This window comes from Echeneis naucrates, chromosome 17, assembly GCF_900963305.1.
Source record: "Echeneis naucrates chromosome 17, fEcheNa1.1, whole genome shotgun sequence".
Taxonomy (NCBI): domain Eukaryota; kingdom Metazoa; phylum Chordata; class Actinopteri; order Carangiformes; family Echeneidae; genus Echeneis; species Echeneis naucrates.
In genome coordinates this window covers 7,429,532-7,486,379 of record NC_042527.1, presented here as the reverse complement: position 1 = coordinate 7,486,379, position 56,848 = coordinate 7,429,532, and the positions used below count along the sequence as shown (strand labels likewise).

Genomic DNA, 56,848 nt, shown 5'->3' with positions numbered 1-56,848 from the left:
CTACAGTCAATCACCTTAAAATAAACCAACAGTTGCACAAAGGATCTAACATTCTGACACTCTTGTTTAATCTGCCAACACATTGCTAAGAATCAGTGATTTTCTATTATTGAATGGTTTAGTATCTAACTAAAAGCATCAAACCACTTAACACCCTGTCATGCAGCGTGCTGTTTCCACCTCATCTCTTGACAGTATGATGTGCAATGACGTATCCTCTGTGTTCCTCTTCAAATTTCAGAAAAAAAAGTATATGCACAAATTTTTTCATTAGTGTTGTCCAGCCAGCTGGACACTTTGTCAGGTGACTTGAAAGTAACACAATCCAAAAAGATAAATTGCGGAATTGTAAATGCCAATATTTTTTGGATTAGTGCTGTTTTAGGGCATCCTACATGCTAAGTGAGCCACATTGGTCCACTTTGTGCCTTTTTTTTTTTTTAATATACGCTAATCGCATGAAGTCCCAATACTTAATCAGATCAGATCCTGGGCCAGGTTACAGATGACGGTAAAGGCTCCAAGGTCAAAGCCACAGATGCTCAGTAAACCTCTGTCTTCTGTGTCTGCAAGGGTATGTCCAATAGAAGTCAGCCCACACATTACCAACTTGGAATTGGCTCCTGATATCTGTAGAGAACACACACAATTAGATACATTAAATATTTTTATTTTATTGTATTTACAATAAGCATGTGAAATTGTGATAAGTTTTTTCCTTATAATTTAGCCTTAATTGTTGTGTCGCTGATAAAAATGTAAAATCTTCCTTATCGTATATTGGTGTAAAGATTGTACAGCAATGTGCGTATGTTTTAGTAAATGTCATGTAATTACAAAACAGTAACCAGTCTCAAGCCTATTTATCTATCTAACATAAAATGAATAAGAACAATGTTTTACAAACTGCGTATTGATCACGTCATTCTATTCTGGAAATTACAACACTTGTATCATGTGATCACGAGAATGTAAACATGAAAATGATCCTTACTCGATTTGTCGGATTAAATGTGAATCAAACAAATGGCAGATTTCTTTTTCCTGGTGTTTGTGTAATCTTATTTTCCATGACAATTTTTATCTGAGACAATATTCCCTCCCAAGCAGACATGATTGAGTCAATATACTTGTCTGTGCTTCTTGAGAGACTCCACTGGGCTGGCAGAAAACGTCCACAAAGGGTTGTTGGTCAAAATGATGAACATATCTACAGCTTTCCCATTTTCTGTGGCCCATGTGATGGGAAGTGTGCAATCCGTGTTTCCACCTGGAATCTGCAGCAGTTGTCAGAGAGGTCCAAGTTTAAGGATAAGATATGTTCAGCGAAGTCAATGTGAACACTACATCTCATCTGCTACTGGACTTCTAAAAATGTATTAGACAAGTTGTAAATATTAACTAATTACCAATAGTCCTAAAATACTTGCATAATGTGTATTATTAATTCATTAGCCGTATGTCTTACCTTAACCAGTTCAACTGTTGCTTGCGCGAGAGTCATGTCAGTAGAAATTCTGCACGGAACCAAAGCTCCTTCAGAATAGGCCAGCACTTGTGTGTCTATCTCTGTGTTTGCAAATATCTTCACAGGACACAGAGGGGAAAAAAAAAAAAAAAAAAAAAAAAGAAGCACAACTTCACCATTAAAATTTTTTCATCGACCTCACATTTGCACACATGCAACTCAGCAAACTATAACCACTGAGTATGCTGGTAGTCATCTCCTGTATTAGAAATCCAAGAACCATCATAGTGATGGCACACATCTCAGCTAATAACTCCCATGTGGCCTGGGGACTATTAATCACGCTGCAGAAGGAATTTCCCAGGAATCCACAATGTGTCAACAGACTGACTCTTTGACTTGAGGAGAGGGTGGTGTGAGTTCTGATTACAGACATAGCTGTTCCAACTGCAACAACAATTGCCCACACAATGTGTTGTTATCTATCTCTGGGCAATGCCTTACCAAAGTAATGGCAGCAGCAGCGACTGCAGTGCTGACTGACGTCCCTGGGACAACACTGCTCAGTGATGTGCTAACATCTACTGCCACTACAAAGCGTTTACCCAGAGCTTCAACATTCTGGGAAGAAAGATGAAAAATAATGAGTTATCTCGTGCTTTTTATTGCTGTCTTCTTTGATGGTCTGTGGAAACTGTGAAAGCAAACTGACCATGAAACTCTTGTAAAAAGCAGAATCCATAGCTTTGAGGATGCTGCTGTCTGGTTCCCATTTAGTTTTCCCCTGATAGCCTTGGCCTCTTTTGTAGCTCTCTGAAGCCAGAAGTATGCTGAAAGGATGAATCTTTGCCTGTGGATTTCAAGAAAAGGATCAAATACTCAAACACTATCTCATATTTTAATAAAGGAATCAAAAAGATATGTGCGTCTTACCTTTCTTAGTGCAGTCTCACTCTGGATCCTGTCACATACGGCTTGTGTTTCTAAGCCTGCTGGTTCAAGAATTTTGTTTGACGTCATTTTACCCAAGATCCTCAGCACTGATTGAAGAGGCATTTCTTTCAACAGAGCTCTCCATACCTCCAATAAAAGAATAAGACCACATATTTCCCAACAGATTACAAATATACACTTCAAATCAGACTTTCACTCGATTGGCACATTTCTCAGATGCAAAATACCCTGATAATTAATGTTTTGCAGCTAAATTTATCATCCTAGAAGTGTGGTGAATAGTATTATTTGTCTATACTGTCATTTTGATGACAATAAAACTCTGAGTGCAAGATTATTGAAATCTATAGAACCCCTAAAGTCCCAAAAGTCCCCATTTTTTTTTATCTTGTGCACACGTTAATATTTTGTGGGAACAAGTTATCTCGTGCTAACAAATTACTTATCTTCTGCGCACAAGATAATTATCTTGTGATAACAGGATATAAGTAGGCTAACAGTGCGAACAAATTATTTAATTTCTGTGCACAAGTTATTAATCTTGTGTGCACAAGACAATTATCTTGTGGGAACATGTTTACAGTAGGCTAAAAGCTTGATAGGCCAATGCTTTGAGGACCACGAGGGTAAATTGCGTTTGTAGCTTTTATTAGTTCGTTGATTTCTTAGGCATGTTTTAAACATGGCGGCGTTCATTGCTTTATTTGAATAGTCACTTTTTTTGGTGGGTGAGATGGCTGAAGATTACAGAGCCCCTAAATTCCCCGAATTATTTTTTATTTTATTTTTTTTTAAATCTTGTGCGCACAAGTTATCTTGAGGGAACAAGTTATTATCTTGTGCGTACAAGATAATTATCTTAAGGGAACAAAATGTTAACTTGTGTCCACAAGATAAAAAAAAAAAAAAAAAAAAAAACACCTTTTGGGACTTTAGGGGCTCTGTAGAAATCTCATAATGTAACTCTTATTAAAAAAAAAAAAAAGACACTCACCTGTTTGGACTTCAAGTGGTCTGTCAGCAGCTGTTCCCTATCCAGTTTGTGTTCTTCTATTAAATTTATGACCTCTGTTTCATCACAACTGTGTTTAACCTTTTCCACCACTTCAAGATACGAAAGCAGTTTGACAACCTCTTCAGAGTTCTCTTTGTCTGCATAAGCAACCTGGACTTCTTTCCATCCTTTTGTTACATATTTGCTGATCAAAGCAATAGCTGAAATCACAACATCATGGTCAGTGAAGTTTGACTTCTGTTATTGATGTATTGTATGTATTTTGTACAGTGCAAGATCATGATCAATAACAAATGCACCACCACAGCAATGTAATTTAAAAGTAGCAGCCAAATGCTGGGAGAATTTTGTTTTTTCAAATGGCTTACTTGCTTGTGTAGTTTCCCCTTTCTGATGGAATTCTTTTCTAAATTGTTGTTATTGCCATATTTTCATATATGAAGCATTTCATTCCCAAATGCCATTAATGTAATATTCACTGAATTTTCATTTATAGTTCGCCCTGCGTTTGCTGCTGACATGGAGGCTATAAACGTGACTATATTATAGCAAGGGGAAAATACAGCAACGTTTGTTAGGAATTAGACAATGTCCAACAATGATTTAAAGACACTTAATTGGGAAATTATGAGGTGGATATATTTTCCTGTCTACTGTAAACCCCAATGAATAACATCAGCCTATATCAACTCACCTTCATTAGCTGGTTTGGTGTGAGAGAGCCTGAGCAGATCCTGGTGTGACCATCCTTCTCTCTGTTTACATTTGGTCACAGCCGCAGCCAGACTCATGGCATCTTGTTCATTATACCAGTCAGACACTGCTTTCCTCAAGGCACGTCCCCAAATCCCACATTTCATGCCCTCTTTCAACTCCTTCTTGTACTGGATAAGGGAAAACAAATGAGAAGGATGCCGACAAACTTCCTTGAGGGCTTTAAATGCTGCCTGCCTTGTCTTCAACTCAGAGTGCTGGGAGCACAAAGCCAAGGCAAAGAAGGAAGGGCCGAGTCTGACAGCTCTCCCATCCTGGGTGAACTTTTTTATTTCCTCCACCACCTCGGGACCACGGCCCTCTTGCAGCAGGATGAGGAGGGCCCCAGCACTCTCCATGGTGACCCGGCCTTCGTCCCTGGCTGTGTAAATGTCTCCCTCTGAGCCATAGCAGAGGAAACGGCAGAGTCTGGCCTTATCGTTGACCTCCCATGGACAACCACCAGCACCTGTTGAGTTCAGGGTGTGGTTACTTGATGACGCTTTTGTTGTATTTCCCAGTGGCTCCATTGTAATTGCAGGCAAGGCCTGAAACATAAAGTGGTAAAAGGAGATTTTCTTAACTTAGATTTGCTGGTTGACAGCAAGCTAAGAAAACGTTTTTCGACTTTGTCACTTGTGAAAACCCACTGAAGGAGCCCTAACGTCTAAGCAGCACGGAAAATAAGGTTTCCAAAAAGCCAGAAGTTTGAGCTCAGTGGCCAACCAGAGTGTCCATGAACGCAACAGCTAGCAGCAATACTTGCTCGCTGGCTCTGTGCGCTGACAACAGCTTAAAGCCGATTACAGGAGATGATGATACACATAACACACACAGAAGTTGTTGTGATGTTTACACTGAAGAAATGAGAAAACTGGACCACACGGGACTGTTTTCAACCTCAGCTGCTTGTTAACTTCCAGTGAACTCCCCCCCCCTCCAGCGGTCAGCACTTCAGATGCCAGAGCCGATGCGAAGTTAGTTAACGTTAGCCAGCTGCCATCGCCAATTCCAGTCATGTTGTGTTCACTGAAAAGATTATATACAAAAAGTATTCAAAATGATTCAGTGTGCCCCTAAGAGTTATTGGGGGCAGGGGGGCAGCTGTGGTACTGGGCAGCCACCCGCTGTCTCCAAACCTCAAAAACCTCAAACTCCGGCATCCGACCGTTATCCTAGCCGGGCAGCGCCGGGCGGCTGGACTCCGCTCTCCGAGGATGAGCAGCCCGGCTCCGGCTCCACCGCTGCCATTAAGCGGGGCGCTGCTGGTACTGCCAACAAACGGTGCTGCGAATAAAAACACGTTCGCCGGGCAATTACGTGACATATGGATATACTTACCACAGTACAGGCGACAGTACTCAAGTTTTTGATGTGGCTGGATGAGGAAAGGCCTCCTCTCCGACGGTCAGCAGGCTAACCAGGGGCGGGGCGCGGTGGATGCTGGGATATCGAGTACCACCGGACGCAGCTACGTCTGTTCTGTTTAGTTTTATGGCGGGTTGCACTCATTGCATATATTGGTGGACACATATAAATCCTTCTGTGGGAGGTGTAAGAAGCAGCGCTGCTACATCATTTATTCATTTTACATGCTTAAAAAACAACAACTAAATCATATGATATAATCATTCTCTGATATTTGTCCGTCTTTAACCCTCCTGTTGGTCTCAATCTGCCCTCAAGCTTACACTTTTCTCTCCTCCCTGAATTTTCTACAATTAAGCTTTACATGTTCTATGCTTTCAGTGGTTTTACAATCCTATGATTGATTTTGACCTAATCTAAACAATGTTTCATTTAACCAGAAGTGGAAAGAGTACTGAAAATTTGTATTTAAGAACAAGTACTGTTACATTTGTTAAATTGTACTCAATTCCAAGTAAAAGTACTGGTGTTAAAAAAATACTTACATAAAAGTAGAAAGTACTCTTCTATTAATTACTTTTTAACCAATAGATGTTGTATTGCGTCGTTAATAGATTTGATTCATGTGTATCAAATATCTATGTTCAAAGCACATTTCTCAGACAAACAATGTATAGAAATATTACATTTGTAAAAAAAATGTAGATATAAGGCAGCAATTTTGTTTGACAAAAAATACGATACATTGCGAACAACAGGCAGGTGTCTTAAACTCTTAGACATAATAGCATTTCTATCACACTTCACTTTCTGAATCTTTTGATCCGTTTCAGTAGGAACTGGATTTCCAAGTTAACAGAGTCTATCCACCTTTGTTTGGCATGACTATTATGAGTGTAAAGAGTGTAAACGCATGGCACACACTGACACATGAATAGCTCACTGACCCCACAAGTCACACCATTTCAGTCAGTCAATTTATCCAACTGTAATACCCCAGTTCCTGCTTACTGGGGTCCCCAGTAAGACCACAATAAGCAGGAATAATAAAATAGAATACACAAAATTACATAAATACCACACACAAAATAACCACATGGGTTTTGCACAAACCTGCAAGAGGTTAGAGTGAAGTGGATGTGTCTGTAAAGGGTTAGGCCTGACACTTATCATATGACTACATTTTCATTCATGTGTCTTGAAGAGAGAAAAAGGGACCCCTTTCTTCCACAGTTGTATGATTTTTTTTTAGTTTCTCCTTTGCCAGACGGTATACTGATGGAAACCAACAGGTTGCTTGGTTTTTTGGCTAATTTGCCCGTGCCCTCATTCCCTTAGATGAGCAGGTACTCAACAGAACCTCACATCTACTGAGCCTGTGCAATCTATATAGACTTTGATAGATTTCCATGATTATATCTTCTAATTTCATATTTTTAATACTGTAGAGGACTGCTTCAGAGTCACCAGAAATTACAACTCTGTCTGGTTTATTGTCCTCTACCTACTTTAGGCTGATGACCATCGCCATCATTTCTTCATAAATACTGATATCTGATCAGGACCATGTCCGTCTGTCTTTCTCAGTTAATGAAGCATCAATGTTAATTTTGACCACTCATTTCGCTCATGAGTCCTAAGCAGATCTATTAAATCAGTGAAATGAAACCCAAGCCATCTGGTGGTCACTTCAAGTAATGATTTGGTCTCTTGCAATTGCCCCCCTTTTCCTTGAAAACTGAAGAGGATGATTGGAGCTGCCAGTCAGAGGAATGCTGAAGAGCCATTGCCTGTTTGGAAAAGCCTGAAAGAAATTACGGTCATCTCTGTGATAGTTGACCATCACCTGGCAGGCGATCATCAGCTGGTTTGCTTCAGAGCAGCAACCAAACCGGACATCAGAGGCTAGAGAGCATCATCTACATAGCAGCTTGGAATTTTACATTGAACTATTAGTTAAACATATCACATATGACATTATGTAATTTTCATATTTTTTCACACTCCTTAATTCTGTCTCCATCCATATTTATCTCATATTCCTGTTTTGTTTTGCTTCTTTAACCAATTTTTCGACAACACAAAGTGAACACTGCTGACAAATTATGGGAAGTTCCCATGCCACTGTTCTCTCAGTTTAGTGCTGTGGGCTCTTCTTGTACATGCCATTTTCAGTTGTAATACTAGTTGCTGATGGAGCCTGACTGTGTCCACAAATTGGCTTTCTCCACCAAGGAAATTTTGACATGTCCCAGTAGGAAGAAAAGCGATGACAGAATTATTAATTCTGGCAAAATTACCATTTTAAGTGTTTTCTTATTACCTTGTCTACAATTTCTAAATGTATTAGAATGAAAATATCTAATGAATTTGAAAACTGTCACAGTATGGATTATTATTATCATTATTGTTGTTGTGGCCAGTTATTAATAATACATTTTTGTGTTTGGGTTTTGCACATCATCACTTGGTGGCAGTAGCACACCAAGTGGAAGAGAACAGGATACAACACCCAATCAGATACTGTAGTCTAACCCAAGTCCGTAACATTGCAGTGTTTATGATATATATATGTTGTGAAATTCATCTGAATTATTCATTCATTCATTCTACCACTTATCAGAGTCCAGGTTGCAGGGGGTGCTCGAGCCAATCCCATCTCACACTGGGCAAGGCTACACCAGTCCATCACGGGGCTGACATACAGAGACAGACAAAGACCAACAACCACTCACACTCACATTCAGACATACTGACAATTTAGAGTCACCAGTTAACACAAACATGATGTCTTTGGATGGTGGGAGGAAACCGGAGTACCTGGAGGAAACTCACACAGACACGGGCAGAACATGCAAACTCCGCACAGAAAGGCCCCAGGAGCCGAACCTGCGACCTTCTTGTTGTGGGGCTAACCACTATGCCACTGTGCTGCCCCATATAAATCATTCACTGAAAATAAAATACACAATAGTCCTGCAGTCATGTACATTTTTTAAGTATTACTGTAATACAGTTGATGTGTTACAAACAACACATTATTAAAACTTGCATCTTTGCTCTTAGAAGTGGCCAGTATTCACTGTACACCAGATGTCACTGTCTGCAGCATGTTGTGACCAATGCACTTGTGCAGCTTTCAGTCATGTGGGGCATTATGTCATTGAAATGACATTTTAAGGGCAAAGAAAGTGTCTGGGTTGTGTCTAGCTTTCCACTGCTTCCAGAGGCCTCGCTGCTCAGAAGCTGCACCACATAAGACATTGTACTGCTCCGACTCGATGAAGCGAGGGAAGGAGCCGTTCACCATCAAACTGTAGACTTTCTTCTGTGCCAAAGCAAAGCACAATGGACTTGGCTTCTGGAGATTTCTACTGATGATCTCTCTTGTATAGAAATCTAAATTTACCTGAAAAGATACGTATAGGGTTACATGATTGAATTTGCAATGAGGCATTTTTAATGTACTCTTCATATTGACCATTATGTGCAGCCATATGCATCAATACAACAGTTATGCTTGTTTCATAAAACGGAAAGGTGAAATCCTGTAATCTGATTGGTTGTTAAATTTAATATAATGAGCGTATACCACAGCTACTATTCTAAAGCCTTGTCACAGCACATCATTTCACGTCCGGGAAGCAGCAATGTATCCATGACAACAATCAACTGTTACAGTAGGTAGCAAAACTTAGTGGCGGTGTTTTGATGATATTAACAAATAGAATAAATTAGTTGAATTCACATGTTTAAGGTTAACTTTAACCTCCAGTGAGTGGACAATGGTAGAGTGGATTCAACAGTGACTTTCTCCTGAAAAAAAGCAGAGGAAAAGACGACATGCAGAGCTAACGTCAGGAGAGTTAGGGATATTTTTTTTCTGATTAAATAGAAACTACATGAAATAGATGGTGTATTCCTCATGCTCATTATACCACACTGATGAGCGAATACCACGGCCTGTCATGATGTATTGCTTAAATATAGAATATTAAAGTGTCAACAATGCTTATTCTATGCCATTCTATTAAATATGTTTAATAGAATGGCCACATATAGTGCTGCCTTCATGTATAAAGCATACTCTCACCTGTCTGGGGGACTCAGCCTCGATGAACTCCTCATTTATCCTGGCTGCTCTCCTCATTTTAGCTCCTCTGGACTGTTAAATGTTTGGTACTCTTGACATGCTAGCCAGAAATCCAGGTTTTCCTCACAGCACTCGGATTTCAGAAACTCCCGAAATACCATTTGTCCACCTGTAACAAAAGGCACTGTAGCTTTATTGCAAAGAACATACTAACCAACTGTGATATTAGTTTTGTATTGCTTGACAGCAGATGAAAATTACGTTTCTGGGAAAGGAGTGTCTCAAGAGATTCGCCCAGTTGGCTTGCTTCATTCGCTGTCTGTCTGTAAATAGAAGAAATAGAAGGCTTTTGGATTCTTACATATTTTAAAGTAAATATTAGATAATACAGTAGTAATAATCAGCATGTTAAAATCAAAACCTCTTGGTTTTTCTCCATGGTCCTGTACTTTGGATGAAGAATTCTTGTATTCTTGATTTCCATGTATGATGTCTACCACATAGGGAACTAATAGAAATAAATTGGTGCAACTGTGTCAGATGTCTAACAAAAACATTGCAAAAAGTCTCACTGCATCACAAATGAAACATGTACTTACATTCTCTTTGTGTCCTGGAGGTCCAGAGATGTCCTAGAGAGCTCATTCATTGTTGAATGTGAAATCCACTACCTCCTCTGTGAATTATAATCTGATGGTAACGTCTCAGTGTGCATTGTACTGTTGAATCCTCAGAAGATGTGTTCTTTGGTTACAGTCCGATTTCTAAATAGGCAGCTTCATCCCCACTGTCATCTCTCACTGATGAGGGTCAAAAGGAGAGAGGAATCTGACTCTGATGTCAAGTAACCACCCTGTCTCCATGCTCACAACACTTTTTTCTTTCTTTGTCCCCTTTTGTATTTCTCCTCTGGTTACATGCAGACCGATTGTTGCATAATGAGTAGGGGCCACATGAATAGTCTGAATACATCAAACCTTGTGCTGTTTAATTATAGAACAAATCTTTGCTGTGTGCAGCTGCCCATCAGATTCTCCACAGTTGTGTTTACATACATCTTGTGATGCTTTCCCTTCTAGTCATTGCGTAATGATTGCAGCTTTTAGCCAGGAGGTCATGTCATCAGATGGTTACCAGCACTCACTGGGTGTTTTGATCCTTGACCATAACACCCTCCTGCTGGCGGTTCAGCTGTGGTAGCTGGCCACTACTCTCTGTCTCCTGGCTGCCTGCTTGCTTCCTCCCTCCTGCTCCATAGCCAACAAGACCCTCTCTCTGCCCCGTCCCCAATTCTTTGCATCAACTTTTTCCTCTTGCTACCAGATTTACTCAAATGCCTCTTTACACCCCTCTTCTCATGGCACAGTAAGCTCCATCCTTCAGTGGAGAACAGGACTGCATCTAGTCATAAGGTTGTGTGGACAACATCTGGGAACTGGAGCCTTCTCTTCAGGTCAACCCTTAGCTCCCACTGTTGGGCTGGCGGCAGGAGACTTGCTCTGGTTTTATTGTGCCCTGCTGGCTTTGCTCCCCCCTTGACAAATGTAATTACAGGTGGCAGTTTTCCCATGGGTTAGCGTTTCAAGGTTCTTGCCTGCTTTAGGATGCTGGCCAGGACAACTAGCACGCTATCGTGGCAGCCCCTATATCTGCCTCGGGTTAAAGTAATGGGCCATAGGTCTGACCATGTCAGCGTCCTCTTGGGGAGGTCACACCTTGTCCAGGCTCCCTAGCTGCACTGCTCTCACTTTCCTCCACCCTTCCTCTAGGATCCCTATTTCTCTCTGAACGATGGTTCTCCGCTCCCTTGTGTTGGCTTTTTCCCACTTTTGGAAGCTGGTCATTCCCAGACCTTGTATGCCTGTGCAGGGTGCTCCAATGATGTCTTTGAGTTGAAGATTTCCTCCCGCTGGACCTTGTAGTCTCTTGAGTCCCTAAATGTCATGGCGACCCTGCACTTTGCCACTCTGAACTCCTCAATGAGGAATGATGGGGTACTTGTAGTTGCCCAGAATTGATGTACAGCCTGACTGATGTGAAACTTTATATGTATTACAGGCTATTGAAAGTCATCCAGTTGCTACGGTATTTAGCTTACCATTTCAGTTAGTGCTATTCTTAGTCACAGTTCAAGTGGTTGTGAGTTTTTCCTAGCAATTTTCCTTTTCTCTTAGTGTTCCCTTGAACCCTTCTCTCCACAGTTTTTAGATTCTCTCTGCTCCACAATCATTCATGAAGTTATGTAATTTAACAGCTTTTTTTAGGGTTAGGGTTTTTTTTAGCAGATTTTGCTTGGCAAAATAAGTGAAAAGCCTCTGCATATAATAAATATGAATGTGTTCTAAGGATAATTGAAATACACAAATTAACTGCAACATTAAAACTCGTAGTTGGGCTTAATGTGGCTTTTGTTCATGAACATTATATTTGACAAAATCTTGAACTAACCCTAACCCTGTTGTTAGTGGAAGAGAGGCGTTATCTTTTTCAGTGCACACTCTCTTACTTATTATAGTACTATAGTTACTTAACAGAAAAAGCACTTAAGCAGACAACCAAATTTGCTAAAACAAAATTAAACTCAGTGGAAGAAGAATTAATGAAGTTTAAAATGGAGATGATTTAATTCCCAGGAAGAACAGGCAGATAAGAGACAATGTGTTATGGTTAACAGTGGTTATGGTATAAGGGTTGCAACTGTGGCTTCAACTAAATGTTATTGTCAGCATGCTAAAATGCTCACAGTGCAATGCCAACATGCTTTTAGCTGGTTCACCACTGCAGTTCAGTCTGTTAGCATGATAACATTGTTTAATTGGCTCTTAATGCTCATGTTATTTTGCACCTTTAAAAACTGAATATTTTAAGCAAATTAACAAAGCGGCCTGATGATGGTCGCTTTGCAAAAAAATAAATAAATAAATAAAAAAAAATAAATAATAATAATTCTAAAAAAAAGAAAAATATTCAGAAAGGAAATAATTAATGGAATTTTTTGGTAATCCATTCAGTTAGTGCTCATTTGACTTAAAACCACTAATCTAAGTCTGCTGCTGGCAGAGGAGGAATAATCAGTGGTTTACCAAACTCAGTGAGATCCATGATTGTCGAAACAAAATTTCATGCTAGTAAGATATTTCAGTCGGGACCATAGTGGTGAATTAGTCAGCCATACCTCTAGCATGGCTAGAAATGTGGTAGGTCACCAGTTCAGGAAAATAAGAGAAGCAACTTTAGCCCTTAGGCAATGAAGGATAGAGCTCTGTGTAAAAGACTGAAGGTGGCTGTTTTTTCCCAACTAACTTTCCACTTTATTAGGTTTGAGCCTTTCACTCTGTTTGACAAGTCTGCAGTATACTCAATGCTCTGTTCTCGTGATAGCTTCTCATGGGTAAATTAATGCATGTTTTGCAGTAATGGGAATGTGAGCGCGAACTGTTAAATGTCACTGTAAATGAGATGCTACAAAGGCCAGACACACCAGTAAAAACCTGCTTTCACAAGACTGAACTGGAACAACATGATGCTTAATTAGCATGTAGTTTACAGAACTAGACTGGACTGTGCTCAACAGGAAGTAGCCGTGAGTGGGAGAATTGTAGCCTCGCACGCATTCAAAAATAGGCTCTCAGGATTTTATAATGGGAAATAGAAAGTTAGAAAGTATTTTTAAGTATAATTACAGTATGCCCAAGACAAAACAATTAACAGTACACTGTAGGCTCTCATTTAGTTGGTTAGTTAGCCATAACCAACTGTTACACTTCATACACAGTCTGATTTATCCCTTATTCAATCAGAAATTCATAGCCTTAATGTTAAGGCCTGAGCTATAACCTTTTATTAGGCATACTAAATTTGTGGAATGTCACTTGTATAGCTACTTGTAATTTTATCAATACAACTCCAACATTTTCATTTTGTGACACCACCAAATGAATTCCAAAGAGTGTTTACCTCTGATTTCTTGATTCACTGAGCTACAAGTCGGAACCAAAAATGTATCACTACTCTTATTTAATATGACTATGAATATTAATTAAGCACTTTGTGTCGATATGGAAGCTATCTTGAAAAAGAACGGTTTTTTTTTCTTATTATTGAAACTTTTAGCTTGTTTAATTAAGAGCTACAATAGAGACCATATATGTGACCTGAATATAAAATCCAGCTTTGGAATTTTTCAATAATAATAATAAAAAAAAAAAACACATTAAATTAATGATTTTATCATTCGAAAACTGAGAAAGAGGCCGCGTCGCTGAATATGGATGTTTATGTATGCACAAATTCAATTATCAAGGTTGTTTCTGAGGAAGTAGTGTGAACACAGACAGAAGAGTGACACAGGTCTGCTTTCATGTGAGTGTGACGCAGTCAACTGCATAAAACCATTGGACTCACATATAGGTCACAGGAGACCTGAATACAAACCTGTTCCTTTTTTAACTATGAGCAAAACTTTGGGCACCATCTGCTCTGACGGTCATCTCATAAACACCGTATTCATATTCTGCAAACCTCTCACAAATAGGTCAGTCAAATGTTGCTGCCTATGAATATGTTGTTCTAAAATAAGATGTTATATAACCTCTGTATAGCCTATATAAAAATTCACAGCCTTGATTTGCATGGTAGGATTTGAAGATTATGGTCATATGGGTATGCACCTGCCTTTACACACTACAACTCTGACAGCCCAAGATAGCAAAACAAAACGCATTGCTACTTTTCATCTGCAATTCCTGTCAGCATAGTGTGCTGCCTTGGTGTTTAACAGGTAGATGCACTGGATTTTTTTGGGGTTAGGATGGTTAACGTGCATGGTCAAATCAGGTTTTCTTGCACAGGGATAAGGGAATAATACACAAATTTATAGACATAAAATGTCTTTGTACACGGTCTACCCAGCTTTCCCCTTAAAAAGAAAATCTAAACATGCACTTAGTTTTAGGCATTGACAGCAGGGTTCTGGGGAGCTTACTGTCAAATGCTTCACCATTTTGATCCAGACTGAAATGTCTTAGCAGCTGCTGGATTAATAGCTATCAAATTTTTAACATTCATGATGAATCCCGTTGTTGGCGAACGCCTGACTCTAGTGGCACCAGAAATGTTCACATTTTGGGTTTTCAATGAATATGTTAAAAACATTTGTCTCCCCTTTTGTAGGTTAATGTGCTAAGAATGGGCATGATGGCGAGCAATGTAAACAGCATGGTAATATGCACAAATTCACAAAAAATGCATGTTGATTTGTCATTGTGAGCATATTAGCATGCTGATATTAGCATTAGGCTTGATGTCTCACTGTACTAAGTAGGCCACACTTCACCACCATATTACAGCCCCAGAGAGATGATCCGCCGCTGTGCAATAAAAAAAAGATGGCAAACACAAATGGTTTATGCCAAGCAGCATTTAAGCGTATGATCTAATCAGCATCTCACTGATGGAATAAAACAGATTTTTCATCTTGTGGAAAATTTCCTCAGAGGACCATTTTTCACCTGGCTCTGCAACAATGCTTCCTTTGTTGAACCGGTCAGACAGCATCACACAGTAATCCAGTGACCTCCTGCGTGCAGCCCATGTGGTCCCAAAATAGTCTCTTCTGTCTCATGACACACAGCATCTTTATCTACAGCTTTTAAAGCTGAACTGTATTCTCAGTGGTTGAGTAATATACGTGATAGTGGATATGCCCATAGTTGTGTGTCAGAGATTTGTAGATACATGTCATACATTGCATGACAACAGGAACATCCTGGCTAATGTGTGGACTCCGTTTTTTCTTCACAAGCTTCTCATTGTCAAAAGAACCTATCAGATGATCATCATGTTACTAATAACCGGAAGACAGCAAATAAGGAAATGATGACTAATCCCACAGTGGTCAGTCTGTGTCAGTTTGTCACCTCAGCTGTATCTGAGGAAAATCTTCTGGTGACTTCAACAAGAAATAGAAAGATGTTCTCAGTCTGCTAAAAACTCTTTTGGCAGACATAAAATTCCTTTGGCACCTTTACACGGGCAGTTTCTTGTCTATTACTGCTTGAAAAAGCACATAGGCAGAGGCATTAGTAGTCTGTCTTTCTCTCTGGTGTGCAAGTGAAATTAAAAGAGGATGTGGCGCAGAAGTTTGGCCTTAATGCTCCTTCCTAATTTCTGTAACCTTTAGCAGAGTGATACCTGATGGGTTCTCACAGAAACTTCTGCTTCTTTTATGACATAGAAGAAGTTTCAGTTTTAATCCTTTCTACCCTATTTTTCAACAATGTGTGAGGCTGAAATGTAATTGCTACACTAATAGACAAAGGTGCGAATTATAAAACAAGCATGAATGAAATCTGGACTGGCAGGAAGAGCTTGAAACACATTCATTAGTGTGAAAGCCCAATGACAGGTGGAAGGCTGGAAAAGCATAATGTGACAGCAAGACTTATTCATGTAGCCTTCACTGAACAATTTCAGAGCAGTGTTGTAAAATACTGTAATTACCACTATTATCCTACATGGTCTTAATCATAAACAAATGCATGGCAAGCCAAGATAAAATCCCAAAAGTGCCAGGCTGTGACAAACATAAAACTAAGTACAAAGCATTTTAAATATGGGAGTTTGTAGTATGAAGATTGGGAACAATCTTCAAGCTAAGCTGCTAAGTGATATCAGTTAATCGCTTATCTTCAGGGTCAGTTATCATGTATCTTCAGCTAGCAGCTGAATCTCCAAGTTTCCAGTCTGTGGCATCCTGAAACATTTCTAAACTCATAAAAATGATCCAATTTGAAGTATTTTAACTGTGAGAAACCTAAAAAAAAAAAAACTAAAACAAAATAAACTAAAAAAAATAAATTATCTGTACTCAATATGGCAATTAAGTTGCTTCCCTAAATTTCACAATCGCACATACTTTGGTCATTGTGGCAGTCTTCATTTAAAATAATGTTCAAAATAACTTTTTGACAGTTCAAATGTAATGTTTTTCAATTAAAATTACACAAATCCATTCAAAATCTGTCATAAAATTAAATTCACATTCACAATGTTTGGACATATCGTGAAACATAGTCATCATATAGCTTATAACAGATTATAATAGATGAAACATCTCAGTGTGATGATGTCAGTCTGAAAACAAGCCCACACTATTTTCTACTGATCATCACTATTTTCTGCTTATCTTTGCTACAGTGAGCTCACAATAAACTTCTGATAAGAGAATGTGCAAATGTAACTCCCAGCTCATGCACATATCTCAAAGGTGGAAGGTGTGTGTACCACATACACTTCCTGGCGTCTCTCACAGAAAGTCCCTAGCATTTTTATTATATGATAGCTTCATCTCCGGGAAGTCCTTGACTTTACAGGAGCTATCACAACAAGTTCAACCCCAAAGCATGGTTTGTCCTATTGAAAAAGAAGGCACAGATGTGTTGGACAAATACATCTTTTGGATGCTTTTGTGGAGGATCACCAGCTGGGGTCCCACGACCACAGCTTCTCTCGGGAGAGTCCATCTTTGGGCTCACAGGCCTCACAGTCCAGTTTCTAGACATACAATGTCCTCTGTTTCTATTTTCTTTTTACATCTTCACTGATTTGGATAGAGTCCATTAGAGCCTGATAAATGTCAGACCTGAGGAAACGAGGGTAAGAGTCCCTCTCCATTAGCCCGAAGACGATCTTCTGGGCATCGTCGAAGCACACTGTGGTGGGCGCCTTGATGTTTCGCCTAATCAGTTCCCTGGTCTTCTGGTCAATGTTAATCTGGAGCCATGAGGAAACAGGATTAGAACCGCTGAATACTAAAGTAGTGGATGATACGGTTCGTTGTGTGAAATGAGCTGAAAATGTGTCAGCATTATCATAACCTTTGTGTTTACCTCTCTTGAAGCCTCAGCTTGAATGTATCGTTTGAAGATCTTTTTGGCTCTGGATGACATCCTGAAAGATGACTTAATCTTCTTGTAGTCTTCACACACCAGCCAGAATTCAATATTTTCATCACTGAACTCGGACTTCAAGAACGCCTGGAAGATCGTCATGCCATCTTAACAGGTAGGAAAAATGAGCCGCAGTTAGCCATTGTTGGTGAGGCATACTGACTGTGAAACTGGACTGTGCGCTGATTAACTTACATTTGGATGATAGAAGTCGCTCAAGTGACTGTGACCACTGGGACATCTCTTCAAAACAAAGCCTGCAAAAGAAGGATATACTGTCACTTAAACATGCAATAAGTACGTGAACAGTTTGGATGTTTAGTTTCCATTTCAGGTTTTCTTCACTTACCCATCAGTCTTGGCAGCTTCAGCTGATTTGCACTGCAGCCGAGACTTCAGGGTTCCTCCTCTGGTTAAACACAGAAATGCTAATTTAGCTGACATGATTTGATAAAAGTCGATCAGCAATAAGAAGAAATATATCGTAGGAGAAATCATGCATCGCTTAAAATAAAATACTCACCTTTCTTTCCCCTTCTTCTTACTCTCCATTTCCATGTTGGGGTGCTGCAGCTCCTGTGGAGTTGATGCGACTAAACTTGGCATGGCAACAATGCTCTGCACATGTGTGACTATGTACTGGGCTGATCTTGGAGAGTTTGGGTGTCTCCAACTGTCACTGTAAGTGTTTGAGGAAGCCTTACTACACCTACTTTTATACGTAGGCGTAGCAGAACTCTCCAACGAGTTTGACGAATAGCGTCACATCATTCTGAACTAACCACAGAAAAAGAGGAAGTTTGGGCTGACGCAAGCACACACGCACTAAGCAACAACTCTATGTCTGTACTGTGTTCAAACCTGCATCATTACTTGTTTGGCTTAAAGTCTGGGGATGCAAATGGGCCAGTGGAAAATTCAACAACAGATAGGCAAATGCTCTCGTGCCAAAATTGAAACTCCATGTTTCATGTACTTGACGCTGAACGTGTATAGATTTCCAAAAGCAACTCATGGCATGAAATTAATTTACTTTTGAAGCAAATTGACATATTCATCCTTTTCCAAACATTGTTATAATCACTAAAATGCACATTTGCTCCAACCTCCAACCGTATCCATTCCAGTCACAGACGGGGTTTGTTCCTGCACATAGAATGGAAAAAAGAGGATGGGCAGCGGGTGTGAGAAACGCTAAGTTTGGCACATGCTAATGCATGCTAGTGATGTCAGAATATTCCAATGTCAACATACAGAGGTGTCCAAAGAACAGCCAAAGATGGGAAACAAAGACGACAAATGAAAAAGAAGTGGCAGGATCAGCCAAGCAGGTACTGCGACTATGAGAGAAATTCTATTCAATCTCCACAAAACCAATGTCAAAGATGATCATTTTCCATTATGGGACATTTATCTATTTCCTGCCTTGCTTAGGGTTAGATGATGAAATCGATATCACTAATCTTTGTATATAACATATAAATCTGGACATAATGTACGGTTACGTTAGTCATTTTAACCTTTAACCCCCTCCTTCTAATGGTTTGTATATTCAGTTCCAGCACAGGAAACAGAGGGGGGGAAACAGAGGTGGGCTGACATGACAAAGGTCACTCACCAGAAAGCACAGACATTGTGGTTCTACTGCAGGTACCCCAGACCACTATGCCACCTCTCTGTTTCCATTTTAACCACGTTTCAAGCTTGTGTACGCAAAGGATAATATCAGCTCTTTGCCATAAGATACAAATGGGTTTCTCACTAATGCCCTGCTTTTAGATGGGAGGAGGTATTGACTAAACAGAAACCTTCATCTATAGTCTGGAAATTCTCTGACCTCTCTGGAATTTTTAAAATCCCAGAGCAACAAAGCTTCAGTTTTCTGAATATAATTTTTTTTTTTTTTGCATTTACAGATGTGGCAGGTGTAGTTCCTCTGTTTTGTTTCCTCTGTCATAATGATGTAAGCGCCATTACACTGATCTGAACTTTCCGAGTTTTTAGCATGAAGTTGAAGATCAAGTTCTTATATCTCAGAAATGCCTCGAGGGAGTTTCTTCAAATGTTGATCTCACTCAAGGATGAATTTGATTTGATTTTTGGATGTCAAAACGTCAAAGGTCATCACAACCTCGCTGTGTGTTACCTCAGTTTTGGTATCTTAACCTTGCGGTACCTTGCTTGTGGGGACGACATCCAATTACCAAATGTCTAAAAATGTTGAGCATCATCCATAGTCCTTACCTTCATTAGTCATGCACGAGGCATGAACTTCCATATTGTCAATGTTCCGTCAGCATTAGTTGACAGAAGCCCTCAGTCTTTATCTCTTCAGGAAATTGCGTAGATTTTTATAAATGCTCTCATACATTTTGAGTGGACTAATTGAATGTGTTTCTCTCAGCTCATAGAAAATTAAAAGTGAAAGTGCTCAGTGCTCTTGTTTTAACAAAGCTGTTTGAAAAACAACTCCTGATTATTTCAAGTCTTGCATTAATTCAACTTGTGATTCTGAAGATCAATTTGGACATTTGTGGGCATTGTTTTGAAGGGTCTTAACAAATGCGATGTATTCGTCGACCCCAGACTCTGAAACAAGACTAGCCCTGTGGAGTTGTAATTCGGCATAAAGCTAAATGATGACATTCCTTCTACAATGTGCAGAATAGTGATGCTAACTTAAAGATGCCGCATTTACACGTTTACACAACTCCTAGGCAATCTGTCCAGTAGCTATCAAGACATCTAAATAAAAGCCAGAACCTTCAACCTTGAGATAGCACTTGAGGAGAGCTTCAAGGTCCATGCTTTTCAACACATTTACATTTCATTTTGTAACTTTTAACTTTACTTTATCCATTTGAACTTCACCTTGCCCCTACTTGACCTCAGAGTTTTCCTCCTCCTGCGCCTTAGTCTAACTCTGTGTTGTTGCTCTATGCTCTTGTTTTGCTTTCATTTCTATACAACTGTGCACTTACAGGAAACAACTACAAAAACAAAATAATCTTGAAGTTTGAAGGAGATGATTTTCATGAAAACTAAAGCTAGTTATGCTGCCACTGAAAAGAATGTGTGTGTTGTTTTTTTTTAAACGGGCTTCATAAACAAACATTTCTCAGGAGCATTTGCTGAATGAATACATTTAATGAAACTCAAAAATGAATATGTGATATAAATTAGATAAACTCTTTATTCAAACTCTTGACATTCTTATTTGCACTTTTCACTGATGCAGTGGTGTGAAAATGTACTAAGTATACCCAATTTGTTTAGGTTAATCAGTTGCCTTTGAACCTGTGTCAAGTATTCAGTTGTTGTGTGTGGCTTGACAGGAAATGTTTTGTGTTACAGTGCAGCTGTTTTCAGCTTTCAGTGCTGGCAGTTATCAGACGTTTTCTTTATCAGTTGCAACACCCATCAGTGACTTTCCACCATCAACAGCTTTCACTCTGAAAATTAGAACAGTGTCCACTTTCTGTCATTTTTATGTCTTTTTCCCTTCCTGCAAACGATATCTTCTGCAGTTGTAGAGTGGGCTACATGTTGCCATACTGTAAAATCTATCAGTGTTGATGACATGTAGATTGTCAAACACAGTTTTTCTAAACAGTAACCAAGGAACTTAACACTCCTCCCACAAGAGTGCAACTAGACCTGTCGACAGTAGAGGAAGTTGCGGTGAGCTGTCTGCACAACATTGAACAGCTTGTGACAAATCTATGAAACACCAATGAAAATAAGGCTCAGGCACATTTGATGCCATGGCCATAAACAGCACAAACTGTTCATCTAACGTCCACCAGGCACATGCAGAAACCGCACCAGACCCACTTCCACTTTCCAAACCCAAAATCACATCTGGCAAAAAGTACATTAAAAAGCACAATATTTTCAGCCTTTAATTCTTCACTTTCTTTTCTGAATCTGAACATTGTGTGTAACAGCAGCACATGAACGACAATTTATTGTGTTTGTTATTGTAGACTTGCACACATTTCACAAAAGCAATTTATTTTTAAAATTGAACGTATCCTTACTTAGAAAAGCCAAAACTCAACTCATTAAAGAGAAAATACTATCTATCCCATGCAAAACCCTTCATGAAATATCTTACACTAATCTTACTTTCAAAGGAATGAAAATAATTGACTGACATCATGCAGAAAGGGCTTCTCTTCATCTCATCTGACGAAAAGTTTTGTCTTGAATCCCCTAAAATACTTTTCAGAATGAGTCAAGTTGGCTGGCAAAATGAAACTAACCGAATTGCCACCAAAAGCACAACCCTGTCTTCCAAATTAAGGACAGATTTTAATCACCAAGTTCCCCTCTTTGTCATGCTCACGATAAGAACTTGCAGGAATGCACCAATTAGGGAGAGAGGAAGTTGCTTTAGACATGACTATGAGTAGAAACTGAGTTTTCTTTTACCTTTTTGGTTACAGTTGTGTTCTTCCTTGCTGAATGATGTTGCTTGAAAGTCTCTGTTGCCATCTGGTGTTTATGTGACAAACGACCATATTACATTACAGACAGTTCATCTGTCACAACAATCAAGGGGATTTACATCACATTCAAATGGGCCACACCCAAAGGCCATTTAACTCAACATATTTTGCTTTTTAAGATCTAAATCTTTCAAGATCTTTCAAAATCTAAAGTGAAAATGGACATGGAAAAATCTTATAGATCACAAAACTGACACTGAAGTATAGGAATGCATTCACATATTTATTTAGATTTGAAAGCTGAAATTCTTATAGCATATTTGGATTTTACTTTGCATAATCAATTAGATAAAGTGTTGATAATAGTTTACAATTAAGGAATTCAGTTTAATTTTTAATGACATACGGTGGTGAAAGTAAAATAGATAATCACAGAAGAATTACCAAGACAATCTCTTCAAAGATTACTTTTACTTTTTTTTTTGCCTTAACATAATTAAAGAGATAAAGTATGGTACAAGCTTCAAATTATCTGGAGTGGTAACCATCTACTGAATCACACAGGCTGAGAAAAGCTATTTCTGATACACCTAGGATATTGCTGGGATGGCATAAACCTGTTATCCACCCTGAAATCAAAGAGTGCGACAGCAGATCAGAGCTTGAGAGAAGATTTCGCCAGTCTCCATCTTTGAGGCTGTCTGTTTTAAAACAGTCACCTTGAATCAGTTCTCCTCAGGAGTCCCTGATAGATGTCAGATTTTAGGAACCGCGGATAGCAGTCCCTGGCCATCAGACTGTAGATGAGCTTCTGTGCTGTATCAAACGAAGTCAGGGTCGGCTGGGAGATGTTCTTTGTGATATTTTCTCGGGTGCCACAATCTATGTTGATCTGGAAAGAGACAATATTATGCACCAGTGTATCTCTAATTCAGTATGTTGAACTCATTTAATATTCATTCATTATAATGTGCTTGGGGGTCTTGAAAGAAGAATTCTGCAGTTATACAACCATAAAAAGCACAAATAAGCAGCTTGATTGCAGCTAGTATTTCACAATAGACATACTAATTTCAGATTACCATCAACAGCCACATTTACAATTTTTTAAATTGTTTTTGCTTGCATTCGTTTACCTGTCTGGGTGCTTCTGTTTGGACAAACTCTGAGTAGATCCTGTTGGCGGATGAGATCATCTCTGGGACTGTCTTAATTTTTTTGTACTCCTCGCAGGCAAGCCAAAACAGTATGTTCTCCTCACTGTACTCAGACTTCAGGAACTCCCGGAAAGCGATCTGTCCAGCTGGGAAGCACAGATACCAGTAAGTAATTATAAGGTGTAGACACACATACACTACCAGTCAAAAGTCTGGACACACTTTCTCATTCAAATGCATGGGAAAGTGTGTCCAAACTTTTGACTGGTGGTGCAGATATGCATCAGAAGAGAGGAGTCTTACCTTTACAACCAAGGACTTTGTCCACAGACTCGCTCCAGGTCTCAACATCCTCCAGTGGATCCTTGGGAAAGCAACACAATCTACCCTTGAAAAGATCATCAAGATCTATCACTAGCCCAGTTATCTTTGAACTCCACAGCACATCCCTGCAAAACCACACTGGCAGGCCAAGTCATTAATCATTGAAGGTATGTTTTGTGGTTTGTCTCTTAAGATGATCTATAAACATTCATTTTAATGTATTGACCATCCTCCAATCAGTACAAGCCCCTTCAGAAATAAAGGCACACAATGCAAAGTAAGACTTACAGTGAGTGAAAACCTCCTTGGTATTTTCCACATGGCTGCTGTTAGTTGTTGCCTGCTGAAAATGGTAAAGGCCCAATAATCAAATGTGCATTAACTCACTTTATCGCCATCTCCTTGTCCTCTACGAAAGGGAGACGGAGATAAGATCCTGCCAGATTGAAGATGGGGTTGTGATTGGAAATGAGGGAGTCAAGTGACTGGACAAATCTAAATGACTCCTCCATCCACCCAGCAAGAGTGGAATATATGGAAATGTTTATGCAAAGTGTTGTTGTTGTTGGGAAAGACAGGGCATCCTTCCATGTGCTTTGCACTTCAAGGAACAGAGAACTGGGCTGTGATTAAAGATGACCTTACTATTATCCAAACAGTATTCATGGTTAACATGGATGCGATTTTATGAGACAGGAAGATAAACCTGGATTAAGAATATCTAGATTTTTTTGCTTTATTTCCTCACCACATCGTAACAACGAATATTCACTTTTTCTAGTGAAGAATAGAGTAAAAAGGCTGAATCTTGTGATACAGTCCTACGTGTCAAATTCAGGCTAAAGCTTAGCAAAGGCAACCAACAATGGTCAAGAGCCTCCAGGAAAGATCCTGACCATAAACAAATGACTATAAACAAATTCACTATTAATGAACAGACTCAACTTCCTGTTATTTTCATATCTGCATTGTTTCTAATTCATCACAATGACAAAATCATCATCAACCACTGACTTATAGATATTCCTCATCCACCTTTAGCTGATGCAGGTGCTCACTGAGTCCTGAAAAATGTCCTCAAATTAGTGAGCCTCTGGTTCAAACATGGGTAAACAGAAAAGTAAAAGCATGGGGGAAAAAACATTTTTATCCACGTGAGCTTGGATAAAGCCCCATTTGGCCTGGATTTAGTTCCCTAGGTGAAGTGTGATGATTTTTAATCCCATCCAGAGTGTGAATTGTGGTAATTTTTCACTCCTACCAAAGTAATACGAACAGGTACAATTTCCTGCTTTTTTTCATGTGTACTCGCTGGTTCCACCGTAATCCTCTCCAGAGTGCTGTCCTTGAATTTCTAAGTGGATCTCTCTGTCCCCCCACCCCCACCCCCCACCCATTTTTTTCAAATCTCATGAGAAGCCATTTGCTTCCATTCACATCTGATCCACAGAAGAGGGGGACCAAAAAAGATAAACCACTAGAAAATTAGAATTTATTTTGAGTTTGTCAGCCTTGGCAGTAATTTTTGCTTTTAGACAACAAAAATAACCATTGCTCATTTAAGATCCGTTGTGAGGTAAATACTGAAATACATTTTCACCATACACATTAACAATCCACTGATATTTCCTCAGATGGATGTACTGCTTTCATATTTTATTTACTGTGACATTGTTTAAAACACAGTGTGAGCTGAATATAATTATATATTGTTGCAACCAAAAATAAACAGATAGAGAGAAAGGCACACCAGAATTGCCACCGCACAGTTGCAGAGAATAGCACCATGCAGAAGACCGTCCTTTGTACCACTGTCAGATCTGTATACGCAGGTCGTGACACATAGTGAATTGCAAGACACATATCATCATAAACACATCCTGCGCATTTAACCTTTCCTGACCTTCCTGACCACTGCTAGGGATGTGATGGGGCTCAAACAAACCATGAATGTAAATCACAACTGGTGATGGAAAACACACAGGCTGCCCCTATTTGCATGTGTGTAGACACACAGGTTGAGGAATTTGTTTTTCAAAAAAGGCTTTGGCAGAAACGACCCGAGGACAACACTGAGAGACATCGTGGGTACAGTCACTGCAGAATAACCAAGATTTTTGTAATTTGGCCTTTCGTGCTCCTAAATCATAAGCGTGATCTCTTGGTGTTGCCATTGCAGGACAAAAGCGACTTCACATGCCTCTGAAAAGCTTCATTTGTTAAAGGAGCAATGATTCATTTTCATACATAAAAGTGATGCAGTGATGGCTTGTTGCTCCATACCCATTGTACTTTTTTCATCAAACACAGGGAGGCACTCCAGTCCTCTTCAGGCTTTCCATTTCTACTTTCTACCTTTCTCTGTAACTAGTGACAGCTTTGAAGATGTGTTTCTCCTCACAGCCTGGCCAGCTTGCTTTATTCATTAGAACATGAATGAAGACCCAACCCTTCTGTGGAGTTCCAAATTGCAAGGTGGAGGCTCTTGTAAAGTGAAGATGTGACCAAAAACCCATTTAAATTTGATTTCCAGTCTCTTTAAACGGTTTCAGTATACATGCATCTCCTCTCTTTCTCGTGACTTGCATGGGATCCTCAGGTGACCCTGCTTTCTCTTCCTGTCATCTACTATAACCCTTTCAGCAGGCACATTTCTGTCTAAATGGCCCTTCAATGATAGGCCCAATAAATAAAAAGATTAATTCCTTCTACAATTCTGTTACCTATATTATGAACAATAAGAATCTATTTTAACCAATAACACACAAACCACAGATTTTTTTTTTTTTTTGGCCTTATGATTCAGAGTCATAATGCAAAATGCTGAGTGGCATAAGAGAGAAGCTTAAAGTAACACATGTAGATGATGCATGGTTACATGGAGCATGGCATCGATGGCTGGGCAATACCAGGGAAACGTGTACACTGCCAGTCAAATGTTTGGAGACACTTTTTCATTCAAACGAACAGGAAAGCGGGTCCAAACTTTTGACTGGTAGCGTACATGCCTTTGAGCAACGTGACACTCCATAACACAAGTTGGATTGGAATGCTTTTCTGCTTTTGGGCTTGGACAGCTTAAAATAATAGAAAATCAAGTTAAATTTATCAAGGTATCTAAAGGTTAGGGCAGACAACGATTCAAAATATAAGTAAATGTTGTACAGAACCTCAAACTAATATTTTGAAGTGCCTCAGTCAAAGCTCCTAACTCAAAAGAGATGCTGCGGAATGACCTGAAAATAAATTCTCTCACCAGACTTTTTCAGATGTCTTCTGCGCAGAATGGTCAAATCCTGTTGAATGTTGTGCAGGTCTGATTAACAGCTCGTGAGCATTATTGCTGCCAAAGGAGATATTCTATTGGCTATTCAAATGGATTTTTTTTTCACCCCTCAGGCGCCTCAAAATACACTCCAACTGCTTCAGCTGAAGTACAGTGTTTAGACTGGAAGGTACAAACTCTCACCTTGAGACTGTCAAACTGAACATGGCTTTCTGTTTGCAGCTGCACTGAAATTTTTGTAGGTCTGTCAATATCATTGCAGGCCAACAGCATCAAGTGCAAACAGGTTTGTAATGGGACACAACTCAATATATGAACCTGGGAGTCAGCAGATTTGTCTCCCGCAGAGTCAGTTAAAAGCTTCTGAGATGGGCAAAAGTGGTTCAGAAAGTGGGAACCTGTGGCGTAAAAGTTTGAAGACTGGAACTCTTAGGTGCAAAACTATAGAGAGACTTTGGTTTGTGTTGATCTTTTGAAAGATTCTTGAGACAGAAAAACAATAACATAACAAACAATAAATATTTGTGCTTTAAAACGTAAGACTGGAATTTATCTGGTTTTACAGGCCTTATATAATAACATTGCTTTTTATTCTTTTGTTTATTTCCAAGTTTTATGCAACACATCTTGTGGATGATTTCAGAGGCTTTAAATTCAGACTTAGTTGCAAATTTTAATGTCAATTAGAAAGAAAAAAGGAAATCTGCTTATGAATTCCAAGCAGGCAACTAATCTTAAGCAATGATAAATTCGCCAGGCAAGCTGAGCTTCTACCTTTGTTAATGCATCATTATATTCCTCCCGTCCTTCAATGGTTATTTGTGTAAGAAGACAGCGGGATGTGCAGCATACGCAGCTACAGTCGTCGAGATGGATGTATAATTAATGTGAACTGTGGGGTATTCCACACAGGGTTTTGCAAAATGACAGTAGTTGGTGCTGAGATAGACTTTATGCCTCTGAAGGCTAGTGGAAAGTCTGACAACTGTGTTAATGAGCTAAAACAGCCCTGTTTGTATGTACATAGATATGTTTTTTTCATGCATATCTTTTTTTTTTTCTTCAAGAATTTAGGGTTGAGCTCAGTGGAATCACTGGCAGTTTCAAATGAATATGTATTTGTCTTTGTGAGAACTAGTGTCTGTGTATACATCCACGGTTACATGAATAATTCTGTGCTTGAATGGTGGGAGTTGATAAGGTCTATAAATTTTTCAGTGATTCGGAATAGAGAGCTACACACAATCACTGTTTTTCCCACATGTGTAGTATAACACACGTCGGCGCTCCTTTTGTCACATTTGGAAATGGTCGTTCAAACTAATTAACAACACAGAGGGCCTCATTAAAACAACTTTTATGAGAAAGTGTTTATTTGAGTTACTCCTCTTATTACAGTATGTACATTTAGAACAGCAAGGCAACACGTGATTATAATAATACATAAATTAGATTAGAAGGTAGCAAACTGAAAAACCGCAATCAATATTAATATATTATCATATTAGTATTCATAAAATATATATGCAATTTCTATGTGTGATAATGGGATGCATTCAAATTAATAACAGGCGGGAGAGATGTATATCCATCATTAGACATGTCCGTGCTTTACCAAGGATTGCAGGTTTTCACAAGTTAAACTGGAGGAAGTTGGACAGGGATAAAATCCTGACTTCAAACTGTATCAAATGCCATATCAGCCATTATATATTTTATAAGGTGCCGTTGCTGGATTGGAAGACAAAGCAATTCAAGTGTAACATATCTGAAGCCTCGAACTTTGCGTCTGTATGGCAGAGTGTGCGGCTGCCTGGATACTGTCAGCAGAACTGAGGCACTTCAGTTGCATTTGTCTTCAACCATCCCACTGTCATTCAGGTTCTGCAAGATTTCAGAAAGCTTTCCATGTACAAATGAGTGCACTGCCTCTGAGAAAGAGAATAGATTTGCTGCCAGTTCTGTAGAGACACGTGTGTTCTGTATTGCAGCCTCAAAAAATACTCGGTTTTGAATGGTTGGGGTGTCTGCTATTTTCACATAACCACATGGCTGTGATGTAGCAGATTCATAACCTTTCTAAGTGTACTCTCTCAGCTAAAAGGTGTCAACTGTTATCCAGCTGTGTAGTATGGTTCTGAAAGAAAACATACATCTTGGGAACTGCACTTCAACATCACTCTTACGTCTATGCAGTAGCTAAAAGCCACTTATCTTAGCTTTGCATCAATACTGGACAAAGGCAGTAACAGCCAGCTACACTTCCTTAAATGGTGTTTTATTGTAAGGTTGCCACGCAACCGGTGAAGCCACTGGGAGGTTCCTGTGGTTGCTTAAAAAAATTGTCTGGTAGCAACTTAACCTCCCATTGGCACCACAAAATGTCATACTGTCAAACACAAACACTATAAATATAAATTAATTAGTGGGCTTTAGAGATGGCATTAAAACGATTTATTAAGATTGAACTGAGCCAGGCTAGCTGTCTTTATGTTAAGCTCAGCTAACTAGCTGCTGGCTGTAGCTTCCATTTGAGAACGTCAAAATCATTGCATGAAAAAACATATAAGAGTTTCCCAAAAGCCAAACTCTGGCTGAAATTTCTTAGCAGTGGCCTGCAGCCATGGTACTATGAAACACCCTATGACCTCTCTGGTTATTTAAAAGATCCAGCTCCGCAGAAGCAAACCCGCAGACAATAAACCAATGCACCACACATTATGTCTCTAAAAGCGGGCGGCAAATCATGGATTGTCTCCGACATAATAGCCAATTTCAAAGACTGAGCAACTGCAATTTTATGACTACCAGGCCGAAGGTTCAGTCGTGGGCTCGCCTCTCTCGTTAAATACACAGGAGCGTGACCTTCTGCGAAACATGGTGGCCCCGGGGCCTTTCCGCCTGGTGAGACGAAGATAAATGTCAGAGTGCAGGAACCTGGGGTAGGAGTCCTTTTTCATCAGGCTGTAGACTTTCATCTGTGCAGCTTCAAAACAGCTCTTTGTGGGCTGTTCCATGTTCCTCTGGATGGCCATCTTGGTGTTGTAGTCAATGTTGACCTGTGAAATGGAAATTGGGGCATAATAAGTGATTATACATATTATGCAGCCATTCACATAGAAAATCAACCACATTTCTTTGAAAGTGTTCTTGATAGAATTCCATTTATAAGAAACATTTACTCCTATTTATAAATCCATTGGTTTTTTGTGCTTGGGCATATATTGTTTGACAAAAGAAAAATATGAAGTTTGTAGTTAATGTGGTTCTAACCCAAGAACACATCAGATTGTGAGGTGAAGGAAGGGAAACCCCCAGGATCTACAGAGGGTGAGCATGTATGTAACACAGTGACACAAATGGGCGCTAAATAGCTTTTGCTTGAATTCTATCACTGTGTTGGTGTGTGCCCTGTGATCTTTTATATGAACTTGTACATTCATCTTAGGCTGAGTGTGTGGGTGATGCTCAATCCAGTTCTACAGGGGCGTATCAAAACCTCAGGCCAGACAGCAAACTCAAATAACCTGAGTGCATACCCACAGGAATAACCTGACCTGCTTTGCAATGTTGCATGCTCTAAATACATGACCTCAGCGAGCTCCTGTGCCTGACGGTTGTTCACAAAGGTCAACCTACTGCGGTTTTCATGACAATGAAAAGCTTCACAGTTCGCCCACTATTATTTTTCATTTCAATGACATAAATATTTTAAACCTCCAATAGTCCTAAATGATGAATAATCCAAAGAAAAATGCTTTCAGCCTTATTTGGAGCTCTGCAGCATTACATCTATGTAGTTTAAGATAAATAAACACACCGTGGTCTTACCTCTTTAGGGGCATCCGACACAATAAATACTGTATAAATATATTTGGCTTTGGAGAGCAGCTTTGTCCCAGAATCAATAGTCTTGTATTCTTCACAGGCCAACCAGAACTCAATATTTTCCTCACTGAATTCGGTCCTGAGGAACTGAGAGAAGGTCTCTACTCCATCTGGTGTACAGGGATAGAGACACAGACACTAAGCAAAGTGGAAGTAAAACAAAATACACGACTTTCAGAAACAAATTAGAACCTTTTCTCTGCATTTTAGGCAAATCAGACTCGGATTTAATAATAGAAAAAATTTGTTAAGGCGGTATGGACTCCAAAACAATTTCATCCCATGGTCACTAAAATGTATCCACTGTTTACTCATTTTAGTTAAAAAAAAAAAGTAATAGCTTTAATAAGCGGGGGCTGTATAATTATCTTCATTAAAGCCATGTCCTCATTCCCTCATGAGCACATACAGTACAGTAGTCTACATCGTTTCAATGTGGCACTAAAGAGCAACTTCTGCGACCATGAGGAAGTCGAACAGTTTCTGTGTTACATATCTGTGCTAACAGACATTAAAAGATGTAGTGAAACTCTTGCTGCACTCACCATTAACTATTTATTGCATCTAGCACTCCTTAACAGTTTACAATTCAACTGGAGCAAACTGTTTGACAGCAGGCAAAAGTGTTTTGGGCAGCGATCCGGGACAACATTTTTGAGAAGTTTGGGGCATTAATCTGACCTGAGTCCTTTAGCAGTTCTTCAAAGGAGTCACTCCACTGCAAAGCTGCTTCTGGTGAGATACTGCAAAGAAAAAAAAACAAGAACATCTGAGATGAAGTCAGCGCTTCCCTAACGATGCAGCAAAAAAAAAAAAAAAAAAATAGTTAAGGCTTCTTATGAGATGTCTGTCATGTTCTTATAGGCACAGAGTCATGGAGGGGGCTGAAAACCAAGGTTAAAAATGAATAATACTTATCCTCAAACAACATTGCTAGGATATGAAATGAATGGATTTTGTCTCACTTGTTGGATGTCGTATTTGTCTTTTTATGGGGACTGACATTTTCATGAGAGCCCGACTTGGTGAGAAAAAGGCTTAGTCGGCTCTTCCTCTCCTTGTCTTTCTGTCTGCAAACAACAGAAAGAAATACATCAAGTTCCACCATCAGTTGATCTGTTGCACGAGGCACCAAATAAGCAACATGGCTGGGAATTGCTCCTCGAAGATACACTTATAAAGTCGCTCACATGTCACACCATAAATTACACAATATTTTTGTAGTACAAATTGCAAGATAAGCTTTGTAGGCTCATGTATTTAAATAAAAAGCCATTGGAGGGTCATCGTGGAGGAGAACAACTTTCAAAAGTCTAAGCACCTTACAGAGACAGCGGCTTTCAGTCCCAAACGGTGATAGTACTGTACAGGCACATCGGATTATAGCACTTTTATGCTGCTCTTAAGCCGAATAAGGTTTGTCTTCATAAAAGAACCACCTTTTTAATCTGTTTTCTGTTTAAGTTTTATTCCACAGATTTCTGACCTTAGCCTTTTAAAACAATCATTCCCAAACGAAACAGGTGTTTAAAAATATGTTAACTTCACCGACCTGCTAGAATCCTCCTTCATCTTTGGTGCCTGTAAGTCCTCTGGACAAAGCATTTTGAAATATGCTTCCTCCTTTGGGGCCATGTAGTTGAATTGAGGAAATAGAAAAAGCAGTGTCTCCATTCTGTTCTGTCTCTACCAGGCGTGCAAAGCGGCAGGCCACAAATAACTCTCTGAAACTGTTAACCCCTCATTCGTTGAAACACCTCGTCTTTTATATACCTCTAAGCTTGCCTTTCATTTGCATTACCCTTTTCTTTGCTTCCTGTAATGGTGTAACCGCTTACTACTAACAACTTCATCATTGTGACAGAAAACCCCAGGGCTCTACATCCTGTCAACTGTTTACTTAGAAGCCTGAAAAAGACAGCTGGTTATACTCTTTTCCAAAGGAGGTGTTCTGTTTGTTTGTTTGTTTTTTTGATCATGGTGATTTTATTTCTTCATAACTATGGTGTATTTTGAACGTTTTTGCACTCTCAGTGAAACTGTGCGATGACGTGGCCGATCAATGCATCATATCAACCTTGTTGATAAATATCTTTTTTGAAGTTTGAGACCCTGGGCAGTACGGGAGAGGCAAGGCTTATTGTGTGATTCCTCTTGCAACACTAGCAAGGCCAGACGCTGCAGAGATTGAAAGAATGAAATGTAATGAATAATAAAATACGTCTGTGCAGTGCCCCAGCGTAGCTCTTTCCAGAACATCAGAGCTTTAATGGAGAAAGACAAACTGGCTGTGACACAGTGGAAAGCAACCGGGAATAGGTGTGTTCTTGGGCAGATGGAGACAAATGTGATGTCTCTGTTAGTGAGAGGCTGAAACGGTCTTTAAAGGCACCAGTAGAATATCTGGACATTGTGGCTTCCATTGTGACAGAAGAACAAAATTGTGCATGGTGATTATCCTACGTTGCTGTGTAGTTGATCCTCATTCTGTTGAATCATGACAACTTTTCTCTGTGCTCACCTCACATCTGAGGTGCACATGTGTGAATGCGATTTTGCGGCATGACAGATTTAGTTTTTTAACAAATAAGGCTCCCAACTGGTCCAACCAGATGCATACTCAGAATACTGCTTATATACATGCATTTGTTGCAAAGGAGTTGTGAAATGGGAAAAGTCCTATGCAATAGACAGTAATGTATAACTTACAGTGGGAGCACTTCTAGCTTCATAGCTTTGATCTGTGAAACAATGAAACTCTCCTGGTTAAAACAATACAAAAGATAACTTCATGCATCAGAAAATTCCTGTATTTTTGAAGAAAAACATTCATTAATTCATTTATATTCTAACGATTATCCATTTCTGGGTCACAGGGTGCTGGAGCACAATCCCAGCTCACCCTGGACAGGTCACCAGTCCATCACAGGGCCAACACACAGACACAAACAGAGACCAACAACCGCTCACACTCACACGCAGACCTGCGGACAATTTAGAGTCACCAATTGTCTTTGGACGGTGGGAGGAAACCCACACAGGCACGGGGAGAACACGCGAGCTCCACACAGAAAGCCGCAGGCCGGGAACTGAGCACACAAACTTCTCATTACTATCACTGTGCTAATCTCTATATCCCCCCCACATGTGCATAGGTTACTAGTTAGCTGCTAGCTGTATCAACCAGTTGATCCAACCATCAAAGAATTTGTAATGGTCCTTCTGAAACGCAAGCCCATATGGTACAATGAACGGGCCAACAAAACAAAGCACAGGAGCATGGCATGGGAGAGCAGTTTTCAATTCTCATGTCAAAGTGGTAGTTTATATTTTTTCTACTATGCAGTTAGACAGTGAGACATAATGTTAGTAGTGTCATGCTATGGTAATTGTACGGTCTGAGTATTAAAACAGTCTGATTTGTAGCCATGGCAACCAAATGGCAAACCAACATAACATCACTCATTTGTGAACAACCTCTGAAATGTGTCATTTTGGCCGTTGGCCATGTTGCTTTTTTGAAATCACTAGAAACCATATTTGAACGAGATGATGGAGCTGAGCCGGCGTGAGTGTAGATCTGACCCACTCTGGACTCTATCCTGATTGTGTGATACAGTCTGTCAGTCCCACTGTCGCCACGCACTGCATACCATTCCTTATGGCCTATTTTCTTATAAATGGGTCCATCATTAAAAAGGCAAAACACTGTATAGTATTGAAGAAGACTTGAAACTGAAGCTTAAAGAAGTAGAGCTTTTTTCGCATGGACTTCAATACAAACCTTCTTTTGCAACCAGTGGAGTCGCCACCTGATGGTCATTAAATGGTTTGACCTCACTTTTTGGCCTCGGCAACACTTTTATAAAAAGTCTATGATGACAGCCGCAGTGCAGAACTATTCCTGGAGACACTCCCTCATGTCCAAAGGTAACAAAAATAATTGTTGTGGACTTTCTTTTAATTTGTCATGTGCCTGTGTAACTTCAGCCCTATATCAAAGATTTTCTTTATCCTCACATTAAACAACAGTACCTATTGATTAAAAGAGACAAATTCTGTACTGCAAATGCATGTGAGCAGCTGCAGCCCAGTGGTCCGATAAACTGAGGCTGCAGTATCTTTTCCCTTCAGGTAAACAGTAGACTGCTGAATCACTAAAACCAAATTAAATTGCAGCCATTTAGCTTTGCTGTATGTATTTGCCTCTTGTCAACATACTAGATGAGAAACCCAACAAAATCAATACACACAAACAAACACACACACGGGCACACATTGAGAAGAAGGTTGCTCACACCAGCTGGCCACAAAAGATTAGTATTGTTTAATTTGATCATTTTGAAATAATATTTCCATTTACAGTTTTATTAATGATTTAACTCTATCACCAGCACCCTGTAAATGGTTCTTTTTACAACACCAGCACACCATTAGCAAAGAAAAAAAAGGAAAAACAGATGCAATTATAGCAATAGAGGCTTGGGTAAAACTAATTTCGCTCAGGGATAACCAGGTTGTTTGAAGTGTCAGTGAACTATGCAGCCAATATTGTCTTCTCACAATAGTCACACCAATATCCAATCACATGTCTGGTTTTAAATGTGACCTTAGACGTCACTCAGCAAAAATGTACATATATCATGTTTAATGCCACCAATAAACCAAACTGTATGGTTTATTGGTGTTATTCATGGGTAGATAATGTGTCAGTATTATCTTCATGAGAGTGGTTTGTTGTTTGGTAAAAGGGGGAAGTGATAGAGTTGAAACTACAAAGTGCTGACATGGGTGTAGGGGGGAAGACGGGGAATTGTTACTTCCTGTGAAAACAGCTGTTAATACAGGTTGAGTCTGCGCCTCATATATGTCGGCATGTTTTGCCAGTAAGACAAGAAGAAGAATAATAATAAAAAAAAAAAGGGTGATTAAAAATATGACGGAGACAGAGACTTACAGACTCCAAGGAACTGGCAAGACACCACACAAACAGTCAAACACACAAGGACACACACACACACACACACACACAGAAAGAGAGCGAGAGAAGCGGTGGGGGGGTGTTTTGTCTAACAAAGGCAGGTTCAATACCAGAACATACAAAATTAAGGTTTGGAATTTCTTGAAAATGTAAATAATTTGTCTTGTCCTTTTTGAGTTCCTAGATTCAAATGCAAAATGAAAAATATGCCTCAGTGAGGTAGCTTTTATCTAAAAATGGGACCATCCAAGTCTCCAAGTGAGAGAGCCAGTCAGTGGAAGGGCTGGCCATCAATAAGGCCTTGATCTTTCCTGGGAATAGTATGTCAAAGAAGAAGAAGAGAATGAAGAACTTCTATTTATTTTTATCACTTGCCATATTAGACATCCTTTTTAGTGGCACCTGCTTTATTTTAGCTTCTATCCTATTTCGGATCGAAAACATTTTTGGAATATAGCACATTCATGAGAAAAATCATGAATGAGAAAAATGTGTGTCAGCTCGGAAATTAAAATTCACCATTTATGACATTGTTAGGGCAACCAGGAAATATCACAGTGCAATGATGATCTCAATTTGGGTTCTGGACAGTTGGGCACCTCTGATTAAAATGCTGTCCGATACAATAATGCAAAATTTACCTGTGACCTTTGTCAATATATATATCAATATATAAAAAACATATAAAAAAGTATAATCACTTTGTGACGGTGTCAGAAAACAACAGAACGATGAGATTGGCCTGGTGTGATTTTCAGCGTGATTTCTGAGGCTTGCAGTTGGGCAAACGATGTTGCTGGACTAATGACGCCTGCTGAGGGAATGGTGTAAAAGAGCACGTGTAACCTGATGGACATAGCTGGGCCCATGTAGTTTCAAACATGAATCCAATTATATGAACACAAAGGTGGTCCTTGCAATGCCTGCAGTCTTTTCACACAGACACTTGAAGCTCTCCTTGGCTCCATTAGCAGCCCACATGTTGGGATGTTTTACAGTAAGTGAATAAAAAGATGGGTTGCAGACACATGTTGCATAGTTCCTGTCCAATACATAAATTAATTCAACAATTCTTTCGCTTCCAGTACCTACAGGTGGAAAGTGAAAATTATTCATTATTTTTGGGTAGAAGTCAAAGAAAACAATGAGTATTCACGCAATACTATTGAGTTACATCCTGCAATAGATGTTATTTTACATAATGTTGAATTTAATATTCATCATTTCACCGGCATTGTACAAAAAGATTGTATAGATCTCTCCCAAAAGTGATGAATGCTTTTTTTCCCCCCACATAAATATGCCTGACCAAGAGGAAATTAATAAAAATGTGATACCATTAGCTGGTTTCTTATCTGTCCCAAATTGCAATAAATATAGAACCTTGTTGTTTGATTAAATCTGTTCAAGCACACTGTACATTTAACATGGGTTTCACCGCTTTGATGGCCTCACAGCTTCTACGCTGATCAAGAATGGGATCTCCCTCATTCTGCTTTACAAGAAAGTTGAGAGCGTCCAGGAAATGAGCCCCACATTTAGCTGCTGTAGCTGAAAAACAAGCAGCAGACAGCAACATGGCTGTATGCATGTGGTGACATCACTTCCCTGTCGGTTAGTCACACTGGCGCTCCCTCCACAGATGAATGGTGTATTGCTTTCTGATCGCAGCAGTGTGTGAATGGGGAATGTACAGGGGAGGAAAAAAAACAACATGCTGGTTTAATGTGAAATGGATGTGATATGGGAAATGACTCATCAACGTGCAGCAAAGCGCAATATCAGATCTAGAAGACACGCTGAAATATTTCTCATAACTATTTCTGTAAGTTTTTTTTTTTTTTTTTTCTTAATATGTTTGACTCTATTCGGCTGCCGGGCAGATCTGAGGGGTTCATCATATGTGTGACTGGAGTGTTTAAGGAGACACTGTTGTTTTGTAGAATTAAAGGAGAAGATAATTTAGAGGTCAAAATTTGCAAGGTTACACACAATGAGACACATTTTAGATGTGTCAAAACAAAACAGCTTAGTCGTCGATTTTCTATATATATTATATCCATGAGCTTAATCAATTAAACAAGAAAACACAACTCAGGACTGAGTGTGAGGAACCAAATCAGGGCCAGAAGTGGTTGTCTGTTTCTACTGTTTGGTGCTGCCAGCTGACTATCACTCATGACAATCAGTCTAGCATTTCTCTGTTTACATACGATCCTTACATAAGATGCTTTGTCAAACAAAGGCAGACTCAATGTCGCCACCCAATGATACGTTAAGGAATCACTGTCAGACCACGAGCTGAACATCGTCTAAAGACATGTAACACTCAGTCAGACCTTCTTGTAAGGAATCCAGTATTCATGGCTTTTCATTTCAAGTTTGGAACCTATAAATATATATTTTCCTCAGCTGGAGGGTTGGATGGAGACTATAAACCGGATGAAGATTTTTTTTTTTTTTTTTGTGTAAACAGTTATCATAAGACACATACAAGATGTACCGTCTACACTTGGTTCACGAGCCAGGAGCTTAATCAGAGTGGGCTTTTCTGCCTGCTGTTGCAAAATGCTAAATTCTTCCTGATTACCATATCCACTACTGGAAAGATCGTTTTTCTCTCTCTCTTTTTTTTTTTTTTTCCTCTTGTGCCAGTATGGTGTCTCAAATGAAAATGGACCACCTCGCCTACTCTACAGAGCAAATTGGCTCTAGTACTGAATCTTACTACGATTTCACATGCGAATCAAATGCAAGTAAGATTCTGCCACACTGCCTTCCTCATGAATATTACATCTTTGTCCACTTCCAGTTTCTCATTTTTCAAGACAACCATGCTATAATCTGATTTTAATTTTCTACTTGAATTCAAGGTTGGTTTCATATTTTTAAATGTGTTTGTCCATATGCGTTTGGCCCATATACAAGAATTTTGGCAGGGATAAAGCTAGGTTAGGGAGAGTTAAGGTACCTGCAAAGTGAGGTTTTTTTTTGTTGTTGTTGTTTTTTGCAATGCACTGTTCCTTTGTGCAGACACCCTGAGTGATGTGGTTGTAAAGAGGCCTGGACAGAGTTCTTTATCATAGGTCTATGAGACTTTCAGAGTCTCTCCAGTAATCAGGTCCACATGCCAATAGTGATGGATTCTACTCTGCAGGTACTCTGCACCAGACAACACATACATACAAATCAGAATTTGCATGGCCAAGTCTTTCTTGATCAATAAACATTTACCCCTAAAGACAAGCTACATCTGCAGACCTGTCTTTATAATCAGATCAAACTTTTCTAGTGGTATTTGGGAAAATGCATCGATGGGATGACCTCTCAGTGGGTTGGCCCCTAGCGTTTTTTTTTTTTTTTTTACGTGAGCGTGCCTCCATTACAGGAAAATGGTGATAGCACTGTCAGACACCAAGCAGATGCAGGAAGAAAACCACCCACTGCAGCTGCCAGACTTACAAGGAGGTGAATGAATACTGAAAAATGCTGAGATATTTTTTTTTTTTCAGTTCGGTCAGCATTTGCATCACTGGACAGGGGAGCAACAAATGGGCTTGCTCTTGAGGTTGGATGTAGAGTAAGTTTCAGAAATGGCCACTGCTGGACTGCTAAAACTGACAGATAGTTGATATTTCACATTTGACCTCAGTGTCAATCCACTGCATGAAATGTATTACACGTTTGACTGCTGGACTATGAGAAAAGAGACTCACGCTGAGATACAGATTGGAGTTTGGAGTTTGACCAGCACTTTGTGCAATCCTCTTCTGTCCTATTTTCTAGTGGTTTCATTTGTGTTAAAACGTTAAATTAACCCACCTATCCCGCGTCAGCCTGCCTAGAATAACTATTCTAACACTAAAGTGAATGGATTAAATCGAGAAGTGGATGTTTTCTGGAATTATTCTCTGGATAAATACTAATGTGAATCAATTTAGCCTCCCCCAAAAGAAAAACTTCAGCGACCTTTTATGACTGCTAATCCCTCACATAGTGATTGAGTGCTCCTGCTTCACACTGACGCTGTTTGATTGGTCCTTATATCTCAACTGTGCAGCCTGGGGGAAAAGAAGACGAGTGTATAATGCCTAAAAGCTGGCAGATTTTATGATTCACTTATGCCCCTCTGCAGAGGGGTCAGAGGTCACAGTCAGCCACAGGCCAGTAGTTCTGGAGCTAGTGGGGATTCAGTGTCAAGCTCAAGGGCATTTCAGTAAGAGGGTGTCTTGCTGAGTCCAGTGGCATTAAGGTCAGTGTCCTTGCTCAGTTGGCCACCCTGCCACCCAGAAGTCACCCCTGCAACTCAAATCCTAAATATAAAGCAAGGCATTTAAAAAAAATGGAAGCAACATCTTACATTATTTATTGTTCTTTCATTGATTTGGAAAGCAGTGACTGACTTGTGTTTTTAAGCTGATAATAGCTCAACAGTGACTCTGCTTCTAAATAAAATGAAGCATTATATTCTAAATATTCCTGCAGCATTTTGTCATTTGTTAATCAGTAAAGTTGTGTACAGAGTTCTCCTGCTGCTTATTCACCATGCAGGAGAATGTAAATCACATTCAGTCCACTGCATTCTATTGTGTCTGTAATTACAGGAAGATACATCCTAATATTTTCATTTAGACCATTTAGGAAATATAGCCACAGTGCCACCTGCTCTCCCTCCAGTAATAAAGTTTACTCTACTCTACTTTATCTTCCCCTCACTTTCTCCCTATGATTTACGGTGAAGGTTTGATTGTTTCATGACCCATCATTGAAGTTTCTCCAAATCCACGACCCCCATCCCTCCCTGCTTCTCATTCCATTCCAGCAGCCCACAATCCCTGAAAGTTCAGTGCTGGTCTTGCTTTGGATGAGGCAGGTCTATCTGTGAAATCTGTGAAATCCCTCTGCCTGGGACTATACAAGGATGGAAGCATGATAAATAAGCAAAGAAACTGGGTTACCAATAAAACCATCCATCGGTCATATTGGAGACTCCGATGGGGAGGCGACTTTTGACTTTAGCTTTTCTTCTGTTAAAAGGAAAGTTCTGTCCTCTCCTGTAAGTCTATTTATTTATTATCATATTTATTCATCACATGTCTCCTCATGAGAAGTACGGCGGCATAGTGATTAGCATTGTTTCCCCACAATAGGAAGGTTGCAGGTTCAGTTCCTGGGCCTGAGGCCTTTCTGTGTGGCGTTTGCGTGTTCTCCCCCTGTCTGCGTGGGTTTCTTCCAGGTACTCCGGTTTCCTCCCACCGTCCAACGACATCATGTTTGGGTTATATGGTGACTCTGGATTGTGCGTACGTCTGAGTGAGAGTGTGAGTGCTTGTTGGTCTCTGTCTGTCTCTGTGTTGGCCCTGTGATGGACTGGTGACCTGTCCAGTGTGAGCTGGGATTGGCTCCAGCAGCCTGTGACCCTGATACAGATAAGCGGTGAATGAATGAATGTGCCCCTCATCTACACTTGTGTTTAGACAATATTCAGCAGACACACATTAAGATTGTTGAATCCTTGAAGTGGTCATGGAATGAACATTTTATACCAAGACTCTGTTTTATGTTTTAAATGTTGTAAATTTTATTTAATAACTGAGTAAAAAACCATATTATTTTTAGTATTATTATAGTGGTGAGCATTTGTTTTGAAATAAACTCATTATTGACCGTATTAATCAGACGGATCATAAAGACAAATTTAGTCAGAATGACACAGCAGCCAACACTGAAAATATGTCTCCACTGCCAATACAGAAATGAATTATATAGGTTCTGTCGATAAGAGTGAAATATAGCTTATTCATTGTACTATTTTGTTATCAGCTCATATTTTTGAGGAAATATTCCACTAACAATGAATGGGTCCCAGTATCCTCTTGACAGGATCTGTCAGTGCAGCCCAGCAGTTGTTCACAGAGTGATGTTAACTGATGTGTGATAGCTGTCCAGCTCTCTGGCTGCTATAGTAACAAAGTGTTAGATCCCTGGACAACTGTTGTTATCTAACTGTTATTTTTGTTAGTTTTCGCAGATTAAAATATATTTACACCCAAGAGAAGGAACATTAATGTTAACTTGTTGACACATATTGTATGTATCTTGTTTTTGTTCACAGAGAAATACAAAATTAAGGGTAAATACGAAAGCTTTTAGTTCAGTTCAGACTGGAGAGGTGGTGAGCAAACACTGATGATGAGAAAACGTTGTAGTTTGTAGTTACAATATATATATTTGTGTATGTATGTATATTTGGGGATTGCTTTGCTTTACTTTTACTAAAAAGAGAAAAAAAAAAACCCCACAAAACTCACCTGAGGAAGAAATGAATGAATTGTTAAAAATAGTGGAGCTGCTCTTCTCCTGTAACAATCTTCTGTCTCAAACTTCTCCAAGTGACAGCACGTTACAATATTTTATCCTTGTGTGAAATCTGCACAGAAATAAATTTTGTGTCATTTATTTGTTTACTTTCCGCTGGCACCCGGAATGTGTTTAATTTCCATATGTGTCTGTGCATGTGCACAATATCATAACTGTTCTGAGAATGTTAGAAGTTGAGCCAAGGACAGCTTGACAAGCCCAATTGGGACATCACTAATCACTCGTCAAAGATCCCCGAGATGTTCCCTCAGTGAGCAAAGCCCTAAAAAAGGCTGCTGTCCCCTCAGCTTGCCAAGCGCCAACACACAAAAATGACTGAAATGGTAAACCCAGCAGCTGGAAGTCAAGTTCACCTCCACTGACATCACCCTGCTGTGGGACGAAAAGGGCAGTGAATTACATGAGGATTACACACAGTCAGATGCTTTATGGGACAGCAAGCTGCACTCAGATCAGATGGAAGGGACGCTTTCACATCCATGTCAATATTGTCCAAATCCACGCCTTCAGATTTGGCTGGGCGAACACTGCTTGCCTTGCATGCTCTGATGACACACCGGTACTGTGCTATTTCAGTTTGCTGCACCTTTCCTGGAAACAGTGATTGTCCAATCATAGTTAGGCAAGACAGGTCTACACAAATGACTTCCGAGGCCGAGAAGAATAGCTGAGATGTGTTAATTTGTCACCTCTTTTAGTCATCATCCCAGCACATCCGAGGTGAATGGTTGTTGCAGCTGGAAAAAATAACCTTTATAATATTATAATATATTATAATATAATATAAGGTCCCCAAAGAGTGCCATAAAAGTTTTTTGCTTTGTATCTTCTATGTGGATCATCAGCTGGTGATGATGCTGATGTGCTAAATGAAGCTCTCAGAATTTGCCTCTTTCACATAACTGGCACAATTTCATGTTCTCAATGTAAGATTGTAGCAAAATCAGGAAGTCGGACAGAAAGAGAGCACATTTTCTGACTTTGTGACAGCTGATAAAATCTGCTGGCTACAGTTTTCATTTCATCAAAATCAACAGTCGTCCGCTAAACGTGAGAAGCTTCTTTCGTCGTCTGAAACAAAAACCCTCCAATCTAAATGGTAATTGGTAATTTGTTCCTCCCCTCTGACACGAGCCATACAAGGGTCTTACTGGATGAACACGGTTACAGCGGCAAAGGTTCGGATAGATGCAGGCACATAAGGTTAAACTGGTTATTATCTTGAATGAGGAAACAAAAGGTTGTCTCTCGGTGTTAAAATGTGCAGTTTCATTGATTCATTCGTCCGCCCTGACCTCCTTGCCACTGTGGACGGAAACAATTGTTCCCACCTAACGACTGTTTCCACTACGGCTTTGTCTCTCGAATCTGGTTTGAGGTATAAGCAAACGGGCTTTTGCTTTTTCACACGACAGATGCTGTTTAGCTCTGGGTCATAATAAACTGCTGACACAAATCACCTATGACATCTTTTTTTTTTTTGTGGGCGAACAGTGCAGGCAGGCGTGGCAACAGTAACTAGAGGGGGCTCTTTTTCTTTCATGGTGAATTTCCATTTTAATGGAGGTTAAATAGAAATGAACACTGAAAGCTCTTCCTCTCTTTATCGTTTATATAAAGTTTGCAAACCTTAATGTCCACTCTACGGAGAGACATTAGGTGTTACCAAGAGCCTCTATCCCCTTGCAACAGATATCTAATATATAATAACATCTTAGCTAATTATATTAGAGTGCGGCTCATAATGTTTACACTGCAATTTTCACCATTACCAGCCCACTGCACAGTACTAAATCTTATTAGTAAGTCTGAAAAGCTTGTGCTCTAGTTAGCACAATTCATTCGGGTCTCATTAAAGTGTTTTTAATGAATGAAAAAGGGACTTAACATGTTCCTGTAGTGACCTGTGATGGCTTAGAACATCATTAGAATCACCAGGCATCAAAGTGAAGCTGATCCTGGCTGATTAACATGAATGTGGGCAAAGCAGTTTTGAAAACCATAAATATCAAGCAAAATGTATCTTAAATCTTTAAATCTTGTTTAAAGTGCAAATCTGATTGTAATTATATTAACACAAATACATTCACACCTCTAATGAAACAGCTATTTTTTCGAGAGAACGCAAGGAAGAAAAGACTGCATGTCGATGGACATTTATGGATTCAGCCCATCACCATTCATCGCGTCATACTGACACGTGAGTGCGTATCACTGTGCACCTGCTGAAAAGAGTGTTGTTACTCTAAATGAAAAATGATCATTAAACCATGTGGACAGTTTCAGACATACACAACCCTGTAATTTCAACATCAAGCCATGCTACATCTGTTTGGTTTGGATTTTCAAATGCTGCCTGCCAGTTCAAAAAAAAGATGAAAAGACTTAAAAAAATAATGTCTAAATGTCTTTTTGTCACTACAGAAATAACAATTTTCTTACAGTGGATACCCACCGGCAGTATATACCATGCATACCCTATATAAAGGTAATGTGCACTGGTGTAATGATGCCAACCATATGAAATTTTCAGAGTGTTTTCTTTTTTAATGGCTGCACTGCAGTAAAGCTTAGTGCAATGGGAATTTCAGAAATAATACGAGGAGTGTTAGCATCTACCGCTGCCTGGAGGTTAGAGAAGTCTTAAAAATAGGAGTGTGATTATTAGAATTGTGTACAAAAGACTTTTTGGTTTTCTTTTTTTTTTTCTTTCTTTCTTTCTTTCTTTTTTCTGGTTTTCGACAACTGGTGTTAAAAGTTGAGTGCTCTTTAGCGAGAAGCCTCCAGCTGCTGAAGGAGTCGTAAGGAACAGATCATGTCGGTAATGAACCAGACACTTCGCACAAAAATAACAAGATAAAAACCAGATACACAAGGGACATGAGTTGGTTTAATTAGATGCAACGTAATGAATGATTATCAAATCAAAGCGTTCATGATGGCTCAGTTTTATTGGTTCACATTGGGTCTGAACACACAGGCTGACAGGAGCTTCTCTATTTTGAGTGAGCTTGTGTGCGCCTGTGTCGCAGGTGCTCAGATATTTCCTTCCACAGTCTACACACTGTGTAGACTGTGGAAGGAAATAAACACTGGACACTGGACACTCCAGATGTGAGGGAGACTTAATCTGGTCAATAAAAGAAAAACAATAATAAAAAAAATAATAATAATAATTGATGGTGCTGTGCAGTAAAATCTGCAACAAGAAGGCAGTGCTCACGCTGAACGGTTATCGGTTTCCTAATTTTGCGAGAGATGACAATGACTATCTGAAATCAACTTTTTCTCCAGCGGAGTTCCCGCATGGATACAGTCAACCATGACTGATTATTTCATATGTTATGTGTCCTGCATTCATTCATCTTCTAATGCTTATCTGTCTCCGGGTCGCAGCGGGTGCTGGAGCCAAAATCCAGTCAACCAAAAATTTCAGAATTCAAGTTACTACAACAACTCCTAGCTCTGGGAATCCTTTAATGGATCTTATGAGGACAAGCCCCCACTTATGTTACAACCTGGCGCACAGGGAAAAGGGAAGCAACACAAAACCCCAGTTGTTAAAAATGTCTATTGTAAATGAAATTCTAAAGAAAAATGGTTCACTAGGATTCAAAAACAAACTGAAGGGTAGGGCAGGAGGATGCTGTTCAAAGCAGAAACAGAATATAACAGAAGGAGGACCGTTAATCTGTGACCTACATAGAACACAACGTTTTAAGAGGCGCGGGTGTCAGAAGAAACATCTAAACTTTTTCCTCACTTAATCATGCCACACTTGCAGAGGAGCTCTGATGACAACAGTGCGCCCGGTGCAAAGAAAGCAAGACTGTCCCAGCAGAAAAGCAACAGCTCTGCTAAGTACTTCAAAGTGCAAACGTGGATTGGGCGCACAGGATGGCCCTCCACTACAGTAGAGGATGAGAACTTTCTCAATTCTCATGATGGGAACTATAGACACGAAGCTGTATGTGCCAAGAAAGGTAAGTAAGATAAGTAATCTGATTGAGAAATATGACACAGATTAAATAAAAAAATGAAGCAGAGACTGGCAGCTGCCTGGAGGCTGGTATCCATTGGACTTGATTTATGGAGCATCATTCCCGGCTACGAGTTCCTGCTACTTTTGTGTAGAGCGAATTAAACCAGAACACATACTGTTGGTACTTCCCCCACACACTGCAGTCAATTAAAACGTGTCTGGATAAATGCAGGCAAGATGGGGCATTTTGAATGAGAAGATTACCTAATAACAGACAGCGGCAGTAATATGATGGCTGCATTTAGAAATGTGTTTTCAATTCAATGCCATTTTTCTTGACACCAAATTAACATCCCTGGTGGCATTAAATGTGACATCCTTCGAAATGTTCTTGAGAGTTGGAGCCATTGAAATAGTTTCAGGTGAGTACTATTGATAGTTAGGTTGGTTTATTATACTAACCACTGGCACTGGTGAGTTTACAATATTCATTTTCATGCAAAATGCCATGTGTAGTTTGTTTTGATTAGGTAGGCCTCCACTTTTCATTGTTTTTTGTTTTTTTAATTGTAATTTAGATGCCCTTTAATGAAAAGCTGTTGTAAATAAAGGTACATTGGTGTTTGAAAGAGCAATAGTGAAATCTATTCGTATTGCACACACAACCGTAAAGCCATTCTATAACAATTCAATAGAAGTGTCATTTAATCAAAGTCAAAAGTCTGACCTCTTTATATCATTACATAAGAATTCAGTCGACTAAATTGTAATGATATTTAGTTGACTAAAACTAGACCACAACTAAAATAGTTTAGATGAAAGCATGGATGCCTGGGATCCATGGCTCACGGGTCAGACTACCTGTGCAGACAGCTGATGTGGAAGTATCTTAAGGTCTTCAGTCGTTTGTTATCTACTGTGCAGCCTTACTTAGACTGACCAGGAGGTTGCTGATGCAAATCTCCCTTTTTCCACACTTCACTAAATTTGGAACCTGAAAAACATCCATGCAAATTACGTCCATAACCATGCATCTCGCATCTTGTCCTTGTTGAGATGTATCACACAGCATCTTCCCTTTGGTAGAAGGAGTAGTGTTTTGCCCTAATTAACCCACTTAGATTGTATCCAAGGCCAAGATTAAGTGATACCTTTCATTCCGTGCCAGCATTCAGCTTCATTTGTCTTCAGGACGCCGTCTTCTCCGCTTTAAGTCAAGGGTAAAGGAACAACAGACTGGGTGGTTTACCGATTGTATATCTCAGAGCCTGGCCAAGTGAGCCAACTCAAGACAAGCACGTCACTGCTCACTTAAGAATTGATGACTTATGTATTGCCTGGCTAGTCTCTTATTTTTTTCTTTGTTTTTTTCCCTGTGTGACATGATTTACTTTCAGGCAAAAAACTGCACTCGTGAAAAACAGAAAATGAGATGGTTGAGGCATTCTTCCTCCCTTCAAAAAAAAAAAACTGGCATGTTTGCTATTCATGTGAGTCCATGAGGGGCCTGCTGTGGTAACCCCCTAGTAATATTCAGCTTGATTAATTCGGGGTTTGATGGAGGACACACTTCCATTCCCACATTCCTGTTACAAGAACTAATTAACAGACAGCAAAAAACATTTAGCCATGAATATTCTTTCTCTTCATTTCAAAAGACTTCAGAGAGCACTCATCGTGAAAATGTCAGTTTGTGCCCAATAGATTTTTTAGCAAAGGGAATTAGTCAGTTCTTCAAACTGTGTGTCAGTCACATGCCTGAGTTATGAATAAGTAATTCAGGTGTTTGCTTCGCAAAAGAGCGAAAGATCATTTGCAGAGATCTTCAAAATGCAGCTACATCACTCACTGACAGATGAAGGGAGAGTAACCAACAGACAAGCTTTAAACTTTAAACTACTTTTTTTTTTTTAATTCAACCCGGACTTTCTGTCAACTGATAAACAAGACATGTTTTGCATGCACTCAGTAGTGTTTGCTGGGTGGTTCAACTGAGCCAGCAAACTGATGTAGAAATTTTCCCCCCAGTCCGAAGGTTGTACTTAGAGCTTGTCAACGTTTCATCGCACATTGATACAAACTAAAAGAAATTTCTGAGTTAGCCTCTCAACAAAACTGTTATAAATCTTTCCTGCTGCTTTCCTGGGCTGCCTATCTCCTATCACCTTTTGTGCTCAGCAAATAGGAGCTGCACATGTACTGTTTCCAAATGTGAACACGTTATAGATACAGTTTTTAAATAATCTACTGCTGAGTATAAAAACTCAATTTCATGTTAAATATCAATACGGGATTATTACAATATACCTTACTGAAAAAAGAAAGCTCCATATGGTCCTGAAGTTTGTTAAAGGTCACATCTTTAATTACAATTTTCTTTATTCAGGAATTTATTAGACCTAAGATGTTTTCCATCAATCAAAAATGTTTTAATTGAGCTTTTTGAATATAAGGCCTGTCATTTTATGACAGGGAAAATTTATGATGTGTTAACCAACAGCTAAAAATAGTTTAACGGCTTAGCTACACAGCGATTACACTATATATCATCGCTACTTTGAACTACAACGGTTCTTAAAGTTTCTTGGATCTTAACCCAGCTGCTTCACTGTCTTATTTGTCTCACAAAATGCTGAAATAGATGTTTCTTTTTGGATATTATATCTCTTTATTAGGGGTATAAAGTACATTTTAGAGATGACTGGGAATGAAGAAGCAAGTGATGCAACAAATTTTCTGAACTTCAGTCTCAAACCAGGGAGGTTGTGGTTCACACCCCAGCACACTGCGTGTGTGGCTGCTGCATCGGATCATGACCAACAGCAGTCTAATGAAACATCGGAATTTATTCATTTATTTGTTTATTGCAATATAAGTTAATTTCTTAATTATTCTATTTACTTTTAACTAAATATTTTCTGGGGGGGGGGGGGAAACTGGGTCCACATGAAGCTGCTAAATTGAGTTAGAAAAACTACAATAAAAAGTGTCCATTTCATGTAATGTTGCAGGTGTGGTGTTAATATTAATAGCTTTTCCTCCTAAGAACTGCAGCTGTAAAGCATGACAAATAAGACGAGATACCGAGCCTCCCTTTCTCTCTCACACAACACAGCTGAAGGGTGTGACGTGCATGTCACAGAGCCAGTGAATCCGTTCTAATCTGTAACATATAAAAGCCAAGACATTTCTCAGCCTTCATGCAGCTCACAGTGAGTTCCTGGCCAGGGAGACATGTCAAATTAAGTTTTCTATTGGAACAGTAGAGGTGTTTGGTCTATAAAAACTTCTCAAACTTCTCAACACAAACAGACAAAACGACATGAATGAACATGAACGAACGGCATGAATGAAAATGAGTGGCCACTCGTTTATATGCAAAGTTCGGTTATTAAGGTTGAAGCACATTGCTGCTTTCAAGAGCAAATAAATGAACTCTGTTTACACAACTGGAAGCAGTCAAGTAAAAATAAAGTGAATAAACTAAAATTAAAATGAAATAATCTCCCTGTGGATCTTGGTGCAGATAGCTTCTAGTTTTTATCCTGTCTGAGACTTTTAGTGGAAAGTATGGGAGAAATGTGTTCAGTCTGAAGAGACTCCATCCTTCATCCCAAGGTGAGAAAATATATTTTTATATATCTGAAAATGCACATAAAACATTGGCACCGAAGTTAAAAGGGGTTCAAACAACAGCTAATACATAAAAACTATAGATCTAAAGTGTATACTTGCTCTTAGAAGAATTTGTGAAGAGCTAAATTTGGAGTTATGATCGACTTTTTTTCCACCATGAGAAAAAAGTTGAAACAAATGTGTTTTCTATAGTTGCCACAGGCCTAAATGGTTGTTGGGTCTTTGATCCGAGGAGGAGTGTGCGTCCCGGAAACGATCTCCACGGGCAACATCCTGATTGCCTCATGTTGGCACATGATACCATGAATAGAGAGAGCGCAGTAGATGACTGACAGCTGCCTAAAGGTGAGAGAAGACGTGCAGTGAATCAGAGGTTGTCTATCCAAACCCTCAGACTCCACGGGAACTTCCGGGCAGGCTAAGTGAAAACTCTAGACTCTCAGGACCCTCCAGTCACAGCACAGATCATCAGGAGGGCATCCCATCACTGCTGAAAACGTCCCATTTCATATTACCAGCTCTCTGTCGCCGGCGTACTCTGTGGCAGCATCTTATTGCCACTCAAAAGATGAAGCCTTTGAGCTGTTTTGAGGAAGTTAAGTGATGCAATGCTCCGTCTCTTAAGCTGAAATGTGGCTTGTCATGAAATGAAGTACACATATTCTCTCAGATGTGCAGTCGAGGGGATGAGGGTCTCTGCTGACGTTATTGTTTCAACAACAAAGGATAAAAGGCTGAGAATGTGTTTTAAATATTCACAGAGCCTCGCTGACCGGCATTGACACTGGTGTTCCTCATTCCAGTCTGACGTGCCTTAGACAGATGGGAGAGGGAAACATTTGCACATCTGTCATTCCTTCAGTTATAAAAAGAGTGAGCTTGCTGTTGTGCATCAAAGGAGGGCACAACATCCAAAAGCTCTGAAGCTGATGTGAAAAAACAGGAGATATTTGAGATTCAAGGGCAGAGAAAAGGGCCCGTGTTTCAGACAAAAAGTGTGCATAAGGGAAGAAGTTGCAGGCAGAACACACAATATGAGTTCACATACAATCCACCCAGTGCCTACATATATTACATAAGCTGCAGGAGTTTTGATAAGATCCCTTTGAAGCAAGCAAGGAGTGGCTCTAAAAAAAACTTGAAGATCGCTCAAGCTATCTTTAATAGTTTTTGCCACCTCACTGATCAAGCAAATGTTAAAATGAAATGGGCAAAATACAAAGCTGAAAATTTAATGAAAAATAATTACAACTGCCCAACACTTCTTTCTTGAAGAAGTGGTCTGCACCTATTCAGGCTTGATCTCCCTGCGTCTCAGAGCGTCTCTAAAATATTATAAAGTTATTATTATTATTGCCCATCTGTCAGATTGATGGTTTTGTTGATGTATGAAAAGCATGTTTTTTTCCCCTGTCATCATTGCATGTTATTTTAAAATTTTTTGCTTGTCACCTCATTCGAATTAATTATTGAAATGGTTTGCTTGTCACTTCCTTCAGTTTAATCGTTTTCTTTTCCAAGGACGTCTCGTTCCTTGCCTCATATTTCAAGAAAAAATATAGCGGCGAGCTACGATAAGGTTGCAATAGCATAACAGTAAATTTTAGGACTGGAATCAATGAGTTTCAAAGAATTTGTCAGTGCACCAATTTCAAAGACCTTTGAGAGAACCATGCACCAGAGGGTCTAAAATATATAGTGGAGTGTATGATCCAATTTTATGTATTATAAATAGCTTTATAAAAGAGAACCAACAAGGGCTGCTATTAGTCATAAGACAGGATTATCTCATTCAGCTAGGTTCCCTTAGGATGTGTGTTTTCTTGTCTGACTAGCAACTGAGCCAAGCTTCACGCACAACCACCTACACTTACTGTGTAGTTGTGGATATGAACATTGTTGTGTCACTTTGATCTGACATCACCCCTTTCAGACTATGAATATTAAATAAAATATCCCAAAAGCTGTTAGTGTTGGCAACTCGTTCAGGCTACTCCTAAGCAGTCAGAAAGATGCATAGGTTTTTTTTTTTTTTTTTTTGCTTTTGGAGTGAACTGTGCAACACTTGGGAGAGTCATTCTCTTGTGTTTGATCTATGTGCCTCAAATGCAATGAAACTGCCGACAGGTGCGTGCATGCATTGAAGTTTTGAACCGCATGTTCCATTAGCAAACGTTTGGTATCGTTGGATTCCGTGTAGTCCAAATCGCTGAGACTGCTGTGTCCTCCATACTGGATTTGCCACCGTATTAATTATACAGTCAGGTCCATAAATATTTAGACATCGACACAATTTTCAGCATTTCTGCTTTGTACAACATCATAAAGGATTTGAAATGAAACTATCAAGATGTTCTTTAAGTGCAGACTTTCAGCTTTTATTTGAGGGTATTTACAATCAAATCAGGTGAACGTTGTAGGAATTACAACACATTTTATATGTGACCTTGGCAGACTTATCAGTTTAGCATTTTTGAGGAATTTCCCAGTTTGGATTCAAGAAAATCTATCTCGTTAATTGGCAGGAATAAGTATGGTTCAACAGCAGAAAATAACCTAAATTCATTGGTAACCAGGCTAACCCAGGCAATTCCCTCTTCTACAGTCCTTCATATTCAAAGGAATTAGATATACTCCAGAACTATTTTGATGCAGAACTATATTCAGAAAAAAACGACTTGAAAGGATTGTGCAATATGGCACGGTGGTGCACATTTATGTTAACCTCTATTCAAATATGCCCAACAGCGGCTGAAATAAGTATCTCACCAATATCAAAGAATCAGCTGGCCTCTGTCTTTGTGCAGTATACTGTACCATGGGACACAAGATGGCCACAAAAAAAAAAAAACCTCTCTTTCATTTCCTGTGCCTTTTATCTCTGCTCATTAAAAAAAAAGACCAAAAGAAAAGAAAAAGCGATACTGCAACCTCAGACCTCAATATACAAACTTCCTTATCTGGCTCTCCTTACAACCAATCTGGATATGGAATGAAAAATTTCACCCAACCACATCAACCAATTATGTGTTCTCCAGGTATGAATCACTGACCTAAAAAGCCTGAACAATAACGACCCTCAGTCCTTAAAGTTATAAGTATTGAGCACCCCAGAGAGTCATTGGCTTCTAATGCCCTGACAGAGAGGGGTAAGAGATGGAGGGGACTGAGAAGAGGGACAGAAAGCTCTCTGGGCTGTAACTGCCAGTGCAATACCTCTCATGGAATAAAAATGCACCTCTTATCTTTGATTCTGTGGCCTCGGCTTGATCCACACTGATCTAAAATGACTTTGTAGTTCCAGAGCATTATCCTGCCTCTCCGCAGCCATCAGTGGCATCGGCCAACACACAAGCATTAATTATGAATCCATTAAAAGGGCTAGTTCGTCTGCAATGCAGCCATTATCGGATGACATGTCATTATTTTCTCTCTTCACTGCAGCAGTTGAGCAGCAGCGGCTTGTGGCGGGTTCACACGAGCAGTCAGCTCGCCTGTTTAAGGATGCTGGTTTGAGATTGTAAAATACATGGTGAGGGGTCTCCACGGCTGATGAGGTGTCCAGCCTGGCAGTGCAATAATAGTGGTAGGGACAACAAAATCACACATTCATTACTCTTCAACTGCTTCATTCGTTTCCGGGTCACGGGGCTGCTGGATCCAATCCAACACAAACACAGACAAACAACCACCTAGACATGCATGTCTTTGGACAGTGGAAGGAAACCAGAGCACCCGGGACATCATGTTTAGGTTAACTGGTGACTCTAAATTGTCCGTAGGTCTGAGTGTGAGTGTGAGTGGTTGTTGGTCTCTGTCTGTCTCTGTGTGTTGGCCCTGTGATGGACCGTTGACCTGTCCAGGGTTGACCCCGCCCTCACCCAGTGTGAGCTGGGATTGGCTCCAGCAACCCTGCGACCCGGGAACAGATGAATATTTCACATTTAGAAAAACACTCCAAATCTTAAAAATGTATTACATTATGAAAAAGAAAAACTTGTCATATACGCATCACAACAGCATAAAAAAATGCACTGCCAATGCAGACAACACAAGTAAATGCTGCAAATGCTACACAGAAGAATAAGCGTTATACAATACTTTGATGGAATCTGCTATGAAAATAATGAAAGGCTAAGAACTACTTATTTCCCAATGAAGATCATCCTCTTGATCATACTCTTATGCAGTCTTTAAAAGCTTGTATGAGGATTTGGAATTGGGTAATGCTTGTAAAATGGTAATCTCCATGGTTGAGAATGAACCTCCAGTCTGAATTCATGTGACAGCATAGAGAAGAATGTTCTGTGCATGATGAATCATTAAGGGCTGCTGAGCTTGAATGTCAATGACATGTTGTACATTTCTGTCCTAAAATCTCAATGCATTGACAAAGACTACAGCGTGCGACATGTCTGGAATTAGCGGATCTTGAGTTGGCGTCACTTCATCAAGGTCAATCCATTTTAAACGATGCCATTGTGAATACATCTTCAACACAAAGCCCACCACAAACATACTGAATTATTTTACTGTCATCATTTTTCCACTGTTAGAGGAAAGTCTTTAGATCAGAGATGACACTTTTCTTCCCAGTCTTATCATGGTCAAAGTTTTCTCCTGTTGGTATTGCTTAGCGACAAGGGCTCAGATGTTCTATCGACTCTATCGACTGGGAAAGGGATCATATGTTTGTGCCAAATCATACTGTAGTTTGTTTTTTGTAGCAGGTGGACTGTGTGCTAACAATAAGACCCAATTCAATCCAATTTGATTTCTGTTGTGCAGGATAGATAAGCTGTAATCAAATTGCTTGGTGCAGCTCTGGAATGGGGAAATCATACCCAGGGAAATCAGTAGATGGATGTCATTCTTCACACTGTTGTCCTCTGTAGGATAAACAGCTTTCTGGTGTTTCTACATCGAGGAGTTAAATGGCATATTCACGTGCATTGAAATGCATAAACAATCATTTTGACCCAAGATGGCGCCATTGGTGTCTTCATTCAACAAGATAAAAATGAAAGGACTAATTAGCATCGTGCAGATGGCCACCTCAAATTAAGTCCTGGCCGATAATAAAAATGAACAACTGCTGAGCGGAATTCAAATCCCCCTATCTTCGGCACACAGTTTCTCTCGTTCTATAAAAAGCACAGTATAAAGCCACAATGAAACAGGAACATTTGCATGTACAAAATTAGCTCCAGGCTTATCAGAATTTGCCCTGATTCGGATTGAAACATCTGATCCTTGGGGCTGAACGCAGACCAGGCTGAGCGCACCTGAACCTGAACTGCTCCGTTTATAGACGTTCTGTACTGTAGCTGCGGCTCTGATGAACACAGTAGATGCTGCTGTCTACTTTGTTTCCTGTATTTTTATTTTTATTTTTTTTTTTCCCCCGACGGTGCTTTCTGGAGGGACTAATCTACAGCATGCGTCGGTTTCTGTGGTGATGTTGACTCCCCATCTATAAGAGACGTCCTCATTATCTCCAACTGTGCTCTCAAAGGCAGAGCACCTGTGCTGTGATTCTCATCCACATCAACTCCTAGAGGTTGGAGCTGGTTCTAATTATGTGTTGATTGTATCTACTCCTGCAGCATGCTGTTTTGAAATGGTACAAACACAGCTGGGGTGATTTAATGCAGACTGTCTGTTTCACACTTTATTTGTATGTTGTTGTTTCAAAACAATTTCTCACTTTTCACTAATATAGCTCTGGTGATTGATATTTCTAGCGGTCAGCATATTGTGCAACAAGTTGTGCAACAACATCAGGATGTAGATCACATCCTGTACAGGGAGATATTCTGGAATTATACCCGCAGAACCAAAAAGAGAAAATAAATATATCTTCAGTAGAAGACTTATTGGTCATTCATCTGACAGGTCACCAGTCCATCACAGGGCCAGCACACAGAGACAGACAGAGACCAACAACCACTCACACTGCTGAGAATTTAGAGTCACCAATTAACCCAAACATGCATGTCAACGACGACCCATCCTTTTTTCATAATTTTTTTTTCTCTCTACTTAATGATACAACAAATAATATGTTGGCAGGAGACTTCAATACTGTTATTAACCCCTCCATCGACTGGTAATCAGCGACCGTGCACCAGCGTCATTGTGAATAAACACTCCACCTTTCCACCGTCACCATTCAGACCTTCACCAAGATGGGGCTTTAACACATCTCTCCTAAAAGATCCTAACTCCACCACAATGATCCATAGAGAGAGGGCATCCTTTTTGATGATGAACGACTCTCCAGAAGTCACTCCATCACTATTATGGGATGGCTTTACAGGTAAAGCTGTCATTAGGGGAATAATTATTTCATATTCATCATATTAGAAAAAACACTAAACGAAACAAGAAAATGATCTAGAGGCACAAATAAAACATCTGTCAAACCAATATTTCAATGATCCTAGTGAACATTTGCAGAATGCATTGAAACGACGCAAAGTTCAGCTGGAAACCATCATACACCAGGAAAGCGAATTTCTTATGCCACAACTTAAACACAAACATTTCCAATGTAATAACAAATCAGGTACATTTCTGGCAAAGCTTTTACAACACAAAAAAAGAAAAAACATTTACAGGAAATAAATGAAGTATTTTACAATTTCTACAACAATCTTTTCCTCTGATCATGAACACCACCAAACAGATACAGACAACTTTCTTAATAATCTGGATCTACCTACACCAACCGAAGGACAAGCAAACATCTTAGATGCCCCCATTACTCCCCGAGAACTCAATCTCCTCAAGATCTCAAGATATCACCAGGAGCCGATTTCCAGCTGAATTCTCAAAACATTTTTTGGGATATCTTATCAGCACTATTCCTCAAAGTCACAACAGAAATTAAAACCACCTCCACCATTTCCACCCATATGAACAGAGCAGTCATAACAGTCTTATTAAAACCAAATAAGGATCCAGCCCACCCCTCCAGCTACCGTCCACTCTCACTAATCACCACCGACCTGAAAAGCATTACCAACACACTTGCATCCAGAATTAAATCAATCACCCCCATCTTAATTCACCCAGACCAGACAGTTTTAATCAAAAATGGACAAGCATCAGACAATACCCGCAGACTCTAAAACTTAATCAGTGTAGCACAAACACAGCT

General features: G+C 39.6%; 4 protein-coding genes and 1 pseudogene across 6 annotated transcripts; all 5 read right to left on the bottom strand.

Annotated features, from left to right (window-relative positions):
- Positions 1-403: 403 nt before the first annotated feature.
- Positions 404-5,627, bottom strand: ro60 (Ro60, Y RNA binding protein). The gene is made up of 9 exons (XM_029524556.1): positions 5,532-5,627; positions 4,132-4,738; positions 3,417-3,637; positions 2,402-2,548; positions 2,181-2,318; positions 1,973-2,089; positions 1,469-1,585; positions 1,131-1,277; positions 404-630 (listed from the first exon to the last, which is right to left on the bottom strand). The coding sequence occupies exons 2-9, from the start codon at positions 4,718-4,720 to the stop codon at positions 478-480; spliced, it is 1,629 nt and encodes a 542-aa protein (XP_029380416.1). The 5' UTR covers positions 4,721-4,738; positions 5,532-5,627; the 3' UTR covers positions 404-477.
- A 3,091-nt stretch (positions 5,628-8,718) lies between these two features.
- Positions 8,719-10,300, bottom strand: LOC115057329 (regulator of G-protein signaling 8-like; annotated as a pseudogene).
- A 4,814-nt stretch (positions 10,301-15,114) lies between these two features.
- LOC115057328 (regulator of G-protein signaling 13-like) lies at positions 15,115-18,312 on the bottom strand. Its single transcript, XM_029524372.1, has 5 exons — positions 18,124-18,312; positions 17,950-18,009; positions 17,796-17,857; positions 17,541-17,707; positions 15,115-17,424 (listed from the first exon to the last, which is right to left on the bottom strand). Exons 1-5 carry the CDS (start codon positions 18,204-18,206, stop codon positions 17,230-17,232), a joined length of 567 nt encoding a protein of 188 aa, XP_029380232.1. The 5' UTR covers positions 18,207-18,312; the 3' UTR covers positions 15,115-17,229.
- A 2,491-nt stretch (positions 18,313-20,803) lies between these two features.
- rgs1 (regulator of G protein signaling 1) lies at positions 20,804-24,760 on the bottom strand. Of its 3 annotated transcripts, none has more exons than XM_029524451.1 (4): positions 23,821-24,760; positions 23,512-23,596; positions 23,188-23,354; positions 20,804-22,943 (listed from the first exon to the last, which is right to left on the bottom strand). In XM_029524451.1, exons 1-4 carry the CDS (start codon positions 23,851-23,853, stop codon positions 22,767-22,769), a joined length of 462 nt encoding a protein of 153 aa, XP_029380311.1. In that variant the 5' UTR covers positions 23,854-24,760; the 3' UTR covers positions 20,804-22,766. The 3 variants fall into 3 exon arrangements, with proteins under 3 accessions (XP_029380311.1, XP_029380312.1, XP_029380310.1); XM_029524452.1 differs by having other exon boundaries at positions 23,512-23,572; XM_029524450.1 differs by having other exon boundaries at positions 23,512-23,591; positions 23,920-24,753.
- Positions 24,761-27,923: 3,163 nt separating this feature from the next.
- On the bottom strand, positions 27,924-32,509 carry rgs18 (regulator of G protein signaling 18). Its single transcript, XM_029524448.1, has 5 exons — positions 32,259-32,509; positions 31,672-31,776; positions 31,388-31,449; positions 30,650-30,816; positions 27,924-29,877 (listed from the first exon to the last, which is right to left on the bottom strand). The coding sequence occupies exons 1-5, from the start codon at positions 32,378-32,380 to the stop codon at positions 29,623-29,625; spliced, it is 711 nt and encodes a 236-aa protein (XP_029380308.1). The 5' UTR covers positions 32,381-32,509; the 3' UTR covers positions 27,924-29,622.
- Between the last annotated feature and the right edge of the window lie 24,339 nt (positions 32,510-56,848).

Coding starts and splice junctions, on each gene's coding strand:
- rgs18 (XM_029524448.1), bottom strand. CDS start 32,380: ATGGAGACACTGCTTTTTCTATTTCCTCAATTCAACTACATGGCCCCA. Junction 31,450..31,671: donor ACAAATACGACATCCAACAA/GTGAGACAAAAT, acceptor TTTTCTTTGCAG/TATCTCACCAGAAGCAGCTT. Junction 30,817..31,387: donor AGAACTGCTAAAGGACTCAG/GTCAGATTAATG, acceptor CCTGTACACCAG/ATGGAGTAGAGACCTTCTCT.
- ro60 (XM_029524556.1), bottom strand. CDS start 4,720: ATGGAGCCACTGGGAAATACAACAAAAGCGTCATCAAGTAACCACACC. Junction 2,319..2,401: donor GTGAGACTGCACTAAGAAAG/GTAAGACGCACA, acceptor TGAAATCCACAG/GCAAAGATTCATCCTTTCAG. Junction 1,278..1,468: donor CAACAGTTGAACTGGTTAAG/GTAAGACATACG, acceptor CAACTGCTGCAG/ATTCCAGGTGGAAACACGGA.
- LOC115057328 (XM_029524372.1), bottom strand. CDS start 18,206: ATGCCAAGTTTAGTCGCATCAACTCCACAGGAGCTGCAGCACCCCAAC. Junction 18,010..18,123: donor AAGAAGAAGGGGAAAGAAAG/GTGAGTATTTTA, acceptor GTGTTTAACCAG/AGGAGGAACCCTGAAGTCTC. Junction 17,858..17,949: donor GAAGCTGCCAAGACTGATGG/GTAAGTGAAGAA, acceptor CTTCTTTTGCAG/GCTTTGTTTTGAAGAGATGT.
- rgs1 (XM_029524450.1), bottom strand. CDS start 24,044: ATGGAGGAGTCATTTAGATTTGTCCAGTCACTTGACTCCCTCATTTCC. Junction 23,592..23,919: donor GACAAGGAGATGGCGATAAA/GTGAGTTAATGC, acceptor TTTCAAGGGTAG/ATTGTGTTGCTTTCCCAAGG. Junction 23,355..23,511: donor CAAAGTCCTTGGTTGTAAAG/GTAAGACTCCTC, acceptor TGTGCTTCCCAG/CTGGACAGATCGCTTTCCGG.